This window comes from Henckelia pumila, chromosome 3 (assembly GCF_033568475.1).
Source record: "Henckelia pumila isolate YLH828 chromosome 3, ASM3356847v2, whole genome shotgun sequence".
NCBI classification, from domain to species: Eukaryota; Viridiplantae; Streptophyta; class Magnoliopsida; order Lamiales; family Gesneriaceae; genus Henckelia; species Henckelia pumila.
The window spans coordinates 184,080,058-184,152,146 of record NC_133122.1 but is presented as its reverse complement, the minus strand read 5'-3'; the positions used below and the strand labels follow the sequence as shown (position 1 = coordinate 184,152,146).

Sequence of the window (72,089 nt, the reverse complement as noted above, 5' to 3'; positions counted from 1 at the left end):
AATAGCTTTGGCAGCAACTCTTGCCCTATTGCCCATCCTCAAGAAGGTCTCACCATCCCTGATTCTCCTACTTCTTGTCATCACCTGCAAATCATTACAGAGATGTGAACCACAACCGGTATCCAATACCCAAGAAGAATAGTTAAGTGAAATGTTCACTTCAATGTAGAACATACCTTTTCCAGAACCAATCTGGTCAAGATATTCCTTGCAATTACACTTCCAATGTCCAGGCTTCTTGCAATGATGACAGACGTCACTAGTCTTGTTAGCCTTAACTGGTGTGGCTACCACAACGGGACTCGGAGCTTGCCTCTTCAAGGGCACATTCTTTTTGGGAGCATGGAAAGAACGCTTATTTCCCTTCCCACGTGGTCTATTATTTGAACCAGATGAAGATCCCACATAAAGAACCAGATTCTATTTTTTGATTGTGGATTCAAACGTAACAAGCATGTTAATCAACTCCTCAAGGGTTGGATCTAACTTGTTCATGTTGAAATTCACCACAAAAGGGTCAAATGAGCTAGGCAGTGACAAGAGCAACACGTCTGTGGTCAACTCAGCTGGTAGCACAAGATCCATGCTAACGAGTTTCTCCACTAGCCCAATCAACTTTAGGGCATGCTCATGGAACGAAGCCCCATCTCGCATGCGCAAAGTGATTAGATCCTTGACAATCACATGTCGAAGTGGGCGTGTTTGTTCACCAAAGAGTTCTTTGAGATGCAAATGAATGTCAGCAGCATGATTTGCACTCTCAAAACGCAATTGTAGCTCATCATTCATAGAAGCCTGCATATAACACTTGGCTTTCAAGTCATGGTCACAACAATCCTTGTAAGTTTGTAGCTCCTCAGGGCTACAATCAGTCGGAGCTTTATCAGGGGGCGACTCATCAAGTGTATATGCAATCCTCTCCGAGTTCAAGATGATTTTCAGATTTCTTTGCCAATCGAGGTAATTTGGACTGGTCAGTAAATGTTTGTCGAGTATTATAGATAACGGATTGCGAATTGATGACATTGTCAAAAACTTTGTACTGAAAAATAATAACAGATAAATGTTAATGACTATTTTAAAATATTTAATAAGATATAAAGTATGGAATTTAACTTTATAGATTTTTACTCCCTCTGTTTTGACATTTTCACTACCCTCTAGTTAAAAACGGGAAACTCCTTTCCTCAGTAGGTACGTAAGGTCCAATTAGCTAATCATGATCCCGAATAATATCAGCCAATCATAATTCCTAAAAGGTAGTTTCCAATTGCATCTCCATGCAACCCTTACGTAAACTTTTGTCTCACGCTTGATTAGGACTCAATAATATGACGTCGTTCATCTTTACGTGTCAAGCCTTACCCATCGATATCGAACCTTAATGGATGGTCTCCATGAGTTCCCCCAATAATATGAGCCAAAGTCATGGGAGTTTCACGTAGTTCACATCACCATGTCAATGGATGTCACAGCTTTCCGGCATCCAAGCCCCCCCAATAATATGAGGCGAGCATTGAATACGAGTAGCGTTCATCATGCATCCATTGTCAATGGAAGACATGGAAATTATAAACAAATTTATAATTCTCCTTTTCGGGATTGATATAAATTTTGAATCTAATTCAAAATGGGGGGTTTTTAATTTTTGAAATGGTCTCATCATTAATTTAAAATTCGCTATGTTTGTTCGTATGATTGTCGGATTCATGCAACATAGTTATTATAAAATAATAACGTTCATACCCATTATTTTTATTATATATCATGCATATATTATAAACAGTAAATTAACAAGGATGATCAATCGCCCCAAAACTATTCGGACTGCGTGAGCCAAACACGGGCCTAGGTCCAATCCTAGGGAATGCACGCGATGCAAATGCAATAATTACATAAGCTTCCAATATTTACATGTCTTGAATCTTCATAATTCATCATTGCCCACCATCTTCCGATCTTGATCTTTCACTATCATATATTTTACAATAAAATATCCATGACAAATAGGGATACATCTCATGGGGTGGGAACGGGCTATAAACCAAGCTCACTTTATAATTTGATAATTATTACAACTCATTCAACACAAAAATATCCTAGCATACACCTAGCAAATTGATTTTGGGCTTTTGATCATCCTTCATGCATAATATCACATATCATACACCATCAATTAATTATCTCAATAGTCAATTGATCAAATATTATATATCTTGGTCAAATCACTAACCACCACAATTATAAATTAAATTAACAAAATAAACAAACACCTTTGTTTACTTTTTAATTAATTTATTTATAACCGAATTTCTAGTAAATCACCATTTACTATAAATAATCAAAGTTCCACTTTAATTATTTATTTTATGAGAAAATACATAATTTCATAAAGTTTAATTTTTCACAAAAATATCAACCATTACAATCTCAACAACTTAGGGCCCATGACATTTCGATATTCCAAAACACCTTTTGGAAATCTAAGTCGTCAAAGTCGTTGCCGGAGCTCCGTCACCGGATTCCGGCCAACAATTTTTTTTTTAAAGTGGGCTGCCCCTGCTGCCTGAAATGGGCAGCAACATTTTATAGAAAATTTTTTCCCAAAAACAGCCCTAAGTTGATAGATCTTGATTTTCTCATGCGGTTAGTAATTGACCTCAATATAATATCCAACAAATGTTACACAAAAAGGGTAACCTAGGCTCTGATACCACTGAATGTGATCGGTTAACTCGTGCCCGGATAAGCAGCGGAAATTTGAAATTTTATCAAAAGAAAACCGAGCACTTGTGTAGCAATCAAAAACAAACAACCATAGGGTATTTAAGAATTTTACCTATCAATCTCAATAGATTGATTTATGGCTCCAACCAAATTGTGAACAACTTGGCTCTTGAAGTGGTAGCCACTATCTATAAGCTTCCAAGAGCACACCTTGCTCAAAATGGATTCAACACTTCAAGCATTCGAATTAGGTCTACGACTAAACGATCTAGATCCGCTCTAAATATGCACTAGAATATTTAGAGTATTTTGCATTGAGATTTATTTTTCTTTCTTCCTCAAAAGAGAAAAAAAACTTGGAGAATATGGAGAATGAAGTGCACGGTCAAGGCTATCAAAATGGAATGAATATATGTGTGAAAATTGATTATAATATAATTTTGGTCAAGAATTAAAATGAGACAATTAAAACCATGCATAGAAAAGTTAAAGGTTTGCATGGAAAATTGCATCCATCCTTCCAACCCTTCAATTACCTCACACATATATTTTATATGCATATATATATATATATAAATATATATATTTCAAAAATATATATATATATATTATATATACATGTTTTTGAACTTATTTAATTAAACATTAAACTTAATCCCAATTAAGTTTAAATAATTAATTAAATCTAACTTGAACTCATTCAAGTCCACTAGTATATAATTATTCAACACTATATTAATTTGAGCTCTACTAGACTCAATAGTGTTTAATTAATTCAACACTTGAATTAATTTAATTATTTGTACATTACAAAGACTACTAGTGTTAACTAATTCAACTCTTGAATTAATTAATTAAGTTCAAAATAATAGTTTAGAAAATCATCATTTTCATAAACTAATTATTTTAAGTCAACTTTTAATTTTGGAACACATTCACAAATTAAAAGTTACTTTTCTATTTATTCTCCAATTTTGAAGTCAAACTTCTAATTTATTTTACTTATAAACTCCTTTATAAGTTGTTCAACACATTGAACTAATTTTAATCTCAATGAGATCTAGAAAGTTAGTACTTGTGTGACCCTCAATGGTTCATTGATACAACTAGCAGTGGGTTCACATCTCCATGTGATTCGAGATCTACAAGTCCCTTATGTGAGTATACCCTATATAGCTCCATTCTTATCAATCAACTCATTGATGATAAGAATATCAGAAAACTCAAGTCTGATAGTACCCAACCAATCATGTGAAACGTCTAGCAGCATCGCTTACATGACTCCCTAGGTATCAAATGATAGTGCCTGCAAGAACCAATCAATTATGGTTAGCGTACAGTACGGTCCCTTCAACACATATATCCCGATCGATTCGACAACCATTGGTATATCGAGAGTTGTCAATGAATCGAAAACTATGTGTAATGCTGTAGTTGCATCGAAAGTGTAATTTAAGAAACCCTTTCTTAATTACCACCTACTCTGATCAGAGATTTCAAGCTACATATGCATGGGAAGACATAGGATATCCATACCCGTAGGTAAGCGGTGAATCCCCGACTACAATGCATCGACTCCTATATGTTTCGTCATAACACCCAACATTGCCACCTGATGACCCCAGAAGAGTCGGTAAACAAGTCAAAGTGAAGCATGATAAGTGCATTTTGTGTGCATTATTTAATGTTATTTTTATTTCTATTTTATATGCATTCATATTGTTTTATGTGTGTGTTTATGTGTTTTAGTTTATGTGTGTGTATTTCACTCCTCGGGTTAATTTTGTAGGAAAATAAATTGTTGAAAAGTGAATTACGGAGCAGCTTTGGTTGAAAAATCAAATTTAATTTTAGAGAGATTTAAATCCAATCTTCACTGTTCAAAATAAAGATCAAGATGTTTTGAAGCTTATGTCCAAATTTCAGCTCGATCCGACGGCTAGATCTCAAGATATGAATTTTCAAAATCGTCGCGTGGAGCAGAAAAATTGACTCGCTCGAGTGAGAGTCTATGCTCGCTCAAGAGAGCGAGACCTGTACTGAAAAAAATATATATTTGGATAGAGAGTTGCTCGCTCGAGCGAGACCTGTGCTCGCTCGAGCGAGCATGGCGTGCAGATTCCATATATTTGGAAACTCTATGACCTTCAGCCTAGATTCAGAGTCTCCTTCCAAAAGAAAAAATTCATGCCGAGTGTTGTTGGATCGACAAGCCTCAACTGCATATATCACGCCAAGCTTGAGAGCAAAGAAAATCAAAACCCATATGTAGAGTCGTATGATTCTTACTATGGGCGGCAACCGCTCTTTGATGGTTGCTTCTGCATAGTCAGGCTGTAGACTATAAACTTAGCGCTAACTGGGAGGCAACCCAGTGTTATTTCTTTTTGCTTTTTATTTTATTTTTGGTTTTTTGTTTTTTGTTTTGTTTTAATTTGATTTTTGTTTCTTTCCCATGCCAGTTTGTCATGCCTGCCGATATATCGAGACTGCTGCTGCTGTCCCAGCTGATACTGTCAAGAAGGAAGAGGACGAATACGCAACCAGGGGAGTGTTATTTTTGTTTTCATTGTGTTTTTGTTTTGCATTTTGTTCATTGTTCTAGAACATTGGGGGCAATGCTTTGGATAAGTATGGGGGGTGTTATTTAGTTTTGTTTCATTCATCTTTGTCTTTTGCATTTATTTGGTTTCGTTTATTGCATATAGTTCGTATTCATGCATATCATTATGTTTTGTGTTTGTGTTGTGTGAATAAGTAGAATGATAAATGTTGGCCAATGATGATAGAGTTGTAAAAAAAAAATTTATTTTTGGAAAATGTTGCTTTTGATTGAACATGAGAAACTGTTGGTTGAATCGTGAATCATCTTAAGCACGCATGTTAGACTAGTGTAGTGTAGCAATGTAATTGATGAAGTTCGTGTTTGCTTGACCATTGCACGACAATATGTGTTTGTTGATCATGATAGTGTCTTTGGATTCCAGATGATTGTTAGACATTGCATGTATGATCTTGGGCGTACCTATAAAAATTTTTTGAAAATTTTTTGTGAAAAAAAAAGTTAATTCCATCCGGGCTTGGAAAATGATTGAAATCCTAATCATTCTTCCATAGCTAAGTTTGCGGGTTAAATGAGATTGATGCTCCATCCAGGCTATAGATGAGGGGATTGAAATCCAAATCCTATCTTAGTTATAGCTAAGTTTGCGGGTAATTATTGAGCTTATAAAAAAATACAGGGTGCAAAATCCGAAGGTACGTAATTAATCTCAAGAAAGTGCATGTTTTTGTTTGGGATTGTTGGGATGAAGGAGTGCTGGATTGTAATACTTGCATTGACTTGTCATAGGTCGATAAGCATTCTTAGGACAGATTCTTTTGAAGTTGCACGAAACTGAAATGACATGGAACACACACACGTTTACGTTAAATTGACAGTGTATTGTGAACAATTCAGAATTTTGAGGTTTTTTTAGTTGTTGAAGTTGAAACTTTTCGGAGGCTATGTTGTTCATGATTCATTTTTACTTATATCGTTGTGTTCATATTGTTTTCTCATGTCTTGCTCGAGGGCGAGCAAGGTTTAAGTATGGGGGTGTTGATAAGTGCATTTTGTGTGCATTATTTAATGTTATTTTTATTTCTATTTTGTGTGCATTCATATTGTTTTATGTGTGTTTTTATGTGTTTTAGTTTATGTGTGTGTATTTCACTCCTCGGGTTAATTTTGTAGGAAAATGAATTGTTGAAGAGTGAATTACGGAGCAGCTTTGGTCGAAAAATCAAATTTAATTTTAGATAGATTTAAATCCAATCTTCACCATTCAAAATAATGATCAAGATGTTTTGAAGCTTCTGTCCAAATTTCAACTCGATCCGATGGCTAGATCTCAAGATATGAATTTTTCAAAATCGTCACGCGGAGCATAAAAATTGACTCGCTCGAGCGAGACCTGTACTGAAAAAAATATATATTTGGACAGAGAGTTGCTCGCTCGAGCGAGACCTGTGCTCGCTCGAGCGAGCGTGGCGTGCAGATTCCATATATTTGGAAACTCTTGGTCGAAAAGGAGGCTACATTTTAGATATCCTTGAACACTTAAATACCGATCTATTCATCAGATTAAGGGTTCCAACATGCAGAGAACGCACAACGCAAAGGCGAGAGGCGGCTAGGCTTGGAGATTAGAGATTTGCTCCATCGTCATCAGAGTTTTTCTTTATTTTTTCTTTTTGTTTGAATTCTAGTTTCAATTATTGAGTATTTTGTTTTTAATCAAGACGGCGTGATTGGGCCGAACAAATTCATGTAGAAAACTTGGATGTTTGTTTGGGATTTTTTTCAGACTTGATTTTATTTTATTGATTGTCAGATTTATATTTGTCTTGTGAATAGCCTGATCAACTGTTTGCTTGCATGTTAATCGATTCCAAGTCGACAGAGGAGGTATTGATTTCGATCACTCTGATAATTAACACATGGTAAAATCGATTAGAAATAGAATTCGGTTTCAGTGTGCGGTTTGGGTGTAAACTGAATTTTCATAAATATTTAATGCATTCAAATTTGATTAGAATTACGAAAGATAAGTTCATCAATATTTGAATATGTTTGATTGTTCTAGAAATAGTCCTTTGAACAAATTAGGAGAATTCCCGTGAATTAAGATTAAATCTGAGTCCTGAATCGACTACATGTTACATGATTTGTTCGGTACCTACGTGTGTCTTGGTTGTCTCGTTTTAATTATTTTTATCGTCAGTTATTTTAATTCTTATTTCTTCAGAAGTTATTATTTTATTTTTTTATTTTATTTAAATCAAATTGCTTTTTATTATTTTGTCTAGATTAAGTAAAATCATTAATTCTTGAGAATTGACAACAGTCCCTGTGGGATCGATACTTGGACTCTCAGTCCACTTTACTATTACTTGACCTGGTACGCTTGCCAGTAGATTTATATCACACCGATTTAGCCGGTCAAAGCACTAGCATACAGAGTCTCCATGTTGCCCCGGGTCATAAGGACTAATGGTGTACAACCATAAACTAGGACTTCTCCACTCGATAAGTGAGAACTACTTGGAAAATCCTTTAGGGAGGGTTGTTCAGTGCACTCTACAAGGAGCACCTATTTGCATGCTTGGACATCTCCATGTCCCCTACCAATGAAACATGGTACTCACATTGAAAAAATTAGTCTCAAGCTCGAGCGGCATTTATCCTTCTTTATGGCGGCTGAATCGACTAGGAATAGTTTAGAATATATATACAGTATTCCAAATATGAGTTTCATGATAGTCATCACATGACATTCTCATATCCTTTCTACTATTTGTATAACCAAGGGCTTTATCTATGCAACTAGCATGGGTATATAGATAAAGATGTGCCAAATTAAATAACTTAAATTTAGCGGTTAATTATTTTAAATCATTTTAAAATGCCTAACTTATTTATTTAAATCCTTTTTTAATTGTCCAAATTATTTTAAAGGTTTTTATTTCCTCTTGTCTATTTATTTAAATTGCTTTTTTAAAAACGTTAGTCTAGTTTGTTTAAATTATTTTAATCGCTCTGTTTATTGTTTAAATGTTTAATCTATCGCTGCGACATCAGAATATTTAAAATGTTTAATTCTTGAATTTTCAATTTGAGTATTTGCAAAATCAGAGCTGAACACTTGAACTCGCGCCATATAAAATACTTCATATTATATTTCATGTATTATGTTTTCCTATCCACTTAAACTCTTGTGTAGACCCGACCCATTAAAGGAACTCCTCAGCCCAATAATCCCTCGGCCCTATAAGTTTTCCCCTCCTCCAAGCCTCATTGCGATATAGACTTCTCCCATTTCCACCCACCACCTCACTCACGATCGGCCCTCCCATTTCCTTCATTTCTCGGATTTGCGCCGCAGCAGCTCCATCTTTTCCCGGTGAAGTCTCCCTCCGGCGAGCCCTCCTTTTAGGCGAGCTGTTCGCTGCTGCAGCTCCACCATGGAGCTTGGATTCCAGCTCGTTCCAGCTGGTTCAATCGGCCGAGCTCCCCCATTTCCAAATTTTTGAGCGTGAGGCAAGGATATGGTTCTTTCTCCTCCCCATGTAGATTAGTATAGTTTGTGCCTTGATTTCTTGGAATTTTTGAAATTGTATATTTATAAGTGTGCCCTTTTCCAGTCCTCCTTTATGTTCTTTCAAAGATTTTGTGCATTCTTGCTTAATGACTTATGATATCATGATTGTTTTTGAAGTTTGAAATGGAAATTTAATTTCACTACAACAAAAATGCACAAACACAACACTTAAAAGACAACGCTTTTAGTGAAAAGTGTTGTCTTTTTTTAAAAAACACCGCTTTTAGTGAAAAGCGTTGTCGTTATATATTTTTTATTAATCAAAGACAACGCTTTTTTAAAAAGCGTTGTCTATAACTGCTTTTTTTTTTATCAAACACAATACTTTTAAAAAAATGTTGTGTATGAGCGTTTTTTGTTTTAAATTTACTATCTACAACAACATTTTTTAAAAGCGTTGTGGATGCAATTTTTTTAAATAACTATCTACAACAACATTTTTTAAAAGCGTTGTGGATGCAATTTTTTTAAATAAAACTTTTTAAAAATACATCTATTGATCTTCACCACGTTGCAAAAAATTCCCAAATCCCCAAACCCTTCGGCGCCCTTTAATTGCTTCCTCTCCTTTTTGCTCTCTCTTCCGATTCTAGGCTTGCTCTTGTAGTTGGCGAGCTCGACAAAGGCCTTGACGAGGGACATCTTGGCTTGCTTCTTCACAGTCCTTCCGGATTACATTGCTCGAGTACTTGGCGACTCCGACGACGAGTCAGTGATCGTAGGCTCATTCGCGTGTGCCATCGGCTGCACTCTTCACTTGACGGGTCTAAATGTTCATGTTCTTCTTGGCTTTTGCAGACGACGTCGTTGTGCTGACGGAAGGCAACTTTGAGAAAGAGGTCGGTCAAGATCGAGGAGCACTAGTCGAATTCTATGCTCCATGGTATGTAAATTTATTTCTTTGGTTGTATTTTTTTGAATGCTTGTCATTTGCAACCTAATTTAGATCCGATTCATCCAATTTTAGGTGTTTTCCACTTTTACATGAAATTGTGATGTGATAATCGGAGCAGAGCTAGTTTTTTTTTTAATTATTAGTGAAAGTGATTTAATAATTGATACTTGCTGGTTGCTACAAGCGAAAATATGTGTATGGAGCAAATTCATTTTTATGTGTTAGCTAATCTTTGACAATGCTTAAGAGTGTCTTCTTGTCTAGGTGTGGACACTGTAAAAAGCTCGCTCCGGAATATGAGAAGCTCGGAGAAAGTTTCAAGAAGGCCAAATCTATTTTGATTGGCAAGGTTAGATTGATTTGATATTGTGGGAATGCTTTTTTTTTCTTAGAAGCATAGCATGAAATAACATGTTTTTCAGAATGAGCTTAGATGCTCGAGGGTTTGCGCGTAGAATTGGGTTTTAGAATATGTTTTTCTCATGCTTTTCTATTTTCTTTTTTTTTTTTTGCCTAATCTTGGTGCTTTTTTTATTTAAAAAAGTTTTCTTGCTTCTGGGTCTGGTCGCAAATTATTTCTTGAAAATAAAATGAAAATTAAAAAGGTTATTTGGTTTATGTATTCATAATTCCTGTTAACTCGTTAAATTCTTGAATGTTTTTACCGGATGGTTATTGTGGCTTTCTTGTTATTGGGTACAAAATAATCAAATGTTCATGAATGGTACAACGATTTGTGGGGGATTGATTTGTTTATAATTGTGCACATGTATATAAGGTTGGATAATTTATTTTATTAACCCATTACATATAAAGGTTTCTGAGTAATAGAACGAGTTACTTTCTGGTTCAGTTTATTCTATAAGTTGGATCTTTTTCGTTTAGAATATAATCTTGATACCTTGTATCAATCTCTTCAAGTTGGATTCTATTTTCTGTGATAAAATCTTGTGTTTCATCTTTGGGATTATGGAATTTTAAATTGTAAGTGGTAATTTATAGTTCAAGAATGTGGTAATACGCGATGAGTTGAGGTACCTCGATCCTTCTCTTTTTGTGCAATGCTTGGTCCTGTGATCCTCCTTTTTTTTTTTGCGCAATGATTGATCATGTGTCATTTAAACATGAACAATTTAATGCATGAAGATAAACACAAATTTCAAGCTTTCTTTTGAAGTAGGTATATTGGCTATCATCTTTTGTTCCATTCCAGGAGCACAAGTTCTTGATCGGACTCGTTCTAATTGTTCCAATTTCTTCAGTAAAATTGATAGTTATAGCTTTGAAAAGTTGGTGTTGATATTTTCTTCCTTCAAGCTTTAAAGCATTACGATAATGTATAATTATTTTTTGTGCGTGTTAGGAAGCTTTAAAGCATTACGATAATAACTTTTTTATTTACACTGAAATGCTTCCCTCTCATTGCTTTTAGCTAAAATAACTTCACACTGCTTTTAAATGAAATTTAATATACTGACAAACAAAATATTATTATTATTATTATTTACTCATTTTGTTTTAGACACGATATACATAAGTTTTACCTGATCAGTTCTAAATAAAAGTGCAAGTGAATTTGGAATGGACTGTACACATTAACATCCACCGACTTCTTATCTTGGTTTTGTCATTTGTATTAACACTTGAACACTGAACACACCTTTGACCCTTATAAACTATTGACTATTATATGTATATATATATATATGTGTGTGTGTGTGATTTTTTAATAACCGTGGAACAAGTGTTGTTCGGTTTTCATCCTAGTCTAGCTCCAATTCTTTAAGTTTTTAGGTTAGTGGCAGCTAGGTTCCAACCCCTATTGATGACTGTAGTATGCTGCCTGCAGGTTAGAAAATATATGGTTGCTAGATTTATTTCGAATTTTGTCCCTTTATGTCGTTATATTCATTATCGGATTGTTGTAGGTTCAATCGTTGGACGAGTTCGAGGTATACATGTTCTTGAATGTTCCTATTGATTGTTTATGTGTACATTTGTTCTAGCTCGATTTAGTTTTGATGATCGTTGATTAAAACAAAAATTTTGTGCTGCTGTTTTAACTATTTTTGAAATATGCATGTCATAGCTTAATAAATCAGTGGAGAATACTACCTTAAAGACATGGGCTGAGACTTTTGTGTAAGCAATCTATGATTTCATTTATATTTTATTTGGGTTCGTTAGATTTTTTGGCTTGTTTCTACTGTTGGTCTGGTTTTTTTGTATTTCTTGCAGATTTATATGCATGGGATTTTATATTGCAATGGAAAAATATAGCTGGTTTCAGTCACGTTCAGCAAGTTTTCCAGCGATTCTATCTTCGATTCAGGTTGTTTTGTTGTCGTTTAGTTTAATTAGATTCAAAATAGAAAATATTTGAGCCAATCTCTATTTTTTTCGGCCCGTTTCAGTAATGTTCGACGAGTTTTCCATTGAGAAGTTGTTGTACCTATTCCACGTGGTTGTATTTCGAGTCTTAGGAATTATTTAAGCTCGAGTCTAATTTCTATCGTAGGAAGCCACCACACCACACCCTTTGAGCAGGTATGAGGAAAATTCATTACGAATGTCTTATCTTTTTAATTGGTTTGGCCTCAAGCTACTGTAAAAATTCTAAGGTTTATTATGTGATGTTATTAATTTGTTTTAGTGGGTAATTAGTTTTGAGTAGTGACAAATGGTTTTTTTTTTTGGAAACTTGATCAGGTGAAGCCTGCCTTGCCCGTTCTAAGACAACTTATTCACTTGAACGCTGAGGAGGTCTTGACTGATGCTTGATGGGCTCTTTCTTATCTTTTTGATGGAACAAACGATAAAATTCAAGCTGTGCTTGAGTTAGGTGTCTGTCCCCGACTTGTGGAGCTTTAACTGTATGTTACAATTCTCATTACAGGAATTTTAATATTTACATTTCGTCCTTCCCTTTCCTGTCTTCTTGTCATGTTTCCCTCTATAGATTCCATTCAGATTTCCTCCCTATTAATGCTAAAAAAAGGTTAAAATTTGTGCATCTTTTGCTGTTGATGAAATTTTGTTTAAAAGAACGTTCGTGAAGAAATGGTTTTGTATTTGTGTAGATACCATTTCAATGTCGCAGACTCAAGGCTCCGTAAACATGTATAAAAAGGGAACGAAAATGGCTTACATATTAGTTGTGTGGCGTCAGCTCTAAACCTCTGGGCCTTGATCATGGATGCTGGGACAGGTTTCAGTTTGCAAGTGTATGAGCTTTTTGCTGTCTTTCTTCTCAAGTTTGTTTATTAAACTAATGTTTATTTTTATGACTTCTTGTGTCACTTCCTAGCTTGGCCTTGTTTCCTATCCCAACAATAATGTTTTCGGGTTCTTATTAGGATTGGATCATGGAGTAGTAGGAGAGAAATTATTACATGTGCAATAGCTGGTTCATCTAATGGAAGTTCGGTGGTGTTATATCTAAAGGTAGGTTGAAGTTTCTCTTTTCTTGTGATTTATGTCTTATGCCAGCTCACTTTCATTTTTTATCATGCAATTCTTTATTCTCTCCAGTCTTAAATATTCATGTGGTGCTTCTTGCTTAGAAATTAAAATTCTTGTTTGCTCTGAAAGAGGAGGAATCCAAATTATAAACGTGATCACCAGAAAGCTCGTGGGCTAAGTGCATGGAAACGTGGAGGTATCATCGGTGTTGTTGCACTAACTGGAGGAACCTTGATGTTATTACTGGAGGTATACAAACTTTATCACTCATTAAATAATTGATTAACAAAGTCATGATTGTTAAATCTAGTATCTGGAAAGAAATTATTTTCACATTCCTTAATTAAATGGATCACAACTTGATAATTCCAATCGCTTAGTGATAATTTCATAATTCATAGTTCATTTGATAATTCCAATCGCTTAGTGATAGTTTCGTCATTCGTAGTTCATGTTCTTTTACTGATAAATATGTGTTTGCTTTTACTTTTCATTTTAATCTATTCATATTTGTTTTATGTTTGTTTTTATTTTTAATAATTTACAGTATGGAGATACAAATTAAAGGAAAAGAGATTGTTGCGGCTTTTATGAAAGCTTGGGACGCTAACATGTGCTAAAGGAAGGAATAAAAGTTTTTTGAGATTAATGCATAGTTTTTTTTCCTAGTGTTCATTAATTTAGAATTCGATTATTTTTATATTTGAATGATTTATAAGATTGGAAGACTCTATATTAAATTTTATTTTACAAATTTTTGAATTTTGAATGATTTATAATATTAAAAATTTGTGAATTAATTTTTTTTTTTTGTTTTTTATTTGAACAAAGACAACGCTTTTTAAGCATTGTCTTTGCCAGAAAAGACAACACTTTTTTAAGCGTTGTCGTTTCCAGATACAACAATGCTTAAAAAACGTTGTCTTTTCCAAAAACAACAACGCTTTTTATAAAAGACAACGCTTAAAAAGCATTGTCTTTTTTAGATAAGCGTTGTCTTTTCCAGAAATGACAACGCTTTTTCCGCGTTGTCTTTGAGCGTGGTCTTTTACAACACTAGCTACGACAACGCTTTTTCAGGAACATTAACAACGCGGAAAAAGCGTTGTCTTTAGCCATTTTTCTTGTAGTGTTTGAAATGTTGGATGCTTGGATGCCATGATGTCTTCATAATTTCAGAAACTGTCGCAACATGTTTGGCTTGAATTTTTGGTATGATTGTTGGTGTTGATTTGGATGGTGGATTAGGGGCTACCATGGGTTAAATGTAGTTCACATGGTGGTGTTAGAAAGGCTTGAAGTTTGTGCTTGGGAGTGGTTGGAGGTGCATTCGACTTTGATGAGAAAGGGGTTTGGTTTTGATGGTGGCTGGGGGGTTGCCTTCAAGCTGAATTTAGGTGGATTCAAGGTGGGTGGTAGGTGCTTGATACGAGGTTAAATGTTGTTCATAATCCTAGGATTAGTGACTTGGGAGTTGGGAGATTTATAGCTAAGTTCTTGGTTGGGTTGAACTTGGGGCATGATCAAAATTTCAATAAGGGATGGTGCTGTCAGGAAACGTACGACTAACGCAGGATTAAAAGTATAATTTGGGTAAGGGCTCGGGTCTGGAATTGGTCTAGAATATTTGGAATATGTCGGTGAAAGCGGAAACCAATTCGGTTAAGTTTTGGTCGATTTCTAAGCAATTGAAGAAATAGGTACAGAATTTTGAAATTGAGTGATGGGCTGTCCGAAATGCATTTTTTTATAAAATGATTGGATATGAATAATCCCTCAAGGATGATTTCCTTATTTAGTCATAAGTGACACGGAGTCGTGGTTTCAAGCGAAACTCTTTTTGAATGAGATATGAGTGAGTTATAGGTTTTACGGGCGAACTGCTCGAATTTGTCTTAAGCGCTACATTATGGTTTTGATTTCCCACCCTTTGGTTTGCTCCCTAAATCACCATCCCGATCATCCATGTGTGAGTCATATGCATGATTATCGATTAATATTTACATGTACTTCATATTTACATATGCATGCTAAGTCTCATATTCATGAATGAAAGAAAGTATTTTACGAACGAAGTGAGATGATTGTGACTACATTCATTCATTTGTATGTGTGGGGATGGGAGACGTTTTGGCCTCCCTTACCAAATCATTATGGATTTCCTTACCTTAGCATGTGTTCGTATGGAGCTGAGAGATATCTTGGCCTCCCTTACCAAATACAAGGCAAGATTGGGTTGGGTGTTATCCTGTCCTCCTTGCGGCATAGTGCATTGCAGCCATTATCATGATCAAAATCACAGAGTCACAATTCAAGGATCTAAGTTAAAATATTTATGTCTATGTTTCAGTACGTTTATTCAGTTATAGTGATTATATTTGACTTAACCATGCATATGTTTCATTCATGTTCACTTGATTCCTTTAGAAATTATTTATTTAAGCTACCAGCTATGGAAGTTCCATTGAATAATTTAGCAGAAATAGATAAATGCCTATTACAGATTGAGAATGTGGAGCCAATAAATGAGATTATTGATGGGTCTCGTCAATATTGCTCAATTAAGGAACAATCTGATCAATTTAGGGAAGGGTCTTCTTCTAAGATTCTAACCCGATGGGAATCAGGTGAAGCCTCAGGGTCCTCGACGGCGAAGGTAGTCATAAATCCAAATAGCCAATTGCAGATCAATGTGAATGAGATGATTGGTAATCAATAGAAGAATAATAAGAAATGGAAATGTTTGGCCCGAAACAATGGCCTGACAATATGGAGAAAGAAAAAAAGGAAATATGGCAAGGGAAGGAAAACGCCAAAGAGAGCAGTTTGAGGGCATACCAAAGGTGAGTAAAAATTCAAAACAGAACGTGAATCCATGAGTGAGATTTTTTTTTGACCCGGCGGTGGCTGCTCAGCAGCTCCTTCGATCATTATGAATTTTTTTTTTTGGAATGCACGTGGGCTTAGGAACCCACAAGCATTCAGAGAACTTAGGAGAATTATTGCGAAAAGTAGCCCGAATTTGTTTTTTTATATGTGAAACTAAACTATATAAAGCTCAATATGATTATTGGCGTTCCTGCTTTAAGTATAAAATGATCTTTTACGTGGATTGTGAAGGTAGAAAGAGCGGTTTGGTGTTGATTTGGAAGGAGCCGTTTGATGTACCATTTGTTCTTATTATAGTGGACATATTGATTGCATTGTTTCACATGAGAATAAGATTGTAGGTTCATTGGGTTCTATGGTAATCCTAATCCGACCCTTAGACATGTCTCTTGGGATCTTTTGTTTAGATTATATAATCTGCGTGAACTTCAACATTTATCGTGGTTGGTGGGCGGAGACTTCAATGAAATTATGTATGAGAGTGAGAAATCAAGGGTGCCTTGAGTTTTACAGCTAAGATGTCTGCCTTTAGAGATATGATTAATTCGTGTATGCTGCGAGATATGTCCGCAAAAGGGAATCCATTCACTTGGTGTAACAGAAGAATTAACACGAAGATTATTTTTTAGCATCTTGGCAGGTTTCTTTGTAACTTTGAGTGGCAATTAATCTATCCTACCGCTGAAGTTACTCATTTGGATTACTATAGTTCAGACCTATAATAAATCGATTCCATTTTACAAGATTAATTTGCTAATCATGTCCAGATTTAATAAAACATGATTAAGAGATTTTAATTTAATCTAACAGACCAAGGAATTGGGTTCAAAACTCCCGAAAAATGCTTAATGAGCTTAATTGGGCTCGGGACATTTGGAAGGTCCGAACTGGGATCGGAACCTCCGATCCGATCGAAACCAGCGAAGCCAGTTCGGAAGATTTGGGAGCGATCGGAACGTCCGATCAGGAGATCGGAGCTTTCGATCTACATCACCAGGGACGTGGCATTAGAGCTTGTACACATAGCTGCATGCAGGATATCGGAACCTCCAAAGTGCATATCAGAGCTTCCGATCGTAGCCAATGGTCATGTTGCATGCATGCATCGATCAGAGCTTCCAATCAGGCGATCGGAGCTTCCGATCGTGGTCTATAAATAGGGGTCCGAGGCCTAATTTTCATTTGATAATTCCTCACCTCCCCTTGGCCCATGTAGCTCGATTCTAAGAGCTTTTGGGTATTATTTCTGTAAGAGCTGGAGTAGGTAGTAGTTTTTAGATAACGGACAATGTCCGTAGTAGCGGCCAGGTGGCGGAGCTTTGGCGAGGTGTCTAGGGGTCGTAGCGAGGCTGTGCCCAGGCTCTAGGGCATACAACATCAGCGGGCTGACGACGAACGAAGGTATGACTTTGGTATCCTATAGTAAATAGGGAGTAGGCTATAGTTTATTTAAGACTTTTAGAGCATGATAGGTGATGTTTGTCATGCTAGATAATATATGGTATTTATGTATTGTAGTGCTGCATGGTAGGCTTGGACCTAGAGGGGAGCTTCTAGGATCTGTCTTAGTAAGGTATGGAAGTATTATTCGAGATATCCAGATTGAGTATGCATGTATTATGTGTTTGCATGTATTATGTGATTGCATGATTTATATGATACAACATGTCATGATTATATGTTATATACATGAGAATATTGATCCAGTATCTTTGAGATATCCTGTAGTAGTAGGGCGCTCACCCTACGAGTTGTGGATTGTTGGATACGTAAGTCTTGTATCAGGTCAACATTATGGTTGGACACTTGTACTAGTATCAGATCACCATTATCCACTGGGTATAGGAGCCACCTCCTGAGGCGACGGCGCAGAGTGCTATATACCCTGGGTCGGTCAATGAGCTAGTTTCCTGACCTGAGTGTCTTGTACCCAGTTCATTTTCATACATGCATGTATAATATCGTATACTCATACTCTCGCATTGAGCATGTTAGGCTCATTTCCGGTTATTTTTCTGTTGTCTGGATACCCCATTCAATGGTGCAGATGCAGGTAGTTCTCTTGAGGATGGGGAGGTTAGGTGGTGAACAATGCTGGATGGCAGGGTTGACCACTAGGTTTTGCTTATCTGGTATTTAGTTTATTTTAAAGTTTCGCATTTACTCTGATTTAGATTTATTAATTAATTGCATGCTTAAGACATCCTGCATATCTAGTTTTCGGGCTTGAGAGAGAGACTATACAAGATTAATGGATGGGCCTCGAGATTTTTCTCAGCAGGGGGCAAGGAAATACTTATCAAATCCATCCTACAAGCTATTCCATCATATGCAATGTCCTATTTTAAGTTTCCAATCTCTTTATGCAATGAGCTGGAGCAACTTTGCGCCAAGTTTTGGTGGAGTTTGAATTCTAAAGGAGGAGGATTTCATTGGGCAAGCTGGAAAAATTTTTGCATTCCAAAACAGTTTGGTGGAATGGGCTTCAGAAGACTGCTTGATTTTAATAGAGCACTGTTGGCAAAACAAGTTTGGAGGATAATCCGTGAGCCTAATTCTCTTAAGGCTAAAGTGCTTAAAGCTCGATACTTTAAACATGTGGATTTTATGGATGCTTCATTGGGATCACAACTATCTTATATTTGGCGATCAATTGTGTGGAGTAGAGATCTCTCGAAAGATGGTCTCATGTAGAAAGTATGAAATGGTCATCACATTAATGCATTGAACGATGGATGGATCCTGAGGTTGGCAAGTGGTGTAAAAACTAATGAGAGAATAATTTTTTCATATATCTCAAGAATGATTACATAAGATATTTATATACAACAATAAAGACTAAAGAAAGATAAAAATTACGAATAATAAAAGATTACAAGATAATAGAAAACATAATATAAAATAAATACACAATATATTCCAATAGGCCCCCTCAAAATGGTGGACTCATAGATCGAGCAACAGAGCCCTGCTTTTTAGAACTCCAGGAAATAGGAATAGGATCGAGAAACACAATATAAGCACCGGTGGACGTGCGATCATCCACATCACCAGCCCAGTTCGCATCATAGTAAACATGGAGAGATAGAGAATTGTGACGCTAGAGAAGAAGAACATAGGAACACGTACAATTGAGGTAGCGCAGGAGCCGCTTGACCGCCCCCCAATGCACAGAGGATGGGGACTGCATAAAATAAGACAGCTTGTTCACAACAAAAGCAATATCCAGGCAATTAAACGAGAGATACTGTAAACTACCAACCGTTTGACGATACACTGTGGAATCGGCAGGGGGCGAGCCATCAGACTAGTGGAGCGCAGGGAAAAAAGCCATAGGAGACTGCGCCAAGTTTGAGTCTGCCATGTTAACTCATGTAAGGATATCAAGCAGATACTTTTTCTGAGAGAGATGGAGGCCTCCTGAGTAGGAATCCACTTCAACTACAAGAAAATAAGACAAGGAGCCAAAATCCTTGACAGAGAACCGACAGCTTAACTGATCAATGAAGTCTTGGATGACGCCAAAATTATTTCCCGTGAGAATCAAGTCATCAACATAGACAAGAAGATATATAGTAACACCCCGAGAACAGTAAATAAAAAAAGATGTGTCAGCACGGGAGGCAGTAAAGCCAAGATTGACTAAAAATTGTCGAAGAGCCGTGTACTAGGCACGGGGCGCCTGCTTAAGACCATAAATGACTTTGTTCAACTTGCAGACATATGAGGGAACATTAGGATCAACAAACCCAGGCGGTTGCGCGATATACACAATCATCTAGTTGACCTTGCAAAAAAGCATTATTGAAATCCATCTGCGGAGAGGCCACCCATAGAAAACGACAAGGGATAAAAGAATGCGAACTGTAGTGGGTTTTGCCACAAGACTAAAAGTATCAGTGTAGTCAAGTCCAGGACGTTGATGAAATCCCTTCGCAACAAGGCGAGCTTTATAACGGTCAACAGAGCCATCAGGTTTCCGCTTAATCCGAAACACCCATTTGCATCCGACCACATTTTGAGAAGAGACAGATGGAACAAGATTCCAGGTGCCATTGCAAAGAAGAGCATCAAACTCCTCAGACATTGCGGCACGCCAACGGGGATCCTTGAGAGCTGTAGTGTGCGATGATGGCTCAGATGGAGTGGTGTCAGTGACAACAGTGAGGGCAAAGCGAGGGTTGGGTTTGAATATATTATTTTTGGAGCGGGTAACCATAAGATGAGAGGTCGAGGGTATGGGTGGGGTGGCTGTGGCTGGTTCGAGAGGTGGCTCAAGAGGCCGAGGGGTAGTGGGGCGGGGTTCGAATATGGGTGGAGACTGGATGGAGAAGGTGGGTGGAACGAGATATGGCGCAGAAGGACAGGGAGGTGAAGAATCTCCAGACTGGTAATCCTCCACATGAACACTACCAGGCAGCACTTCAGGAGGATAACCAGCACCAGCGCCACCACTAGCAAAAGGATACTCAGACTCAACAAAAACAACATGACGCGAGACAAAGATTCTGCCAGAGGAAGGCTCAAGACATAGGCACTCTGGGTAAGGGAGTAACCATGGAAGACACAGGGAGAAGAGCGGTGGGAGAGCTTATGCGGAGCGTAGGGGTGAAGCCAAGGATAGCACAGACACCCAAAGATATGGAGTTTGGAGAGATTAGGAGAAGCAGCGAAAAGACATTCAAAAGAGGATTTGTAGGAAAGGTTGTGTTTAGGTAGCCGATTAATGAGATAAACTGCAGTGGCAAAGGCATACGACCAGAAACGAGTAGGTACTGACGCATGGTGAAGGAGGGCAAGACCTGTTTCGACAACATGACGGTGACGACGTTCGGAGTAGCCATTATGCTCAGGAGTGTGAGGGGTGTGGTTAGGTGAGAAATACCGTGCAAACCAAGAAATTCTTTGAGGGCCAGGAATTCATCACCATTGTCAGTGTATAAGGTGATAATAGTACTATTAAACCGTTTTTCGACGATAGATTTAAAACATTGAAATACATAAAGAACATCTGATTTTCGTTTTATGGGATAAAGCCATATATATTTAATGTAATGGTCAACAAATATAACATAATATTTATAACCATCACAGGAAAGAACTGACGAAGTCCAAACATCATAAAAAACTAAGTTGAGTGGAAATTGTGAAGAAAGAGATGAGTCATGAAGGTATAATTTATGACTTTTATTGCACTGACAGAAATTATAATTAAATTAACGTAACGAATAACTAAAAGATGATAATGACTTAGACACAACTAACTGACGTAAGACTCGATCAGACGGGTGACCAAGACGACTGTGCCAGACGGGCAAGGACACGACAGAGGACGAGAATGCCAGTGGTGGAGAAGGCGTGTATGCAGACCAGGAGTAAACACCGCCTTTAAGTGGACCCTGATGGAGAATGGCCCCGGTTTGAGGATCCTTCACCTGAAAGGCAGTGGAAGAGAAAACAACAACATCATTAGATTTGCAAAGTTGAGAGACAGATAAAATTTGTTTATTAATGGAAGGAACACAAAGGGCATGTGAGAACATCAGGGAGCACGAAGTAGAGGGCGGTGAGAGATAACCTGTGTGAGTGATGGGAAGACCAACACCATCACCAACAACAACACCATCAGAGCCAACATAAGGAGCATGCATGGAGAGATTGGCAAGATCAAACGTCACTTGGTGAGTGGCACCAGAATCAAGGATCCAGTCAGATGGAGAGGATGAGGTAAGCATGTAGGCAGTAGAATGGGAGGCTGGCGGGCTAGGGTGAGGTGCATGCATAGGTGCAGAAGCTGGCAGATACTGAAAATCCGGACAGTGGCGAGAAGAGTGGCCCTGACGACTACAGAGCTGGCAGCGCCCGAGATATTGGCACGGCGCACGCTGACCAGGCTTCGACTGGTTGGGATTCGGCGGCGGCCGAGAGGGCCAGGATGGCGGCTGACCACAGTGGGTTGCGGGACGACGGCAGACGGCGGACGACGGATGGCGGTAGGAGCCGTTAGAGTGGACGAAGGATAGTGTCGTGGCTGGAAGGGGGACGGTAGCATCCTGGTGAGCAGTAATATGAGCTTCATGATTGAGGAATTTTTCATATAACTCCTCAAACGAGATTGCAGTGTCCCGCGCCTGGATGGCATTGGCAAGTTACTTGTAGTCATCATCCAGACCATGGAGAACCTTGATGGTAAGGACTTCAATATCAAGAGGTGCATTCATGAGAGCGAGTTCATCACCTTTGGATTTGATGAACTGCATATATTCAGTAATGGACTGAGAGCCCTTTATCGGATTTCAAAGTTGCGTCTTGAGTTGTGTGATGCGACCATGAGAGGGCTTGCCCTAGGTGAGGGCAAAAGTGTTATAGGCTGCAGCAGAAGTGGTGGCAGTTGCAATAAACGAAATCAATGAAGGAGACAACGAGCCAATAATGATATTCAGGATCAACTGGTCTTGGCGGATCCAGGAGGTATACTCAGGATTGAGAGAGTGAGTGACGGCGGCGGCGACCGTGGTGGCGGTGGTGATGGTCTTGACCGAACAAGGATGAGAGCCATCAATAAAGCCAAGGAGATCATGACCTGTGAGGAGGATCGTGAACTGCAGTCGCCAAGAGAGGTAGTTCGAAGAGGTGAGCTTCAAGGGCATGTGGGCAGCAACATCGAAGGAGATTGGAGAAGAAACATTGCCGGTGGCAGCCATAAAGTCGATCGGAAAAAAGAAGAAGATTTTTCGATGACGGGATAGCGGCGACGGCTGGAGGCTAGGGTTAGCGTTTATTGGCGTAGGCCGTGTGCTCTTGATACCACGTAAAAAATAATGAGAGAATAATATTTTCATATATCTCAAGAATGATTACATATGATGTTTATATACAACAATAAAGACTAAAGAAAAATAAATATTACAAATAATAAAAGATTACAAGATAATATGAAACATAATATACAATAAAATATACAATATATTCCAATAAGTGGAAGGAGTACTTTGGGTAGATCGAACCAAACATTGATGGTGAAAGAAATTATCAATCCAGATCGTACTTGGAATGTGAACAAGGTGCGATCTCACTTTCCTCACTTTGAAGCTGTAATTATTCTTAATATACCTTTAAGTCACTATAGTTCGGATGATATACGTTACTGGAAATGGGGAGTTAAGGGCCAATATTCGGTTAAGTCGTGATACCTTCTTCAAATTGGCTGCTACAATACTCCAGAGTTTCAGTCTGGATACACATTGGAATCATGGTGGAAGTATATCTGGATGCTTTATATCACTCAAAAGGTTCGGATATTTTTTTTGCGTGCGATTCATGATTTTATCCCCACTAATTTGAATTTGCAGAGGCACCGTCTCGCTATCAATGGTAGTTGTCTGTTTTGCGGAGTATAGGAAACATCTACGAGTCATTGTCTATTTTTCTGCCCGATGGTGCGTAAGGTTTGGAAGTGTACTGAATTTTGGTCATATTTAAGTAAGTGTAGTATGTTGTCTCTTATTGATTGTGCATTATTGGTACAAGATAAATTTTCAAAGAAAGAGTTTGAGTTGTATGTGATGTATTCTTGGGCCATATGGAAAGATTGTTGTCGGATTAAACATGAACAACTTAAGCAACATGTCTCGATTAAGATTGATTGGGTGATGTCTTATGTGATTGAATTCCAGAAAGAAAGGGATGCAAGTTTGATATTTTATAGGGATAATTACCTAAAGGAAAAAACATGGAAGAAACCGTGTGTGGGAGTTTTTAGACTTGATGTGGTGCAGGGTACAACAAACTCAATGGATGTTTTAGTGTGGGTGCTGTGATTATATATCATCTTGGATTCGTGCTGCTTCGGCCAGAGGTATTCGTCACCCTGGATCAGTTTTGGCTGTTGAACTCAGTGCAATTTATTTTGGTTTGGTTCTGGCTATTCAAGTTTTTAGTTTGGTGCAAGCTTTCTCGGATTCTTCCTTAGATGTCCAAGCGGTGACCTCAGCTTCGAAAATTCTCTAGCCTGAAGGCAGCATCGTTTCTGATGTAGTAACCCTGTTAGATCAAGACAGATTTGGTTGCTTAAGTCATGTAGGTAGAAATGCAAACAAAGTAGCGCATTGTCTTGTACAATTTGTTTTATCTATTCCTTCACCTATGATGTGGGTTTAAAGATCATGTCCTATTTGGTTGGTTGATGTAGCAAAGATTGATTTAATTAATGAATAGATTTGTGTGATTCTTAGGGGTGAGCATTATTTCGGTTAAACCGAATTAACCGACCGAACCGAATGAATTTGGAAATTCGGTTTGGTTAATTCGAAAATTCGATTTTAGTGTTAAGAAATTTCGGTTAAAAATCGGTTAATTCGGTTCGATTTTCGGTTTTCATCCTCGGTTAAATCGGTTAATTCGGTTAACCGAATTATAAATACTTAAATTTTGAATTTTTTTATTAGACTTTATATATAATTTATAATATTTTTAATAGGTTTATATTTAATATTGTACTTAATTTTTTTTATTTTAATTTTTTTAAGCTTAATGTGTTTTATTATGATAAAAATATCATATTTCAATCATTAAGTTTATAAAATTTTTTATTTTTTTTTAAAAATTTCGGTTAATTTGGTCGTTTAATTCGGTTCGGTTAAATCGATTTTAGCATAAATTCGGTTCGGTTCGGTTAGCCTAAAAAAAATTTTGGTTAACTCGGTTTCGGTTAATTCGATTCGGTTTTTAACCGAATTAACCGAATGCTCACCCCTACTGATTCTCAAAAAAGGAAAACGAAAAACGATCAAATAAATTAAAAGTTTGAAATGATATAAATAAAATAAATGAAATAGAATAGGAAAAGTGAATAAGTAGTAATATTGATGAAATGGCATAATAGTCTCATAAAAATAGGGAATAGTTAAGTAGGGCAAGTTTTGTAAGAAAACACATTAATAATCAAAAGTGGAATGCAATTATAATTTTTTGGAGTGTAAATTATCATTTTCACTATAAAGTATATTTATATTATAAAATTTTGTATTGCTTCATTTGCTTGTTTTTAAAATTATTTTTATTAATAATATTTATATAAATACTTATATATCGTTTATCAAGAACAAAAAATGAGTTTTGAACATATAAATTTTTAATTAAATAGTTTTTAAGAAATTTTTAAATATAAAGTTATCAAGAAAAAATTAAAAATAAAGTTACCAAATTTTGATAAATTGGTTTGAATGAAGTTCTTTTAACTTTTAAGAGAAAGAAAGAAATAATATAATAATTTTTTTATATAAAAATATTTTTATTTGATTTTTAAAAAATATATATATCATAATCGTGTCAATCAACATAAGATTTTAGATAAATAATATTTTGTAAATTTATTGAAGAATATTTAAAATTTATGAGTAAGTTATATAATATATTTATATAATTTCTTATGAAACGGTCTCATGAATTAATTTTATGAGACATACCATAAAAAAATAGTATTTTACATTGTAAATATAAGTTGAATCGATCAGTCTCACAAAAAACCTATACAAATTTATTTTTTTATAACTAAAATCTCATAAAATCTTATCAAATTTTGTAAAAAATGAAACACAATTATCCTATTTTTTTTTAAAAAAAAAACTAAAACATTATTTTCAAATCCAAATATTGCCATGTTTTTACAAACGAAGAAGTAAAATTAAATTAAATTAAATTAAAGGAAGGGAATGAAACAGAAACCAGGTACAAGAAGAGTCAATTGCCTAGTCATCCCTATCCACTTGCTTTTCGACAGCTGTGTTCCTCTTTCTTCCTCACGTGTCACTCTCCATAAAACCCTACCCTTTGCTTGCACGGACAATCCCGTCAATCCAATTTACCACTCCAGATAAACTTTGCCAATTTACTATTAAATGAATAAATTCTCCCCCCTCTCAAAGTTTAACCTTTTTCTTGTCGGGGATTTGGATAATTCGTCTGATTTTCATCTGGGTTTCTTGTTGGTGGCTTTTCTTGCACAGATTTGCTGCCGTTGGATCTCGGGAAAGGAGCGAGTTTGTTTTTTGGGTTGCGCGTTTGGGTCTTGGCGCTATATTTAGGATAATTTTGTTTATTTGTAAGAGGTACAAACAAACACGTCCGTGCTGGACTCCTTTCCCTCCACCTCAGTCACTCTTTCGGACCGGGTCAGTTCCCTTTCTCTTTCTTCTTGCTTATGTATATATATTTACTATGTTTTCTTTCTTCTTTTTTTTTTCCAGACACATCGGTACGCTTTCTGTAGGAGTTGTGTATACGGAATTAATTAAGTATAAAAGTTGTGGGATCTTTTACTTGTGTTGATTTGGTCTTAGGCATTGTATTTTGAATTTGGTCCGTGAATGTGTCATATGATTGGAAGTTCAACTTTTTAGTGTGTGAATTGAGGAATCGACTTAGTGAGGCATACTTGAGTGCTACTGGATTGAAGAATAGATTTCAATTTCATGGCGTTCTTTTTACTATTTTAAGTGGCTGGATATGTTGGAAATACCTGCGCGAATGTATATTCTTCTATACTTGTTTCATATTTGAAGACCTGAAATGACCACTTACATTTTGGATGTAGGCGTTTCTTCATCATGTTGTTACATTGTTGTTCCCCTGAACATGTCCGCGCTTGGACTTGTATCGTCAAAATCACATCTTTACATGTGTTGGTGTATTTTTTGGTATATAATGGATTACTTCCCAAATTTCTTTTTCTCCCAAAAATAAAAAGAATCAAAACTGAGTGAGATGGTGTTTCCGATGAAGAAAATTTATTTCGTATGGCCTTGATTTAACTGAATTTTGATATGGTAAGTCTCATAAAAGATATAAGCTTTCCACATCTTCATATTCATCATGGCCGCATCATGTATTTAAGGGCACTTTTATGTTGCTATGTAAATGAGATGCGTTTGTTTAATAGTGGGAGGAGATAATAATAATGAACTCGGTGAAATAAGAGTGATGCCAAAATTGGTTTGGCATGAAATTTCGAGTACGATTTTAGTAATTTGGGATTAATGCTATTTTTTTAATGTAGCATAAGGGAGATCTGATATTCATGTTGCTGATCTTGCTAATGTGGGATTATGACTTTGATGATGATTTTTAATGTGATTGCTGACTTGCTGTTACATGCAAACATAAATGTATGTCATTTTGAACATTTTAAATATGCTTGTATAACAACCGTTTTTTAGAAGAGATAAATCTTTCCGTGAATAAATAAATTAAAATTTTCAGTTGTTTTTCCTCCTCGAAAAATATTTTGTGTTCTTTTTATTTTTTTCCTTTAGTGTTTAACCGATACAAAAGTCTACTTTATCCTTTCAAACTTGAGCTTAACCAAACGAGGACCACGGGAAATTCGGGATACCCGAGTCAATCATCTTTCAGGAGCTTTTAAGTTATAATGTTGACTAAACGGTTTAATACCGAAGATCTTGACCGACGATTTGGTTTTTAAATGCTAATTAATGCTGTTTATGAGCGGATCCTGTCAAACGATACGGTCATAACCAGCCTTCGTTCTTCTAGGCCCTAAGTTGCTTTTCAGTTCATAGGCGCTAATTTTTTTTTTCTAAATTAGACTAGAATGGACATTTGATATTCTCGCATTCATGTGATATTATCAGGTGACTAGATTTTGTTTATTAATACAAAGCTCTTGTTCTGCATTGTCACGTAAGAGTGGGCAAGAGACTGCATTCAGCTTCTCTGATGGGGGCTGGGGACGCGGGCACTCCAACAAAGTCTTCCAAACCTACTTCCTCACCACAGGTACACCTTTTGTTATCTATGAGTTTTCATTTGCCAGTTGACTAGATTTGTGGTATTTAATTCTGTTTGAATTTGTCTACTTTTTCTCTGCTAACTAACAGTCCTGGTCCTTCTCCTGTTCAATTAACTTACAGGACGCACCAGCCACGCCTTCATATCCTGATTGGTCAAGCTCTATGCAGGTTTTTATATGTTTTCTTTCAGCTTATATTTGATGTGGAGTGTTTGCAGATAATATAAAATTTGGCCTCTGATGGGAATAATATTCCTAATGAAGTACTGCATCTGTTTCCTAGGCTTTTTACGGTGCTGGTGCAACTCCGCCATTTTTTGCTTCAACTGTTGCTTCTCCTACTCCCCATCCCTACATGTGGGGGGGCCAGGTGATTTTTCTTAAATTGTGGTTTGGATCTGTAAAATGTAAAATACCGATTGAGTTTTCTTGCAGACAAGTCGTTTAATGAACTGTTTTAAATATTTTTTCAGCATCCTCTCATGCCTCCATATGGGACCCCAGTTCCATATCCAGCCTTGTATCCACCTGCAGGAGTCTATACTCATCCTAATATGGCAGCGGTAATATTTGGTGGTTTAATTAACTCATAATCCTTAGTTATTTTGTCCCTCATTTGTAGCTTGCAGGGGCGTGCAGCGTGCTGTTTATAACATGATACATTGTATACAAAGGTGTTTCTGAAGTTTTATTTTGGTAGCTTTTTGTATCCGCTTTACAGACTTCAGGAGCGGTACCCGGAACTTCAGAATTTGATGGGAGAGCCACTGAGGGGAAAGACCGTGTTTCTGGTAAAAAAGCAAAAGGGGCATCAGCTAATCAGGGTTTGATGGGTGGCAGGTCAAAAGATGGCGGAAAAGCAGCTTCAGGCTCTGGAAATGATGTTGGTGCGCGAAGGTGGCTTGGGATAAATTTAATGCTAGAGTCTTTCTAGTTTTGATGGTTCATTTGAGATTGTTGCCTATAATTACTGCTTCTATTCATATATATAACTGTTTGCTTGCTTATGAGCAGTGCTGAAAGCGGGAGCGAAGATTCCTCAGATGCTAGTGATGATGATGATGATGATAATGATAATAATAATCAGGTAATTTTTTCTCAGCTTGAATGGCATGCCATATTTATCCTGCTACAGTGATACTCACTTTTAGAGTGTTGAATACCTCAAAAAATTTTACCAAATACTGAAGCAAGGTGATGGTTATGATACTTGGTGTTGAAGTAAATTCGATTATGATTTTAGGAATTTTCTGCGACCAGGAAAGGAAGTTTCGACCAGATGCTTGCTGATGGTAAATTTTGTGGGATTCCATTCTACATTTTATCTGTGTCTCAGTTGACAAGACACTGTTTATTGAAATATCAGGGGCAAATGCACAGAACAATGCCATTCCAACCAATTTCCACACTTCCATACCTGGCAATCCTGTTGTCTCTATGCCTGCAACTAATCTGAACATTGGCATGGATTTATGGAATGCATCACCTGCTGGTTCTGGCCCTATGAAATTGCGTCCCAATCCACCTGGTGTGTCTCCTGTAGCTTCATCTGGGATGATGAATGATCAGTGGGTTCAGGTGTTTATCTCATTTTGTGATTTTCACTGCCATGGTCGATTCCATTTTATCCTCTTTTACGTTAGTCTGTATTTCCTTAACTGACTATATTTGAGTCTTCCATCACATTTGCACTCTTTTTTGTCTGGAATAATCTTCACTTTTTGAACTAAGCAGATAACGTGTTCGTGTCAGGAATGGTTAAGTTGAACTAGGGGCTGGAAAATAGGAATGATGATTTACATAATATTATTTTTTTAAAGTTGTTACGGGGCCATAGTAAATGAGAAAGTTGGGTCGTGGGGGACCATGAAATTTACATTATCTTTGAATGGATTCTCGAGAGTGGATCTGTCCTTTCTTGTAACTGTATGAGGGGAGATTTGACCCAGGATCCTGCATTGTGAACCTATGTCGCATGGTTGGGTAAAAGGCTTTTTTTAAAGTAGTCTAGCTGTCGTTGATTGAATTTGAAGGTTTATCATAATCAAAGGGTGATTTGAAACTTCTAACATTGTAACTGAGTGAAGTTTTGGTAACCAGAAGCACTCCTGCAGTTACTTGTTCATATAAGTTGGATGTATGTCAGTTAAAGCCTAAAGGGGAAAACTTTCGTACATCCCGTGTAGGTTTGCACTTTGCAGTTATAACTAATTACTCCAGGAGATTGCTTTAGTTTCCTGCATGGTTCTGTCCTGGATTATGTGTGATAATCAATTGTGAGAAAGTTCTCTCCATTTTAAAAAGCCTTCTTTTAGATAGATTTAGACTTACTGAAAGATGGAATCTTTTCGTTCACCAAACAAGAAAGAATTGGGAATCTTAAAATGGAGGAGATCTTTAATTTATCCCATACCTAATTGGATATGTTTTTTTTCTCACTAATGAAGCCAGGAATAATATGAACACCGAATCTAATTTAGTGGTAAACTATAGAGCCTAAACTTTAATTTTGCAGGATGAACGTGAGTTAAAAAGACAAAAGAGAAAGCAATCCAATCGTGAGTCTGCTCGGAGATCAAGATTACGGAAGCAGGTATGATGCATTTTCTATTGCTGTGTTTGCCTTCAATTTATGCTAATATCAATCTCATCTCATATATATATTTAATTGAAGTTCTGAAAAAGAATTTAAGATTAAAACTTAAGAGGGGTTTGAGAAAATTGCTTAAATAAAGCTGACTAAATAATTTATTTCGAAGAACGATTTATTTGTTGTTTTTCTAATAGATTCAATTCTCGATCTTCAGAAGTTATGAATTCTGGGCATGTTTGTATTAAGGTGGCCTGACATCTTCCCTGTCTAGATTATGTTTTGCGCAAGACGAATATGTCATGGAAAATGAGTATTTGTCCTTTCATAAAAAGTAATGGGTAATGTTTTATATCATATGCTGGCCGAAGCATCATATTTCAATTGTCTCACAATAGGTCAGCAGTTGCTGCCCAACAATCCCCTACCAATCGCTGCACGAACTTGTAACTCTTGGAAATCGAAAATGTGTTAATGATTCTAATACCAATTATAGGATTGAGTGTTTTTACCTGAAAGTATAGTTGGTGGTGATGAACTAACTAATATTTTTAAAATTGGACTGTAGTCCAAAGGCCATTCCTACTAGATTTGATTATTGTTCTCCAGCATCATGTTGTGTTGTATCTCTAGAATGAATGGCGATTTTTTGGAGGGACGAATAACGAGGCAAGTGATGGTATGTTGAAGCGTGATGATTATTTATGAGGCTGTGTTGAAACTCTTATTATCTTAATTAGGTAGCTATCTTTTTTGCGCTCACAGAATGCAGGGTGGGGGTTGGGGCGTGTGATCTCGATTAAGTCTTGTATAGTTGTATCATCTTGTGTAAATGATCTTTAATGTTCCAATTTTCTCATTCCTCAGGCCGAGTGTGAAGAGCTACAGCAGAGGGTGGAAACTTTAAGTAACGAGAACCGTACCCTCAGAGATGAATTGCAAAGGCTTTCAGAAGAATGCGAGAAACTCACATCTGAGAATAGTGTCATAAAGGTTCTTCTGATGCCCCCTTTTTTTTTTTTCCTTTTTTCTTTTTTTCTCCTGATATTTGAACCCAATATTTTTTCTTAATAGGTAACTGAACAAGGCATTTTTCTTAAAAAAAATTTGATGGTGGTTAAACATGGCTAACAGTGCTTCGATCTAAAAAAATTAGAAACAGATTTTTTTAGTCATCATTCACCATATCCTACTGTAAAACTGCTTCTGTTTTCATCACTTTTGCGAGTTCACAGCATGTTATGCGTCGTTTTGCGCTTGAAACAGGGCGAGCTGACAAGCTTGTGTGGTCCAGATGCTGTATCTAATATTGAGAACGGGAACCCTGCTTCACGTTCGCAGTCCCGCGGGGATGAAGGTAACCGTTAGAACATGCCTGTGGAGAGTCCATTCTGCAATCCTTGCAGCTGACAAGACCGCATTGAGAGTACTTTCTAGGTCCAGTGAAGTTAAATACACTCTTACACCGCACATCCATCTTTTTTTTTCCCCTTTAATATCATGTAGTAACCTATTTTAACCAACACCTTCAACAACCTGCTTCTTGCATCTAAAAGTAGTTTATCTGCATGACTGTTTTTGCCCGTCCAATGATTTCTTGCTCTTTTTACCTTTAATTAGCAGGGTCAGGTTGTATCGCAAGCTTGGTGTAGGGTGTACTCAAATCTAGGAAATTTAGATTCTTTTAGACTTTTAGTGAGTTTTTTTTTTCGTCAAAAACTCTTGTGAAATATTGAAAATACACGCTTTTTTAACGTGAAAATTTAATAAAAATTAAACAAGTATATCCACCCTTTAGCTTTTATAAAATTTGCATGTTTAAACCTTCTAATTGTGATTCGGTGGACACGTGTGTTTCTTGCATTATGGTGGGCATGTGCGTTTCCTCCACTGCCTATGCGTTTTCTTGACAATATAAAGCATGCGGTACAAAAATACCTCTATATTATTTTAATAATTTTTTGATTGTTAGAATACAACACCTATATGATAATACAATTATTTTTCTATAAATGTTTCAAATAAATATCTAAAAAAGGTTAATTATTAAAAAAATAATTTACATAAAACTCGATATTAAATTTATGAGGAAAAAAAGATACTAATAAAAAATAATGATATTTTCTGTAATTACTTAAATCTAAACTAGGTTACATAAAATGACAATTAATTTGAACATTGTTTGTTTTTTAGGCAAATGTGTAAATTTTGGAAAAGATTAAGAGTGTGTATGTCTATTAAATTTTTATAGGAGAGAAGTGTATATTTTCAGTATTTTACATGTGGGTAAAAAAAATTTCTTTTAGTGATTTTTTTTATCTTTTAAAAATTTAGTATTTTTCAATCTAGACTTTTAGAAATTTTATTTATAAAAATTTAATAATTTCCAAATTAGAAATTTGTAGTATTAAAATTTGACTTTTTAAAAGTCGATAAAAATATCTAGGCATACAAATTTTGAATGGATTTTTAATTATTTTTATAGCATTCTTTTAATTATAGGCAATAAAACATAAGGTATAATTATAACCCACCATAACTATAGGTATAATTATAATGATTTCTCCAAAAAAAAAAATTTGAAAACACTAAAACTTAGTGATCACTTACGAAAATCCTGCGCACTAGGGTGCGCGTTATCAAAACTAATATAATGTAACATTAAGGGTTTTAGTGCTAGCTCACGAAAATCATGCACACTAGGGTGCGTGTATCAAAACATATATATATATATATATACATCAGTGGACTGACGACGGACGCATGTATAGTCCGAGATCTCTATTAGTATTAAGGGATGTCTATTAGCTTAGTTAAGGCTTATAGACCAAAATTAGTGATATGGTATTATCATGATTTGTAGGCTTGGACTGTAGATACTTGTACATCTAGGCCAGTAATTGATGTACGTAAGTGCTGACTGAGATACCTGGTGAGTATGCATGCTTATATGTTGCATATTATGTGTCATGATACATGTTTTACTGCTTTGATATATTATGCTGCACATGCATATTCATGTTGAGCCGAGTCTCTTTTGAGATAGCCTTTGTAGTAGAGTCGCTCAACCCTGTATTCCTTGTTATTGTCTGACACTGGGAGACGTCGTGATGACGGGGACTGACGCTACGGTGGTTCAGACGAGTATGTGGAGGTACCCAGCGGAGTTGACCCCAGATGGTACTACATACTCATTGGCATCCAAACTGATCGTATATCATGTTAACCAGTATCCAGTCATTTGCATTCATCATACTAGGTTTGTATACTCGGGCTTTACGTTCTGAGCGTAGTCGCTCACGTCCATATTGTTGTGTTTCTTTGGACATCCCATTCGACGAGAGATGTTTGCAGGTGGACTGTGTGATCAGTGGTTAGTCGGTGATCAAGGCCTAGTAGCAGGGGTCGCAGATGATTTCTAGATTAAGCTTGATATTTATTACTGTATTGCATTTACCAGTTGTTTACCGCTGGTTTAGTATGCTGGCTTAATTTTCGTAGTAACTCTGATTAATTTTTTTTATTATTATTATTGCATACTTAAAACTCTGGCTAGTAGGTGATCCGGGTAGGGTCACTACATTACACGTATCTAGGGCAGGGCCGGACATTCCATAAGGCCAAGGAGGCCTCCGCCTCAGGGCCCGACCCTAAAGGGACCCAATTTTGTTTGAAAAAAATTATATATATATATGCTAAGTTAGTGTTTTCACTAAAAAATTTTTTTTAAAAACAAAATCCGAACCAATGTTAAATAAAAAGAAGAGAAAATTGCTTTTTTAATCGGTATGTTTGTCATTTATGATTTCGGTTTTATATATTTTCAGATTTCAGTTTAGTCCGTTATCTTTGTTTTTTTTGAAAATTTTAGTCTTTTTTTTCGATGTGGCACTGATATAGCACCAATGCAGTGCTAATGTGGATTTGACGTCTATGGTGTCACTCTAGCATTTTCGAAGAAAAATGACTAAAATTGCAAAAAATTAGAACATGCAAAACTAAAACTGAATTCTAAAACATAGAGCACCGAAATCATAAAATAGCAAATATATCGGACCCAAATTGCAATTTTCTCTAAAAAGAATACCAACTTTAAAAAAATTATAATTGATTAAGACTTTATTTTCAAGTTCGATTTAATAATTTAAACAATAACAAGAAACTTTTGAGTTTTTTTTTTTTGAAAAAAAAAATTGGTGAAATTAACGAATAAAACTTAAGATTGAAATAGTCTAATATGAAGTTTAACTATTTTTAGTAACAATGAACCTTCATGCATTAACAGTGACCAGTTGTGTTTGAAGTTTATTGTCGTTAAATGTTGTTAAACAAATGAAAAAGAGTAATTGATATGCTACAATAGTGACAAAACTAAATGGTTTATTTTTAAATACTAATATTGCCTATAAAATTTTGTTAACCATATCATGAACAGTTATCAGCAAAAAAAAGTTTCTCAATTTGAAGTTGATCAAGAATTATCTACAATAAAAAATGTTATAGGATACTAAAAAGGCTAGCTATGTTGTATAGTGAAAAATAAATGATTTGACAAATAGATTACACAGATTTGAAAAATATTATCGCTTTTAAAACATCTATACGACTAGACGTTATATAATTATTTCAAATATTTGTTGACTTGTTATTGTTGTAATAAATAAATTGTTTTCGGCGTATTTATGTATTTTTTTAATCATATTTATTATTTGTGAATCGAACTATACACTTATTGTAACAAGAGGACCCATATTTTATATTTCGCCTCAGTCCCCATCTAACTCAGGTATGACTCTAATTTAGGGGTGGTATACCGTATTGTATTGTATCAAAAATCGTATATCGTACCGAAAATTACGGTATAAGAAATTTTTATATCGACATCGTACCGAAACTTTCGGTAAACCAATATTTGGTACATCGAAGTTTTCAATACATATAACTAGCATACCAATTATATCAAAATTTTACGGTATACCGAGATTTCGGTACGGTATTGGTATAAACCGTTTTACATCGAAAAAAATCTTATATATTTTTTTTAAAAAAATTTAAACTTTATTGTTTGAAAATATTATATATTTTTAAATTTTTATACATTATTTCGGTATTTCAGTATATACCAAAATTTTCAAATTTCATATCGTTACTGTGCTGAAAAATTCGGTATCGTTACCGTACCGTACCGAATTCTTCGGTATGTAAAAAATTCGATAAATTCGATATTTTTTCGATACGAAAACCTCGATATATATATATATATATATATTTAGAGACTTGTTTGCTTATATATATATTGATATATTGATATATAATATTTTTAAACAATAAATTTGTAAATTTTAAAAAATATAAGGTTTTTTTTTCGGTATAAAACGGTATATACCGATACTGTACCAAAATTTCGGTATGCCGTAAAATTTCGGTATAATCGGTATGCTAGTTATAGATAACGAAATTTTTGATATATCAAAAATCGGTATACCAAAATTTTCGGTACGATATAGGTATAAAATTTTCTTATATCGTAATTTTCGATAAGGTATACGGTATACATTTTTGGGTACGGTATACGGTCTGCCACTCCTACTAGGTGCCCAGGCCACCCTCCCACCTTGTCTTTTGGTCTTGGCTTTCTGTTGTTGCTCTATTTGCCCAGTATCAATTCAAGTTTTGTTAGGTGTGGGTTTTGATTTAGGCAGTGTTTAAAAGAGTTTTTAGGAAACATTTCTTAGATTTTTATTAACAAAATTTTGAAAATAGATATGTTGTATTTAGAAGATCTTCTAGTAATCACTTCTCAGCTTTTTCTTAACAAAATTTTCAAAATGTTGTTAAAAAAAAACTGAGAAGTGCTTTCTAAAAGTTCTCTCAAACACTGTCTTATCTTCACATTCCGCTCCATTGTTTTATCCTTTTTTAAAGCAAAGAAAGAAATAGAAGAGAGATTGATGATTAAACTTGAGATTCATTTGATTTCCAAGTGTTCCATTTCTAGTTTGCCCAATTCTGAAATATGTCGCAGATCATTTAATTTGATAGTTATACAGAATTTTCAGTATATATCTATATCGATTCATCAAACTTTATGCATATGGAACTTAAAATACAATTCGATTCGAATTTAAATGTTTCCTAAACACTTTAACAAAAATTTGATAAATCAAAGTTTTGTAAGCCCGTTAGTTTTATGTACTTTATAAAAATTGGACTGACATTTTGTATACCTTACAAAATCTTTGAGATAAATTACGAATAATATTATGATTTTGAATAACAAAATATTTTTGGTTATTTTTATAAATTATTATTATTATTTTCACATGAAGAAAAAACACGAAAATTTTGAGGAAAACTTTTCTCACATAAATTTTAGTTGTTGAAACTAAAGCATTGCATTTGGGTTTTTAAAGGTAAGTAAAGATTTTACTTTATAGTAAAAGAAAAGTTTTGTATATGAGAGAGTTGAATAGACGAGACCACGTGTTATTGGCTTTTGAGTTTTGTGACTTTTGTCTATGTTTTTCCATCTAAACACTGCCCGGATGAGGATCCAACGGATCCGATCTCTTGCAAATCAAATTGATTTGATCTGCAAAAGTGCAAGAGATCGGGTCCATTGATGTTGGCAGACGGGATAACATAAACCGACCCGTGTTGGTGACATTTTGTGGACCTCCATTTTGAAAATAATAGAAATGTATGTGGTCGATGACATAAAAACTTAATTTGGTCGAAACTTTTTTTGGCCCACAAACCCCCCAATGGGCCTACCTCAATTTTATAAAAACACGATACCTAATTCTTTGACCGATGAGAGAACACTACACACCTCAGAAATTGGGATACATGTTTGATTTTAATCTGTTCTGAACTTAGCTAGGATTTATTTGAAATTTCTTTCAAAGTATTGAAAACACAAATTGATTTTTGAGAAAAAAAATATTGGATCTTTTGTTCAGGATCAATGGAAGTGGATCTGCTTGATCCAATGAAAAAATACTCATTGTCAGTCTTGCGTGAGGTTCGTTGTTACATGCTTTGAATTGATGTACGTTGTTACTTGCTTTCTGTTTCGTCCGGATCTCATAAGTTTTTCGTCTATGGTCGAGAATGCAGAGTTATGGAAAAAGATCCGCCGCAAATTTCTTTTTATGTTCTTCTTACATCCATCCGCTATTTGGGAGTAACACTCTAGATTATATCTGTTGGAGATCACAATCAAATCGGCTATATAATTAGATTGATTATGTGAATCGTAAATTGCTATAGATTATGGAATGTGTAGATATGAATCCATAGTTTATATTTTTTCCTTTTTTAGTCTTTCTCTCTGTAATTATTTAAACCAGTGTACATACGTTGAAGAAATAAGAGATTTCATTTTTCTGACATGGTATCAAAGCTAGGTTTTTTAACCTTGCGATTTGTGTTTCTTTCTCATCCACTTTATAGCCTATTAGTCCTTCTAATCAAAGCCCCATTCAATCATTATGTCGGCAGTTGAAGAACCAAAATTTACGACTCAAACTGAAGAAGTTAACCCCAATAAATCAATTGGAGAGTTGCAGAATCTTCGGGTAGGCTACAGACTGGATGGAAATTTTTTTTTGAAGTGGTCGCAATTCGTGCAGACCTACTTGAAAGGCAAAGGCAAACTTAGTCACCTTCTGGGCAAGGGACCAAAACCTGGTGAAAAAGGCTTTGACTCATGGGACGAAGCTGATTCTATGGTTATGTCGTGGCTGTGGGACTCAATGGATCCCAAGATCAGTGACACCGTTATGTTCTTAACCACCGCCAAAGCAATATGGGAGTCAATCCGTCGAACCTACTCAAAGGCTCGAGACACAGCCCACGTCTTTGAAATAAAAATGAAAGTGGGATCGTTGAAACAGGGGAACAAACCTGTTACTGAGTATGCAAATATGTTGCTGAATTTATGGCAGGAACTCGACCATTATAGAGTCATTGAAATGAAGGACCCTGAAAATGCAACCACACTCCGAAGATTCATCGAAAAAGATCGAGTATATGACTTCTTGGCTGGGTTAAACTCTGAATTTGATCAAGTTAGAATTCAAATTCTCGGGAAAGATGAAGTTTCATCTCTGGAAGAGACAATATCTATGATACAAGCTGAAGAAAGTAGAAGGGGTGTGATGCTTGAATCACAAAATTTGGAAGGATCTGCTATGGTGGTAGCAAAATCAGAACATTCTCATCCAATCCAAGAAAATGCGAAGGAAGTGCAGTTCCCAAAAACATTCGGACGTGACAACAAAAAGAATCTCTGGTGTACTTATTGTAAAAAGTCTTCACACACAAAGGAAACTTGTTGGAAACTTCACGGCAGACCACGTGAAGGAACTCAACGAGGAGGATCACAACCACAGCAGCCACGCAATTCTGGACAGGCCAACCTCAGCATCGGCCAACAAGGTCAAGAATCAAATCTGATGCAGACTGACCTTAAAGAGGAAATTGAAAAGCTCAAGGGAATGATTTTGTCCCTTGAAAAGTCTAGTGGAGTAAAATCTGGAGGATGTTCCTTGGCGCTTTCAGGTAAGTACCCAATTTCTCTAGGAATAAATGTCTCAGATAAAGATATTAGAGATTCACGGGTGATAGATTCCGGAGCCACTGACCACATGACATACTCATCTCTTATATTCACTACTTACACACCTTGTCCCAGTAACCGAAAAATAACCATGGCTGATGGCTCTCTTACCACTGTAGCAGGAATTGGTGATGTATGCATTAGTGAATTGATTACACTAAGAAATGTTCTCCATGTGCCCAAACTATCAATGAACTTGATATCCATTCAAAAGCTTACATTTGATTTGAAGTGTAATGTTTTGTTTTATCCTTCATTCTGTATTTTTCAGGACCAGGATTCGGGGAGGAAGATTGGACTTGCTAAGGAGGCAAAGGGCCTTTATCTCCTTGAGGAAACCTGCACCAATAAAACATCTTCATCCTTTCTTTCATCTTCATCAAATAACAGTAGCATTTGGCTTCACCACTTCAGATTAGGACATCCGTCTTTTGGAATTTTAAAAGTTATGTTTCCATCTTTGTTTAAAGGTTTAGAAAATAAACATCTTCATTGTGATGTGTGTGAGTTTGCAAAACACAAACGTGTTTCTTTTCCAGCTAGCAGTAAAAGAAGTTCCAGCCCTTTCTATCTAATTCATAGTGATATTTGGGGACCTTCTAATGTTTTGAATATTTCTGGATCTCGATGGTTTGTTTTATTTGTGGATGATTGCACTAGAATTTCATGGATTTTTCTTCTCAAATCCAAAACTGAACTAAGTGATGTGTTTCGAAATTTTCATACCATGATCCAAAATCAATTTGGGGTGAAGATAAAACGATTAAGGTCAGATAATGCTAGAGACTATTTCAACCAAATTTTATCTCCATATCTTGAAAAAGAGGGAATCATTCATGAGTCTTCATGCGTTAATACTCCACAACAAAACGGAGTAGCTGAACGCAAGAATGGTCACCTCTTAGCCACTACTCGGGCACTTCTCTTTCACCAAAAAGTTCCTAAAAACTATTGGGGGGAAGCTGTACTAACCGCTGCACATATCATAAACCGTCTCCCTTCTAAAGTTTTGGGATTCAGAACACCACTGGAAATTCTTTCTCAATTTTATCCTGACCTACAACCATCGAATAATCTTACCCCACGGATCTTTGGGTGCACTGCTTTTGTTCACATCCATAGTCAAAATAGAGGGAAACTAGATCCTAGAGCTGTGAAGTGTATCTTCGTTGGATATTCCTCGACTAAGAAAGGGTACAAGTGTTATCATCCACCTACAAAAAGATTTTTTGTCTCTATTGATGTCACATTTGATGAACACAGTTCATATTTCAGCCAGCCTCATTCACCTGAAGAACACTTGTCATCTCTTAGTGATGAAGATAGGGATGCATTCTTGTTAGAACTGCCTTCTACCACCTCAGCACCAAATTCTACTCCAGCAGTGAGTGATCCATCATCACCCTCCAATGAAACTGATCATACTCGCTTTAACCAAGTATACTCAAGGAGGAGAAGGCCTGACGCTGATCCCGCACAAGTCCAAGAAGCCTCACCACATCCGGTCACTGAGGTATGGTCTGAAACTGAAATCCCAGCCTCACAATCTGTCCAAACAAATGATTTACCTATTGCCATTCGAAAAGGAATTAGAGAATGTACCACGAGGCCTCTTTATCCTATGTCAAATCATGTTACATTTAAAAAATTTTCTTCATCCTACAGAAGTTTCTTAACGAGTCTAAACACTATTGATATTCCTAATTCTTTGTCTGAGGCTTTATCTAATGAGAATTGGAGACTTGCTATGAAACAGGAAATGCAGGCACTAGAGAAGAATAACACTTGGGAGATCACTGATCTACCACCGGGAAAAAAGATTGTGGGCTGCAAATGGGTGTATACATTGAAATACAACTCTGATGGATCCTTAGAAAGGTACAAAGCCAGACTTGTTGCGAAAGGGTACACACAGACGTATGGAGTGGATTATCATGAGACTTTTGCCCCAGTTGCCAAGATGAATATAGTGAGGATCTTACTCTCTCTTGCTGCCAACTTTAACTGGAACTTAAATCAATTTGATGTGAAAAACGCTTTCCTACATGGCACCTTGAATGAAGAGATCTACATGGAGATACCACCAGGATTTAAGGGCGGTGAAAGGGATAATAAAGTTTGCAGACTTAAAAAGGCTCTCTATGGACTCAAACAATCACCAAGAGCTTGGTTTGGAAGATTTACCCAAGTAATGCTTACATCTGGGTACAAACAAAGTCAAGGAGATCACACGCTCTTCTTCAAACACTCAAGCTCAGGGGGAGTCACAATCCTCCTAGTGTATGTTGACGATATAATCATGACTGGGAATGATGAAAACGAAAAACAGATTCTAAGAAAATGTCTGACAAAAGAATTTGAGGTGAAGGAGCTTGGGAGGCTGAAATATTTTCTTGGAATTGAAGTGGCACATTCTAGCAGAGGCATCTTCATTTCACAGCAGAAATATGTCACAGACTTATTGAAGGAGACGGGGCTGTTGAATTGCAAACCAGCCCATACACCAATCGATGTTAATCAGAAGTTTGGAGAATTCACTAAAGGCCCTGTGGTCGATAGAGAAGTGTATCAAAAGCTGGTAGGGAAGCTTATATACCTTTCTCATACGAGACCGGATATTGCATATCCAGTGAGTGTTGTGAGTCAATTTATGCATGATCTAAGAGAAGGACATCTACAAGCAGTCCATCGTATACTACATTATCTAAAGACAAGTCCTGGCAAGGGTGTTTTGTTTAAAAGAAATACTGGATTGAGCATCAAAGCATATACCGATGCAGATTATGCAGGATCACCTGTGGACAGGAGATCTACATCTGGATATTGCACTTTCCTAGGGGGAAATTTGGTGACATGGAGAAGCAAGAAACAAAATGTGGTAGCACGATCAAGTGCTGAAGCAGAATTTCGGGCAATGGCCTTGGGGATATGCGAGTTATTGTGGATCAAGATAATTCTTGATGATCTTCAAATCAAGTGGGAAGGACCTATGAAACTTTTATGCGATAATAAATCTGCTATTAATATTGCCCACAATCCAGTGCAGCATGATAGGACGAAACATGTAGAAGTGGATAGACACTTTATTAAGGAGAAGATTGATAGTGGACTTATTTGTACACCGTATGTCCCTACCAATGGTCAGCTCGCTGATGTGCTCACTAAAGGTCTGAACAATCCAGCCTTTCAAGACATGATTTCCAAGCTGGGAATGGAAGATCCATATCTACCAGCTTGAGGGGGAGTGTTGGAGATCACAATCAAATCGGCTATATAATTAGATTGATTATGTGAATCGTAAATTGCTATAGATTATGGAATGTGTAGATATGAATCCATAGTTTATATTTTTTCCTTTTTTAGTCTTTCTCTCTGTAATTATTTAAACCAGTGTACATACGTTGAAGAAATAAGAGATTTCATTTTTCTGACAATATCAAATGTACGTACATCATGTTTGGGCATGACCTTCGAAAAGTAAACTTTGTTTAAATTTGTTGACAGATGTGCGATGAATATCCAGACGGACGTGGTTGTCCAATCCCTGCATGGGTTACTGTTGATCAGATGGAACACCTCAGAGCTGCCGCAAAACTAGCCTTAAATATCCACAATCAAAAAGAAGCTAGACAAATTGTTTTATATTATTAACTATTAAGTAGTGTTTTGATTATTTTTGTTTTTTTTAGAAAAATAGTTTTGATTATTGAATAGGCACGTGATATTTCTTTTTTGCATGTTTTTGGGTTGGTTGCAGCAAAAAAATTTCAATCTCGAGAATGTTTGCAAACTCAACTTCATAGGTACATATTTCTTCATGACATTCAGGACAAAGAATGCTGAAACTGATGAGAACCATCTTTTTCGAGGTGTTGTTCATGCATTGAGTGATACTGTATACCTTTGTGAAATCAAGGTACGTACCGTGGCCTTTTTGACCCAATCAAATTTTGTGTTACTGTTTTAGTTGAGTTCATGCGTGCTATCCTTGTTCCCAGTTTATCTGTATGTTTAGTTGTATCGTTTTGTTGATGGTGATGCCAAACAAAACATCTTTGTTTTCAATCTTGAACTCTCCATGGCAAGTGTATTATAGGGTGCTAGGTTTGTGGATTAGAGCCAAAATAAAATAAAATAAAATCCTAGTCCGTGATGAATGTTGGATTCACTAGTTCTTTTTACCTTGCAAACTGTGGGTGGGTAGCTTGTTTTAATGGAATGATAGCTATGTGAATATACAGTTTCAGTCTCAAAGTCAATATCCATAAGATATAAAACAGACATAGTACTGAAAATAAAAAACAACGCAGAAATATGGCTTACTCGGGTCAGGAGTTCTAAATATAGTGGGATGCTTGTGGCAAGACATTTTCAAGTAAATGCCTGAAGATTATTTGAGTTGTGTGTTGATATTGTGTGATACTGCAGTGAGGCTGCACTCAAGCATGAGTAGAACCTTCTATCAAGCATGAAACAAATATCAAAGCCATCATTTTGAGTAAATTTTAAATAGGCGGAGCCACGGAGGAGCATGAAACGCTAAAACCATTTCATTTTTCATCTTTTTGCTGGTAGAAGAAACTTGGAAGTTGATTTGTTGTGTTTTTTAGGAACCCGATGACATTGAGATTCTGAGTGACAGCGTTGAGGCATTATCTGAAAGCAAGGAAGATCACTTCCCTTACACATGGTACAATGCATCCACAAAATCATACTTTGACATGTTTCATGTTTTGTTGTTAGGTTGGATGTTGATTGTACTGCTGTTGGATATTAAATATTATCTAGTTAGTTATTGATTAGGATAATTTTGTTTGTATTTAAAAGAGTTACTTGATAAGTTGTTAGTAGAATATTTTGATATGATAAGACTCCTAGGTTATTTATAAATCTGTATCCAGCATCTATGATTGATAACGTGAAAATAAAAGAGAAACTTTCTACTGTGTTCTTTCATCTTTAACTTCATGGTATTAGAGACCTTGAAAGGTCCATGACAAAGTACGGCCGTATGGCATCCGCATGACAATTCCTCCTCCCCAAACCACACGATGGGTATCTCTGATAATACATCCATTCCAATCACCAACCATAAATTGAATTGCCAAAATTATCTCCAGTGGTCCCAATCTGTGATGTTGTTTATATATGGGAAAGGCAAGGACGATATATTATCAGGTGCGAGACGCTTCCCTGCAAAAGATGCCAAGGATGATACTGGTTTTAAAAGCTGGAAGGCCGACAACAGTATGGTGATGTCCTGGCTAATCAATTCCATGACACCTGATATTGGAGAAAACTTCCTTCTTTATCCCACGGCAAAGGATATCTGGGAGGCTGCCCGAAACACCTACTCATGCAAGGACAATACGCTGAGTTATTTGAAATTGAAAGCACCCTTCACGATTTAAAACAAGGGGATGCACCGGTCACCCAATACTTCACTACTCTCACTCGCTCATGGCAGCAATTGGATCTGTTTGAAGTTCTTGAGTGGAAATGCCCGGATGATGAAAAAATGTACAAGGCCATTGTTGAGAAGAAGCGGGTGTTTAAATTTTTAATGTGTCTCAACTCACAACTGGATGACGTTCGTGGTAGAATTCTCGCGACAAAGCCCATGCCCAGCTTGCGTGCAGCCTTCTCTGAAGTGCGCCATGAAGAGAGCAGAAGGAAACTCATGTTGGGGTCACCACCAAATGCTTCCGTGGTAGAGGGATCAGCCCTGGCTTCTCATCGCATCTCTTCACATGCTTCCTCCGCTGCTGATTATTCCACCCAATCTCTGGGGTCTACTTCCCAATCCAGTGCCTCCAACAACAATATGCGGAATGGCAGACCTTGGTGTGACAAATGCAAGAAACCAAATCACACTTTAGATACTTGTTGGAGGATCCACGGCAAGCCTGCTAACTGGAAGCCAGCCCGGGAAAGGCATGCCAATTCTGCCACTGTGGAAAGTACTTCAAATGACCACCAACCATTCTCCAAAGAACAGCTTGAGATGCTGCACAAACTCTTCAATCAAACAGTTCCAGTTGGTGCACCAAATTCTATTCCCTCCATTATTGGTGCTGGAAGTTTAGCACATAAAGGTATCATTTCTACTGCCTTGTTATTGCAGCACATGTTGTTCGATTTTTGGATCATTGATTCAGGTGCATCAGCGCATATGACGGAAAATCTGAAATTCTTCCAGGAGTACAGCCCGTACTCGACCTCCTCCTCAATAAAAATTGCAAATGGGTCGTGTTCTAAAGTGTTGGGCTCAGGAACATTTCCGATATCACGAAATTGTTCTTTACAATCGGTTTTGTTTGTCCCCGACCTTGATTGTAATTTGTTATCTGTCAGCTGCTTAACACGGGATCTTAAGTGTACCACTCAATTCACGCATGATTCTTGTGTGTTTCAGGACTTGGCATCGGGGAAGAGGATTGGCAATGCTGAATATCATGACGGGTTGTACCTTCTCAAGTTGTCGCCAGTTTCTTCCCCTCTAAATTGGAACAGTAACCGAGCTTTGTTTTCTGATTCTGCAGCTTCTCCAACTGAAAATAATGATATTTTGTTATGGAATTTTCGATTAGGACACCCCAACTTTGTATATCTTGAGAAGTTGTTTCCTTCTTTATTTCGTAACAAAAATTCCAAGTTTATTCATTGTGATGTGTGTCAATTGTCGAAACATACTCGTGCTACTTTCACTCCACAACCATACAAGCCATCACAACCATTTTCACTCATCCATAGTGATATATGGGGTCCTTCGAATATTAAAAATATCACGAGCTCTCGCTGGTTCTTACTTTTTGTTGATGATCATACTCGTGTCTCTTGGGTATTTTTAATGAAGGACAAATCTGAGACATCATAGTTGTTCAAACGCTTCAATGTCATGATCCAAAATCAATTCTTGACCCGCATTAAGGTTTTGAAAACTGATAGAGTCCGAGATTACTTCAACTCTGCCCTAGGCACTTACCTCCAAAATGAAGGGATAATCCACCAAAGCTCTTGTGTCTACACCCCCCCAACAAAATGGGGTTTCTGAGCTAAAGAATCGCCACTTACTTGAAGTAGCCAAATCTTTACTCTTTACCCATAGTGTTCCTAATCATTTTTGGGGAGATGCTATTATAACTGCAGCTTATCTTATCAACCGAATGTCATCTTGTGTCCTCCATTACAAAACACCCATCCAGACCCTTCAGGCTTCCTTTCCTTCCACGCACCTAATTCATAATATTCCCTTAAAAATTTTTGGTTGCTCCACTTTTGTGCACTTACATGATGGTGGCAAACTCGATCCTCAAGCGATAAAATGTCTCTTCCTTGGGTACTCTCCAAATCAAAAAGGGTACAAATGTTACTCCCCGGTTACGAAAAGATTTTACACCTCCATGGATGTCACATTTTCTGAGCATGAACCTTTCTTTCCCAAATCTTCTATTCAGGGGGAGATGGAACCAAGCGAATCTCACAATTGGGAACTCCACACACCTGCCTTTCCTCAATTAGAACCTCTTGAGAATTCAACCCATGCTCCAACAACTACTGACAGTCCACCAAATCAGCCCTTACAAGTGTACTCTAGAAGAAAACTTTACCATCACAAAACCATACTGCACCCAGATCAAAATCAGCAAAGCCTTGACACTTTCCTGGAGCCAACTTCCTTTGAAAATACACAAGGTAAGACTGATCCTAACTGTGATACATCACATGATGATATTGATGATAGGCCTTTTGCATTAAGGAAAGGGACTCGATCATGTACACAGCATCCTATATGTCATTTTGTTTCACTTGAACATTTATCATCTGCATATCAAGCTTTTGTGACCAGATTGGACCAGGTTCAGATTCCTCCATCTATTGAAATTGCTCTCCAAGATCCAAAATGGAAGGTGGCCGCATTTGAAGAAATACAGGCCCTTGAGAACAACAATACCTGGGTCATCACTCAACTTTCCCCAGGGAAACGGACAGTTGGATGTAAGTGGATTTTCTCAGTGAAATACAAAGCCGATGGCAGCATAGAAAGGTTTAAAGCTCATCTGGTAGAAAAGGGATACACACAATCATATGGTATCGATTACCAAGAAACATTTGCCCCAGTTGCTAGACTCAATACCATCCGAGTTCTTCTATCACTTGTTGCAAAGCTGGACTGGCCTCTGTTTCAGCTGGACGTGAAAAATGCATTCCTGAATGGAGATCTGGAGGAGGAAATCTATATGGATATCCCACCTGGATTTGTATCTGAGTCAACTACAAATAAAGTATGCAAATTGAAGAAATCATTGTATGGCTTGAAGCAATCTCCCCGGGTTTGGTTTCATCGTTTTTCAAATGTTCTGAAAAATAATGGTTACATCCAGGGTCAATCTGATCATACCTTGTTTATCAAACACACAGAGGAAGGAAAGATCACAGCACTAATAGTTTATGTTGATGATATTGTATTGACAGGGAATGATGCTGAGGAGATGATACGTGTAAAATCCTTACTCTCGAAGGAATTTGAAATGAAGGATCTTGGAAATCTCAAATATTTTCTAGGAATGGAAGTGGCTAGATCATCTCATGGGATTTCAATTTCTCAAAGAAAGTATGTGCTAGATCTCTTGAAAGAAACTAGAATGTTGGGGAGCAAGCCAGTTGACACTCCTATGGATGCTAATGGTAAACTTTCAGTTGGAAATAACAGTCCACCAGTTGACAAAGAAAGATATCAAAGATTAGTTGGCAAATTGATCTATCTCACACACACACGTCCAGATATTGGGTTTGCTGTGAATGTTGTTATCCAATTCATGAATCACCCAACAGAGGACCACATGAATGCAATGTACCGAATATTGAGATATCTGAAAAAGAATCCAGGAAAAGGACTATGCTTCAAGAAGTCGTCAATCAGAAACAGCGAAGTGTACAGTGATGCTGATTGGGCTGGATCACTTGCTGATAGGCGATCAACGTCGGGATATTGCACATTTGTGTGGGAAAACTTAGTAACTTGGAGGAGCAAAAAGCAGTCTGTAGTGGCACGTAGCAGTGCAGAAGCTGAATACAGAGCCTTAGCACAAGGCATTTGTGAGGGAATGTGGCTGAAAAGACTACTCACTGAATTGAAGCTTGAAGATGGTCAACCTTTTAAAATGATGTGTGATAATCAAGCAGCCATAAGTATTGCCAAGAATCCTGTTCACCACGATCGAACGAAGCATATTGAAATAGACCGCCACTTTATAAGTGAGAAGATTGAGAAGAAGATCATTGATCTCAACTACATTCCCTCTCACTTACAAATTGCGGACATCCTGACTAAAGCCCTTCACCGGCCGAACTTTGATGACATGAGTTTCAAGCTGGGCATGATCAACATATATGACCCAGCTTGAGGGGGAGTGTTGTATATTAAATATTATCTAGTTAGTTATTGATTAGGATAATTGTGTTTGTATTTAAATGAGTTATCTGATAAGTTGTTAGTAGAATATTTTGATGTGATAAGACTCTTAGGTTATTTATAAATTTGTATCTAGCATCTATGATTGATAACGTGAAAATAAAAGAGAAACTTTCTACTGCGTTCTTTCATCTTTAACTTCACTGCTTAATTCTTATATTAATCTAGTGACGTGCCTCAACGAAACCAACTTAGATTTTCAATGAATATCTCATTTTTGGCATAAATGGTTTGTTTATTTCGATAAATTAGTGGTATATTGTTGGACAACCTTTTAGCTGAAATAAATTTTTAAATTTTCGGGAGTTTCTTTATGTTTGGACATGTTTCATGCTTTATGCTCGCCATTCATCGTGAATGTTGGATTCACTAGTTCTTTTTATTTTGCTAACTGTGGGTGGGTAGCTTGTTTTAATGGAATGATAGCTATGTGAATATATTTCTAATTCAATTGCAGTCTTAAAGTGGATAACCATAAGATATGAAATAAGGAAAATAAAAGAAAAAGCAGAAATATGGTTCTTGTTATTCATTGAGTTCTAAATATTGGCATAAAATAAACTCGGATGCTCGTGGCAGGTGTTTCCAAGTAAATGCTTGAAGATTAGTTGAGTTATGTGTTGATGTCATGTGATACTAGAGTGATGCTGCACTCGAGCATGAGTGGAACTTTCTTTTTACCGAGCATGAAACAAATATCAAAACCATGATTGGAATAAATTGTAAATATGTGGAAGAGTATAATTGCATCATGAAACGATAAACCATTTAAATTTTCATCTTTTTGTTGGCATAAGAAACTTGGGAGTTGATTTTTTGTTATGTTTTTTAGGAACTCGGTGACATTGCGATTCTGAGTGAACGTGCTGACAAATTATGTTGAGCATTATCTGAACGTAAGGAAGATCACCCCCGGCTCACACACCGGTATAATGCGGTATAATGCATCCACAAAATTGTACTTCCACGTGTTTCATGCTTTGTTTGTTGGTCATTCATTGTCTGTGATGTGAGGGTTTAAGATTGTCTTATTTGGAAAGACATGTCCTATTTATTACTATGTTATGTGATAAATTGGATCATTACTATGGTATGTGATAAATTGGAAAGACATATGTCCTATTTATTACTATGTTATGTGATAAACTGGATCATTACTATGGTATGTGATAAATTGGATTATGATAATTGTGTAAACATTTTTATGTTATTTTTTTAACTTTGAGCAACGATGAATGTGACGGGATGTTGATTGTGCTTGCTTATAATAGTGCTTGAGATAGTTTTTAGGAAACACTTTCCAGTTTTTTCTTGATAAAATTTTAACGCTGATTTTAATATGGTGAGATGTCGATGAATATCTCATTTTTTGACATAAATGGTTCTTTTATTTCTATAAATTTAAGTTGTATTTGTTGAAGGAGAATTACTTGTGTCATTGTACTCATTTTAAAATTTTAAATATAAACAAATTTCAAAGGCCGCATAATATCTAAAAAGTTACAAAATGCAAGTTTCCTTTCAAAGCATCCAATTAACGACATTCAAATTAATTTTTTTAATTGTTTTTTAGTGTATAGAATATATATTTACACGCCATACTTTGTAAAGCCACAATGTTCTGAATTAATTTTTAAAAACTTTAACAGAGAGTCCTTTTGAAAAAAAACGTCCAATATCGCATTTTTCCAAACCATATATTACCACATTCGGATATCTATTGTTATATTATTATTATTATTATTATTATTATTAATAAATGATAATGTGATGTAAATAGCCCAGCCATATGAAACTGGAGCCAATTGTAGCTTCAGATGGTGGAGAATTTTATAGGTTGTCACATGCGAAGTAGATGGTAAACAATGAGTTTATGCATTATAAAGTTTGATCTTCCGTGAAGTTTACGTACACCTCTCTAGAGATGGTATACCGTATTGTATTGCATTGAAAATCGTATATCGGTATCGAAAATTACGGTATAACATTTTTTTATATTGATACAATTTTTATATCGATACCAACTTTCGGTAAACCGATACGGTACATCGAAATTTTTATTATATAATAACTACCATATCGATAATACCGAAATTCTAAGGTATACCGACATTTCGGTAAGATATTGGTATATACCGTTTTTACATCGAATTTTTTTTTTTCTATTTTGTAAAAAATTAAAATTTATTGTTTGAAAATATTATATATTTTTAAATTTTTATATATTGTTTCGGTATTCAAGTATATACCAAAATTTTCAAATGTCATACCGTTACTTTACTGAAAAATTCTGTATCGTTACTGTACCGTTCCGAATTCTTCTGTATGTCGAAAATTCGATAAATTCGATATTTTTTCGATACGACAATCTCGATATACTTTCGATATCTTTTCTCACCCCTATATGTATCGCAACAAGTACAATCTCATCATTAGATCCATCCAAATCAATTCATTAACTAATATATGGTAGGTAGAGACAATTTCATGTATTTATGTTCTTAATGTGGATCATGTCTACATTAAAAAATATTTTTTCATGGATTGAATCGAATAAGAGATCTGTCGTATTACTAATATACATTAGGTATACACTTTTGATTTATATATTCACAAAAACTAAAAGAATCTTATCGCTAAATCACAATGTCACCGTATTAAATTTTGAGAAATTAGCAACTGGAGAAGAGGAGGCATCTTATTTATCATGTCCTACATGAGTGACAAATCCATTAACATTCTTAATATTTTTAGGACCATCAAATACATAATTTATATTTATCAAGAAAATTACAAGGGGATTTGAATAAATTTCCAATTTAATGGAATGAAAGAGAAGCCCCTGAAGAATAAGCAGTTAGTTTCAGCCCATTAGGGCAAAAGGAAGGTGGCTGCCAAAACGTAAAATGGAGGAAGATTAACCAAATCATGGGCCATGATAACTCGATCAGAGAATAATCGAACAAAAGCGAGAGGAATGATCATAAAGTGAACAACGCAATCACTCAAACATTACTCAAATAGAATTTGGGAGAGCTTCTAAGAAGCACTTTTATAACGTTCATATTTGTTTTAGCTTCTTACAAAGTTTATATTTTTATCTTCATTTTTCAATTTCTTTAAAAAAACATGTTGATTTCAATTCTTACGCATAATCACATGTCCATACCACTTGAAGAACTTTCAGTTCATTTTTCAGTAATTTCGTTTTAGTCACGTCAAATCGAGGAAGAATGGAATGGATATTCGAATAGGGATCCACATCATTTGGTAATTTAGAAGTTATATTTTTTTATGGTTTACATAAAAAAAAATCGTGTTTTGCTTATGCGACACACCCGCAAAATTCAGAACTAACAATTTGACACGTGCTCTGGGACACCAAGGATTGTCAAAGTGGAGAGAGTTACTAACAAAAATGGTTGGTGATTTTCATAAAAATGGAAGATCTCATGTCGAAAATGATAGATGATATCTGAAAGAACTTAAGGTTCTTTAGTGATTTTGTAAAAGTGATTAAATTTATAAATTATAAAAACGTGAAAAAAAAAATCAAAAGTTGATAGTGTTTGGAAACAAAAGTGAAAAACTAAAAATCGAAGTTGGGTAGTATTTGATAAATAAGTGATCATAGTGATCATAGTGATTTTAACATTAACTTTTTTTTTATTACCAAAATCACTTTTGAAAAATCATAATCATCATATGACTAGTTTTTGGATTTCAATTAAGTTAAGTAGAAGTTAACACATAAACTAGATTTAAGGAACACATAAGAGTGATTTTTTTAAGCCAAAATCTAACAATAATTTTTTTTAGTGATTGTAAAAACTCTCTAAAATAACCAAGAAACCAAAGTGGGAGGAGAACCAGATTGAAGGAACCAGAAACTTAGTGCAACATGATATGAAGTTCCTTCGGTTCAGAAATGAACAAAGACGTCTGGTCATGTCATCTATTCGTGGGTTTGGTGGTTTATGATGATTCAAACGAATGTATATCATCTGAAAGAAATTTCCTATCATAGAAAATGATTTAATCATTATAAATATCGAATCAATCATCATTCCAACAAGATACGAACACAATAAACTGAGAAAAATTGAGTGTGAGAAGATTCTGCACTCTGATTCCTCACCCTTTTCAGTAGAAATTTGTTAACACTGGAAATTTTGGGTAGACATGACAACCATATCTACGTCTTAGATTTAAGGATGAGTTCCCACAGACGACGCAAAATGTTAATACTAGAAAATGTTGGGTAGACGTGACAACCTTTTCCAATGAGATCTCTACTTCCACCGTCGCCTAGATGCAAAGGTCAGTTATCTGCACGGAGAAAAGAACTCGTGAACAGGCGTTGGAAGAGTTTTTTGGCGTGACCACTCCGATGCCTAAGCCAATATAGGGCTTATAAGAAAATAAAACTATCCGAAAGTTATGCAACAAGGTGCGTAATATATATGTGTATGAGATCTCCCAAGAGTGAATCAAACCTGGTATTATAGGGAATTAAGAGTACCCCACGAAAACTCTAAGAGAGTCTCACCGATAGGAAATATTATCTTTCCTGATCTAAAATCAAATTTCCTTCCTTATCCTAGATTCTTGTTATCTTACAAGATATAATCAAATCTTGTATAAAGGAAACAAGATCCTTAGAAAATATCTCATCACTTTCATGCACTCTTTCTTCTCTACTCCGACCTCACTCGGCTCCAGCCACCAGTACTTGGCACCCCGGGCTTCTCATCTCTCTAGCCTTACAAGTGCAAACACATCCCCTTGACTGTTATTAATGCTTCCCCATCTCGGGCCGAGTACTGTCTCCTACTCTTTGCCCTAGATTAGCCCGTGTCCAAACATCCTGCCTCTGTCCCGAGACCTCAGCTTAGGTCACCTCTAGGACGAGCTATCTGATGGCCCTTTCTCGGGTCCTCGTCCCTCTGGCCAACTCACTCTCGAGGTCGGCCCTTATGCGCCCGTACTCTGTCGTTTAGAGATGCCTGCCCCGAGGATCCGTGTAGTAACCCAGAATTCATTTTAAGATAATAATATGTTTAACATTATTAAGGGTTAGTAATTAACCGATTCCGGGGCTTAATCGAACTTCAAAATTAAGAATTGGGTTTCCATTATGTGGGCCAGTTCGGACGGTCCGAAGAGGACTTCGGACGATCCGAACTCAGCAACTCGGGGGCTTCGAAGAGGACATGTTGACTTCGAAGTTAAGGCACGTTCGGACGGTTTGAACCAGGATCAGACTGCCCGAACTCCCTTATTCCAAGCAGGCATGATTACTCAGCCATGGATTTTGAAAAGTTTCAAGCATTGGACACTTCGTATGATCCGAAGTTCATCCGAAGTGGAGATCGGACGGTCCGAACTCGACGTGTTCTGCATGCAGGCGTTGAGCTGGATCAGATGATCCGAACCCGAGTTCGGAGGATCCAAACTTGACCAACTTTGGGGTCTATAAATAGGGCTCATTCGAATTCATTTTGAAATACGAATTTCGAGTTTTCTTCTTCAGTTATATAGTGTGAGATATACACTTAAGTGTCCTATCAGTTATTATAGAAGTTCTGGAATAACCAAGGTGTGGTTATAGTCATCAAGGACTAGCGACTCCAAAGGACTTACTACGGACGAAGGTATGATCCAGGAATCTATTTAAGTTTTGGGAGTACTTATTAGTTTAGTTAAGGCTTATAGAACTTGTGTAGAGATATACTGAAATTTTGAATATAGGCTTGAAACCTAGGATCCTACTAGACTTGAACTAGCCTAGAGGTACATACACATTGACTGAGATTGCCAACGAGTATACATGTTTATGTGTTGCATTTATTTGGAATTATTATATGGTATAATATATGATTTACCGCTTTCCATATTCATATGTCATGTGCATATACACGTTGAGCCTATACCTTGTTATACCTGATTATAGAGCTGCTCAGCTCTATATTTGTTAGTCTGTCACTGAGAGTACCGCGAAGGCGGGGACATGTATGTCTGACTAATCTGGTGTACTAGACGAGTGTGGTTGTACCCAGAGGTTGATCTGCGAGGTTACCACATTCATGTGGGGCCTGTACTGAGCATGACTTATCAGATGACCCTTTAACAGTCATCACGGTTGCATGCATCATATGCATATGTTTACTCATGTTTATGTACTAGGCGTTAGCGCTCATGTCCTAGTTGTTATCTTGGACACCCTATTCCACGGGGCAGATCGCAGGATGGACGGAGTAGGTAGTTCGAGGCAGGACTAGGGAGCAAGAGCTTTGAAGAGTAATCTATACAGTAGGATTCGATATAGCTATATAATGTTTACTGTAGTAGCCCGTGCCCTAATTGAGTAATTAAAGGATTAATGCTAATTAATTGAATTAGGTATCGGACGGATCGGAAGCTCCGAAGGCACGATCGGAAGCTCCGATGAGCGATCGGAGGCACCGATGTTATTACGTCAGGCATGACGTGTGGTTGGATCGGAAGCTCCGATCAGGACCGGAAGCTCCGATCACCCCTATCCGGAGTCATCAAGTGATATTTTGACGCGTGGCAGATCAGGATCTTCGGAAGCTCCGATGGCAGGATCGGACGTTCCGATCGAGGTTCGGACGTTTCGATCAAGGATCGGAAGTTCCGATCGTTGTCTATAAATAGAAGGCCGAGACTTCACTTTCATTTGCCAATTCCGAGTTCTCCTTTCCTTTCTAGTCCTTTTGGAGCTGTTCTAGTCTTCTTAGGCTTGGTCCGGAGGTCGGCGAGGCGTTCGGTAGTCGTAGCGGAGTTGTGCCCAAGTTCTGGAGGCATTGACATCAAAGGGCTAACGACGGACGAAGGTATAGCTTTTGCTTCCTATAAATATTTAGGAGTATGCAATAGCTTAGTTAAGGCTTAGAGCACTTTAATGATAGTAGTATCATTTGGCAGTGTAGAGCAGACTATAGGCATGGACCTAGAGTTGGTAGAGCTTTCACTGTTTTGAGGTACGAAAGTATTGTTCGAGATATCCTGACTGAGTATGCATGTATTATATGACTGCATGATTTATATGCCATGATATTATGCTGCATTCATTTGCATCTTGCTGTATCTCCTTCGAGATGTCTGTAGTAGGGTTGTACCCTATCCTGTTAGTGGATGGACTTCCATCGATTTGGGTCCGGCGTATCCACGATTATCTCGGTATGGGAGCCACCTCCTGAAGCGACGGCACAGCGTGCTACATACCAGGGCCCGGTCTGTCTCTGTTATCTGATCCTTGACCTCGAGTCTATAGGGAGTTCACTTTGCATGCATGTATACTCATACTCTCGCACTGAGCGTTTTATGCTCACGTCTCGTACTCTGTATTTTCTGGACACCCTATTCCATGGGGCAGGTTTGCGATTGGACGAGGAGGGTGGATCCAGGAGGGGCTAGTCAGTGGTTGGCCAGCTGGAGCTTCGTCTAGGTTTTATTACTGTTGTTTGGGTTTATACAGCTATTCGATTTGGTTGTATATTATTGGATAAATTACAGATTCCTTTACATGAGATTGTATAATGTTTATGGTTTCCGCAGTTTTATTCTGATATCTGTATAATTAAGTTAATTGCATGCATAAGTTCTGTTTAGTAGGTGATCCGGGTAAGGGTCACTACATTTACTTACTAGTTGTTTCAATATGGTTGTATCACTACTAATAAATAAGCTTGAAACTTTTGTACTAAGCTGATATGTAAATTATGGGTTCTGTTTCCGCACATTTTTCTCTGATTAGTATTATTTCTTTAATTAAGCTTAATGCATGCTATTAGTTGTCAGTTAGTAGGTGATTCAATGCAGGATCACTACATTTTTGGTATTAGAGCATGCTTAGATTTTGGGATTCGTACTTGGGATTTAGTTAGTTTTGAGTAATTTTGCGCATTTGGGATTTTAATGTTCAATTCTTTTCATATAATGGCTGATGGAGGTAACGAGAGCCATGGTAGTGTTGGCCAGGGAGGTGGTCATCATCGTTACCATCGCCATCATCATGAGGATCGACATCATCCTCACGAGGTTAGACGTCGCTACACTATCAATAAGTTTATGCATGTGGGACCGAAACCCTTGTTAGAAGGTGAGAATCCTGAGGAAGCAAGGACCTGGATGGCCATGATCGAGAGTGCTTTTCGTGCTTTCGAGTGTACAGAGGAGCAGAAGATGGAAGTTCTAGAGTTTGTTCTAGATGGGCGTGCACGTTTATGGTGGGATACCAAGGTAGCTCAGGCACGTACTGAGAGAGGACGAGTGACTTGGGAGGATTTCCGACAGCAGTTTCAAAAGTTATATTTTCCTCCAGCTGTCCGTCAGGCACGATCGATGAAGTTTCTTACACTGAGACAGGGATCTATGACTGTCGATGAGTATCAACAGCGATTCATTGATCTACTACCTTACAGTCCCTATATCAATGAGAGTGATTCGTCCAAGTACGATATCTTTCTGCAAGGCCTGAATCAGGATATCTATTCACAGGTTGTTGTCTGTGATGATTCGACATCTTATGAGACTCTGGTTAATCGATGTCGTCAAGTGGAGAACAACAATAGACGGGCACAATTGATGATGTCAGGATAGCCTAGTGGATTTCTTGGGCTAGGGCTCAATCTGTTGTGCAATCTGGACCTATGTCTTCTTCTACTACTACTTCTTCTGGATCTCGTGGTTCACGAGGTATGTTTTGGTTTGGAAAAAAGAAGAAGAAAGATGAATTTTGCAGTCACTATGGTGGGAAGCATTCTGCAGCTTCTTGTCGGAAGGCTTCTGATGTTTTTTTTATTTGTGGTGAGCAGGGACATCTGCGGAGAGATTGTACTCAGCGTATGGGAGCTGCGAGTGGATTGGGATCACAGATGGGATCTCAGGCTTCTACTCATCCACGTCAGCAGCCAGCACCACCTAGTTCTTCTAGTTTTTGTCCACACACACAGGGGCAGGTGTTTGCTCTGTCTCAGGATCGGGCTACTGAGGTAAGCGATCGCATGTTGGCAGGTACCTTTCTGTTATGTGGTATTCCAGCACTTGTTTTAATTGATACTGGAGCATCGCATTCTTTTATTTCTAGCCATTTTGTTAAGAGACATAGATTACCTTATGTATCATTAGACCAGGATTTAGTTGTATCTACTCCGCTGGAGCAGGAGGTAGTAACTAAACGTCTAGTGATGGGTTGCCTTCTAGAGTTTGAGGGTCACGTGTTGTCTGCTAATCTAATGATCTTAGCAATGACAGATTTTGACTGTATTTTGGGAATATATATGCTGACTTTGTATCACGCTACTGTGGATTGTTATCAGCTTCTGGTACAGTTTCATCTGGATGAGGGTGATAGCTGGTACTTCTATGGTGAGGGAGCACGACCTCCGATGCCACTTGTATCGGCTCTGGAGGCATGTCATGTCTTAGAGTCAGGTGGGGAGGGCTACCTCATTTATGCAGTTGATATGTCCACGAGTAGTTTGGGTATTAATCAGTTATCGGTTGTCAGCGAGTTTCCTGATGTATTCCATGATGAGATTCCTGGTTTTACTCCGGTTCAAGAGGTTGAATTTGGTATTGATCTGGTACCAGGAACAACGCCTATATCCCGAGCACCTTATCGTCTGGCACCGTCAGAGATGAGGGAATTGAAACAGCAGTTGTAGGATCTGCTTGATAAGGGATATATTCGTCCAAGTTTTTCTCCGTGGGGAGCACCTGTTTTGTTTGTCAAGAAGAAGGATGGATCGATGCGATTATGTGTTGACTACAGGCAGTTGAATCGTTTCACCATCAAGAATAAGTATCCTTTGCCGCGAATTGATGATCTGTTCGATCAATTACAGGATACTTCTGTCTACTCCAAGATAGATATGAGATCTGGATACCATCAAATGCGGGTACGAGACTCAGATATTTCTACGACTTCTTTTAGAACTAGATATGGGCATTATGAATTTATGGTAATGCCATTCGGTCTGACGAATGCATCGACAGTCTTTATGAATCTGATGAATCAAGTATTTCGAGAATATCTGGATAGATTCGTCATCGTCTTCATTGATGATATTATTGTTAATTCTCATGACAAGGATGAGCATGTACAGCATCTGAGAATTGTATTGCAGAAGCTACGAGAGAATTAGCTGTATGCAAAATTGAGCAAGTGCGAATTTTGGCTTAATCGGGTAATGTTTTTCGGTCATGTGATTTCTAGTGAAGGAATATCTGTTGATCCAAGTAAGATAGAGGCAGTGCTGAACTGGTCTCGTCCGAAGACGGTTGTTGAGATTCGAAGTTTCTTGGGTCTAGAGGGTTATTACCGTCGGTTCATCAAGAATTTTCACAGTTAGCCAGGCCTTTGACTCAGCTTACATGGAAAGATTTTGTCTTCATTTGGTCCTCGGATTGTGAGGAGTCATTTCATGAGCTGCGTAGATGTCTTACTATTGCACCTGTGTTAGCTCTACCTTCTGGATCGGGAGGTTATATTCTCTATACCGATGCCTCTAGTTAGGGGTTAGGATGTGTTTTGACACAGCATGGACATGTTATTGCCTATGCTTCTCGACAGTTGAAGACTCATGAGAATAATTATCCAGTGCATGATCTCGAGTTAGCCGCCATTGTATTTGCGCTCAAGATCTAGAGGCATTATCTTTATGGCAAGAAATTTGAGATATTTACGGATCACAAGATTCTGAAGTATTTATTTACTCAGGTGGAGTTGAATATGCGATAGAGACGCTGGATGGACTTACTGAAAGATTATGATTGCGAGATCAAATATCATCCAGGTTCTGCTAATCTTACTACTAATGCCTTGAGTCGGCAGGTGAAACTTTATGCACTTCAGACTAGTGAATTAACTCATATGATTCAGGAATGCTGTTCACTGAGTTTTACAGTCAAGCATAAGAAAGGAAGAAATGAGATTCGTTTGTATACTATATTATCTGAGTCAGCTTTGTATTCTCGGATTAGGGACGCTCAGATATATGATGTCAAGACTCAGCGATTGGCACGTCTAGCCAATGGAGTTAATACATCTGGATTCCATTATCAGGCAAATGTTTATTGTGCTTATCGAATCGAGTGGTTGTACCTGATGATACGGAGCTCAAAAATGATATTCTTTCTCAATCTCACAGGAGTAGATTGTCAGTTCATCCTGGAAGCTTGAAAATGTATAAGGATTTGCGAACTAGATTCTAGTGGAAGAGGATGAAGTGAAGTGTGTATCAATTTATTTCTTGATGTTTGGTTTGTCAACAGGTCAAGGCTGAACACCGATGACCAGGTGGATTACTGCAGAATCTTGAGATTCCCGAATGGAAGTGGGAGCATGCACTTGCCTATGACTTCACGTCAGTGTGATGCTATCTGGGTCGTTTTTGACCGTTTGACGAAATCAGCACACTTTATTTCTTACAACCGGGAGTATTCTTATGATCGCATGGCACGCTTATACATTTAGGAGATAGTGCGATTGCATGAGATTCCAGTGAGCATAGTCAGTGGTAGAGATCCACGGTTTACCTCACGTTTCTGGGATAGTTTTCAATAGGCGTTGGGTACCACTCTGAGTTTGAGCTGAAACGACTATATATATATATATATATATACATATATATATATGTACCATAGATATGCCCATACATATATGCGTCACTACTAAAAATAGTTTTATTCCATGTAATATAATGTATAATAAATTGATTGAACTCTAGCAATTTAAAAAGCCCGAATAATTAAAGGAAACGCAAGCGCGCGAAATACGGTATCGCAAAATGCGGAAATACATAGTTTAAAATTCCAACCACAGTCAAATCATAACGTGAGTAGTAATGTGGCAAACATGCAGTGTAAGTAGTTTAGTACAAGCCATAGACCAAAACTTAATAAAGTGCGGAAATAACTACTGCAGAGGTCACGGGCAAGCCAGCTAGCCGCAGATGCTCAGAGGTCCTCGCCACCAGTTGAGACCACATCATCAGCTATTGAATCACACTCACCTGTACTATTTAGATCTAGTGAGCCTAAAGGCCCAGTATGCTCTATAATATACATAACGAGTACTACTATATAAAATCACATGCAAGCACATAACATATATAAAAATAGCCTAAGGGTTCTAATGCATGCATGATTGTAAAATCGTATAAATCATACTAAATCGTAAACATAATCATAACATAAATACGTATCATAAATATGGCATGTTATAGTCATAAAATCTTTACTGTGGGTCATATCAGTGAAATGTGACCATAAACATAAGCGATTGATCAATCTAAAACCAACGTACGCGGCGGCGAGGTTCACCCAACCTTAAGACGGGGATTCCCTACGCCTCATATGCCACTTCACCCAACCTTAACACGGGGATCCGTAGGCTCCTGAACATAATTTCCACAATTCAAATCAACTTTCCAAAAATATTTTCTTACATGCCATTATCTTAATATATAAAACATATGCATGAATCATGAATTAAAAATATCAGTTTTCCTTAAAAAATTTGCCCGTAAATATATATTTAATTTTTTTTATAAAAATCATAATCATATCAAAATATTACATATACGTCTATTAAATATATATTTACGGACTATTTAGTTTGTCACGGCTGGTTCGAGTTGCTGCCCCTCAACCTAAGCCCTGGAACTAAGTCTGGCCCAATTACACTTATCTAATTCCTCAAGCCCACACTTATACCTTAAGCCCAAATAATTATTTTGTTTAAGCACTAATAAAACAATTTCTAGGCCCAAATAATTATTTAAGCCCAATTGCTAACTTAAGCCCAAATAATAATTAAGCTCAGTTTAATAACTTAAGCCCAAAACATAAACTTGGACCCTAAACCTATTGGACCCGACCCGGACCACTAACCATGACCCGGCTTCCCAAAGCCCAAACACACGGCCCAAAAAATTCTCAGCCCATGTCTCGCCTACATCACCTCGGCCGATCATTTCTTAGCCTCTTTTCCCCTGCTCCGGCCACCCATGGCCGGAGCCCGGCCGACAGGATCATCCCGAGGTCCCGCCGATCCCTCTAGGCCAGTCACGGCTCGAGCCTTGCCTAGCTTGGTTCGAGCGTGGCTTATTTCTCAAGCCCTGCTGCGCGCAACATCACCTACGCGCAACACCCAACCACCACTTCAGCCCTTGCGCCTCCCCTCCCTTAACCTCATCGGCCCTCAATCTATAGCCACTACCAGACCATTTCCTCAAACAATCAGCACCAAGATCGAACCAGGGCACTCCCACTCGAAACCAGCCTCAAAAAAAATATCTTCGAGAAATCAAGATCCGAACCAAAATCATGCGTGAAACTTAAAATCAACCACAGGCAAATGCACAACACATATTTAAACCTCGAAAGCACATATAACGATCTAAATGGCGACATCAAAGAAAAATCGAACATGCCTCAATCCAAAAAATAAAAGTATAGAAACGAAGCTCGCGACGTGCCGATCAATAATCCGTATAAACCTTGAAATTTAAACAAGATTTGCGTGTAGTGTGTGCAAGTGAAAGAAGCGGAAAGGAGTCCCTACTTCTCAGAAGAAATGGCGTGAGGAAGATGGTGAAGGATAGGGCTTCTATGGGGTTTTAAAAAGTCATAGATCTTGGGCCCTAATAAGCATATTGGTTAATTGAATATGGGCTCAGAAAATAATTAAGAAGTTAGCCCAACTCTAATATTTTGGACAATTTAAATGCTAATTTTCGAAATAATAAGGCCCAAAAATTTAAGATGTCCTTAAAGCCATAAAAATAGTCTATTAAGATGAAAAATGGGCTTCCTAAATATTTATATATATAAAACTTAAATTTTTCTATAAAATAAACCTTAAAATAATTATTTTTGGCTCTTAAAATTCTTTGGACAAAAATTTAAATAAAACTTTTATCACGGTCGATCACCGACCGGCTATGCGCTCAAAAATAATATTTTTTTTTAAAAAATTCATAACTCTAAAATATTCGAATTAAAAATCCTAAATAAATTTATAACACAAAATCATGATAAATAAAAGTCATTTAACCCCTTAATTTATTTTATAATTATTTAATTCTATTTAAAATATTAAATTTTCTAATTATGCATACGGTTTAGCGTGAACGAAATTTTAGGCGTTATATGAGCACTGCATATCATCCGAAGATTGATGGGCAGTCAGAGCGGACGATTCGTACGTTGGAGGATATGCTACGTTCTTCTGTCATGGATTTTGGTTTGTCTTTGCAGGATCAATTACCTTTGATCGAATTCACCTACAATAACAGTTATCATCGTAGTACTGATAATGCACCTTTCGAGGCATTTTATGGTCGACGATGTCGTACTCCGTTATTCTGAGATGAGATAGGCAAAGGACAAGTTGAGGGTCCCAAGTTGGTGCAGCAGATTGTAGACAAGGTAGATTTGATCAAAAGGAGAATTAAAACTGCTCAAGATCGGCAAGCCAGTTATGACAATATTCACCGCAGGCCAATTCAGTTCGAGCCTGGTGAATATGTATTCTTATGAGTGTCACCTTTCAGGAAGGTGATGAGGTTCGGTCTGAAAGGCAAGTTATCACCTCGATATATTGGGCCTTTCCAGATACTGGAAAAGATCGGAGATGTTGCATATCGTTTGGCGTTTCCGCCATATCTTTCCAGTATACATGATGTTTTTTATGTGTCGTTACTTCGATAGTACATAGCTGATGAATCTCATATTATCCAGCCTACTGATGTTCAGCTACGGCCCAACCCGGGGGCTCCGAAGAGTACATGTTGACTTCGGAGTTAAGGCACGTTCAGATGGTCCGAACCAGGATCGGACGGCCCGAACTCCCTTATGCCAAGCAAGCAGGATTACTCAGCCATGGATTTTAACAAGTGTCAAGCATTGGACACTTCGGACGATCCGAAGTGGAGATTGGACGGTCCGAACTCGACGTGTTCTGCATGCAGGCGTTGAGCTAGATCGGACGATCCAAACCCGAGTTTGGAGGATCCGAACTTGACCGACTTTGGGGTCTATAAATAGGGCTCATTCTAATTCATTTTGAAATACGAATTCTGAGTTTTCTTCTTTAGTTATATAGTATGAGATATACACTTGAGGGCCCTATCGGTTATTATAGAAGTTCTGGAATAACCAAGGTGTGGTTATAGTCATCCGGGACTAGCGACTCCAAAGGGCTTACTACGGACGAAGGTATGGTCCAGGAATCTATTTAAGATTTGGGAGTACTTATTAGCTTAGTTAAGACTTATAGAACTTGTGTAGTGATACGGTTAACTTTTGAATATAGGCTTGGAACCTAGGATCCTACGTACTAGACTTGAACTAGCCTAGAGGTACGAATACATTGACTGAGATTGCCAGCGAGTATACATGTTTATGTGTTGCATTTATTTGGCATTATTATATGGCATGATATATGATTTACCGCTTTCCATATTCATATGTCATGTGCATATACACGTTGAGCCTATAACTTGTTATACCTGATTATTGAGCCGCTCAGCTCTATACTTGTTAGTCTGTCACTGAGAGTACCGCGACGGCGGAGACATGTATGTCTGACTACTCTTGTGTACTAGACGAGTGTGGTTGTATCCAGAGGTTGATCCGCGAGGTTACAGCACTCATGTGGCGCCTATACTGAGCATGACTTATCAGATGACCATTTACCAGTCATCACGGTTGCATGCATCATATACATAGTTTACTCATGTTTATGTACTGGGCGTTAGCCCTCACGTTCTAGTTGTTATCTTGGACACCCAATTCCACGGGGCATGTTGCAGGATGGACGGAGCCGGTAGTTCGAGGCAGGACTAGGGAGCAGGAGCCTTGAGGAGTTATTTATACAGCAGGACTCGATATAACTGTATAATGTTTACTTACTAGTTGTTTCGATATGGTTGTATCACTACTGATAAATAAGCTTGAAACTTTTGTACTAAGCTGATATGTAAATTATGGGTTCTGTTTCCGCACGTTTTTCCCTGATTAGTATTATTGCTTTAATTAAGCTTAATGCATGCTATTAGTTGCCAGTTAGTAGGTGATTCAATGCAGGGTCACTACAATCCGTACCGAGTCAGACGCATTCTCGTACCGAGGCAGACTCCTATCCATATAGCAAAAATAGTTTCATCAAAATATTTGTGGTTTGAAAATTGATATACTGCAGATATATTATACAAACATTTGATTATCGAGTTGAAAGATATCTGATATATTCGGGGTTTTTTTTCAAGTGTGCACTTTGGAAAAAACATTCTTAAGAATCCATTGTATCCTGGAAGAACATTTGCTTGGTCCGTGACTCCGAGTGCATCACCGTAATGGGAGCAAAAAGTTTTTTAGGGAAAGTGAGTGTACGCATCTTGGATTCGCATATCTGGTTCTGTAACGGGAAATTTATGCAGTTCCTTGACAGCAGCATAATACAAGAAAGGTTCCTGAGCAGAAGCTGAATTGAAGAAACCATATCCCACCAATATGTATGTGCCGATGCGACTAGTTTACAATTAAACACGAGGGACAAGTATAAATTTTGAAGTTTTATTGGGAAAAAAATTTAAAATAAAAAAAGTGGTGCAAGAAGTTGAATCTAAATTAGAAGTTCTGGTCAAATCGAAATTTGAGGTAAATACTTTGTGATTGTAAAGTTTATTAAAAAAATAACAATTTAAACTATAACCAATATTATGGATATATTATGTTTTTTTTCCTATTAAACATGAAAAATAAAAAAAGATCTTAAAAAAATAAGATAAAGGTCTATAATTTTTCTTACGATATTTGTATAGGATTTGCTTGGTGGGCATTACATGTTTTTTTTTTTGCTTGGAGGAAGTGGGCATATATCAAGTTTTTGGGCCATGATAAGTACGTGAACCCACTTCTTGTTAATGGCTATCAAAGCTCTCATATCCCCACAATTAAGTCGACCAATGCCTATAAAACTACATGTCTTAAAGTGTTCAAACTCTTAAGTGGATTAATTGACTTATAGGATCATATATAATTTTCATTTTCTTTTGACATAATAGCTTTTGTTGACTTGTTTTTTGCATCTTGTTGATTTAGATGTTATATGTAATATTTCGGAAAATTCGATTTAGTAATCTAATTTTCATATTTTTTTTTTCTAATTTATCAAAATTGTATTTTAGTTATATATGCAGACATGTACTATTTTCCATAACACTTCATTCCCCAACTCCACTTTCAATCACACTTTTTATGGCACTTCCAATCACACTTTCAAATTGCAAAAAACTTTTAAATAAATTTAACCTAACCGAGACCGATCGGCGATCTGGTTCCAAAAGGTTCATCATGTGCTAACAAAAAGAGTACAAAATCATAGTCGAAAGCACGCACGTGCAATGCACACCTTTTTAAAATACGTGTCTATATATATATATATATTTATTTATTTATAATTTATTAAACACGTGAGACTCACTTAATCAGCATTCATATAATATAATTAGCGCAAATATAAAACCGATATGTACAGATCGAAGATACCCATTTGATTTGTATGATGTATGTAGACAGCGGTCCAATTTTTTGAAAAATTGATAGTTGACTATTTTGAATGCATCCAAATCCAATATATATATAGTTATCTGAATTTTATATTTCATTAATGTCTGTTCACATGCTTGCAAACTCAAAAAGCTTTTGCATTCTTGATTCTGTATTTTTATCTTTTTCCCTAGCCATAGCTATATCAAGAGTCCCAAGTCGGATGCACGCGTTTAATCCGGGGAAAACAAAGTTATTTGGACCTTCTTTCTGGGGATTCTTATCCACTTGTTATCGAATTTTGGATAAAAATTAATTAATAAACCGCTATAATTATGGGACGGTGATTAGATAAAGAGAAAAATCTGATGAGATGAAATCAATTTTATGAGACGGACGACATATCATATCCAAATATTAGATTGTATGTTATTACTTTAAAGACTGTATATGAATCGAGCCGACCCACGATGTGAGAAGACGTAGTCTTGCAGCAATTTATATATATATATATATATATATATATATATATGGTATGTCATTTAATGAAACATAGGCAGTCCTTTCAGAAAATCTCTGTTCGTTTTTCGTTTCTTTTTGAAGATCGTTTGATAAAATCTTTGATGAAAAGGGAAAAACTACATTGAATATTTGCACGTTTTGTCCATTAACCAGACGAAAGGGATTTTGCATTAATTATAATTGGCTGTGGTGTGAAATATATATATGTTTTCCCACGCTGCGGTATAAATTAAATTAAAATATGAGGTGTTGAGATAAGGGGTGGGTTCCACGAGGGGTTTTTGGAATTGGATTTAAGCGTTTACTTGGTGAGTTTAATTCTTTATGTTTTCGTATGCACAGAAGACAAATTTTCTTTTGTAGAAACTCCCGTGCATGGTTGTAACAATGGAGGCTGGTGCAAATGCATTCGAAGCCCGAAAGCTCAACAAATATGCATGTGCTTGTGCAGTGGTCGGCTCCATGATATCCATAATCTTTGGCTATGGTGATTTTAATTCTCGTTTATTTTCGTTAATTTTAGGATCTTAAAAACGTTACGTGAATAAAAAGATGTCATCCGGATGAATTATTGATCTGGATTCAATCTGAGTAGTCCGTGTAATCTTCTGATCATGTTGAATCTTAAATTAAATTTTGCAGATACTGGAGTGATGAGTGGAGCCATGATCTTCATAAAAGAAGAATTCACGATCAAGGAAGGTCAACTGGAAGTCCTGGCGGGAATATTGAACCTGTGCGCGCTTGTGGGATCTCTCTGCGCCGGAAGAACCTCCGATTACATCGGCAGGCGTTACACCATAGTCCTGGCCTCCATAATCTTCATGCTCGGCTCCATTCTTATGGGATATTCGCCCAATTACGGCGTTCTTCTCGCCGGAAGATGCACGGCCGGAGTCGGCGTCGGCTTCGCCTTGATGATTGCTCCTGTGTACGCCGCCGAGATTTCTTCGGCCAACACTCGCGGGTTCCTCTCCTCTTTACCGGAAATCGGCATCAGTGTTGGGATCTTGCTCGGTTATATCTCCAACAACGTGTTCGCAAAACTCAGCCTAAGGCAAGGTTGGAGAATAATGCTCGGGATTGCAGCAATCCCTTCTCTTTTTCTTGCAATCGGGATCCTCAAGATGCCCGAATCCCCCCGGTGGCTGATTATGCAAGGGAGATTGGGTGAAGCCAAGAAAATCATGTACAGAGTCTGTGATGACAGTGAAGAGGCAGAGCAGAGGTTAAAAGACATCAAAAAAGCCGCGGGGATCGACGAAAATTGCACCGATGAAACCGTATCAGTCCCCAAATCCAAATCCGCGCAAGGCGAAGCTGGTATTTGGAAGGAATTGCTATTCAAGCCGACCCCGACCGTGCGGAGGATGCTGATCGCCGGAGTGGGGATACATTTCTTCGAACACGCGACAGGGACTGAAGCTGTGATTCTATACGGCCCAAGAATCTTCAAAAAGGCGGGCGTGATGGACAAGAAGAAGCTTCTGCTAGCCACAGTCGGAGTGGGGCTGACAAAACTGACCTTCATAACAATCTCCACCTTCATAATCGACAGAGTTGGCCGGAGAAAACTTCTTTTGGTCAGCATCACCGGCATGATCGTAGCCCTTACAGGCCTCGGAACCTGTTTAACTATGGTGGAACACGCGGAAAAGAAGCTGCTGTGGGCTCTTGTACTGAGTTTAATCTTTGTTTATATGTTTATAATGTTCTTCAACATCGGGCTGTGCCCCGTTTGCTGGGTCTACAGCGCTGAAATATTCCCCATGAAGCTGCGGGCGGCGGGGGCCAGCGTCAGTGTGGGAATGAACAGGGTTATGAACGCCACCGTCTCCATGACATTTCTGTCGCTGGCCGACGCCATAACTTACGGCGGCGCGTTCTATCTATTCGCCAGTGTAGCGGTGGTGGCATGGTTCTTTGTGTACTTCTGCTTACCGGAGACCAAGGGGCGGAGGCTGGAGGAGATGGAAGAGATATTCAGCAAAGGCGCTGTAAGCTCCAAGAATAATAATGGGAACAGGCAATTAGTGGAGCTTGTGGATACTTGACATATATAAATTATACAAACTCCAACTTAATTTGTGTTTCTTGTTTCGTGTAGTTAATTTCACGTTGGTGCATCAAAATGTGCATATGGGACTTGATATTTTGCGTCGATTTCTATAGATTTAAATGGAAAAAAAGTGATAAAAACTTTTCACATACAAACAATGTAGTACTCGTTTACGATATCAGACTCAGTTACCAAAAGTGAATCGTCAAATTTTTTTGATGTTATTCTAACAGTAGATTGTTGGATATTCATTACTAAGAATATATAAAAATTTCGAACAATTTGTTTTAGGAGGGACTGAGGGACCGTAAATTGGATTCATCACTAGTAATTTGTCATTTGTATATTAGTTTTGAATCAAATTTCAGTGTCGAGTTATTTTTAATTAACCACTGGAAATAAAATATGAAGCCCTATATAAGCAAAAGGTCAAATCTTCCTTATTTATTTTTCTTTTATCAACTTATAAAAATTAATAAATTGGTGTAATTTAACTTTTTTTCTTTCCATAGTTCAATTGTCTCACGGATCAATTTTATGTACAAAAAAATTCTCGAGAGACGGTTTCACGGGTCAATTTCATAAGACGAATCTTTTATTTGAATCACTCATGAAAAAGTATTATTTTTTATGTCAAAATATAAAAATAAATATGAGTTTGGTTGACTCATCTCATAGATAGAGTTCCGTGAGACAGTTTCACATAAAACCTTATGTATTAGATGAGTGGATCTCTGATTTTGACCGGCCTTATGGAAAAGTACCAGTTTTATAAGAGGTCTACTTTTTTTTTTTTTTTTTTTTTGGTTTTGATTATATAATTCAAGAACTATTATCGACCCTTGAGTTTTGCTCTCGGAATGACCCCTCTCGGCGTAGGCGACGTCCCCGAGGTAAGGGTAAGTCTTCTCAGCTTCCGCAGGCTTCAGCCCCGCCTCCTGGGGGTCAATCTCAGGCTAGCCAGCAGGATCTGGTTCTTCCCTCCAGTGTTGGTCCTTCGATTGCAGTGGATGGGTGGATTCAGAAGAAGGGTCGACATCGACGTCGTCAGGATCAGGGCCGTGTTTTGCCCCCGTCTTCGTTGAACCCATTTGAGGCCCTCCGGGACTTAAATGAGGATTTGGGTCAGAGTTCAACTGCTTTTGGTACTAGCACTGCTTCAGACTCGCAGTTGCTTATTGAGGATGAGTCTGGACAGGTTAAGGTGGTGGACTTGGCTATACCACAACCTGATGTTCCTGTTGATGGTCAGGGTCCGACCCTTGTTCCGTCAGCCCCTGTTTCATTTCCAGTGATTGATGTTGCTTCTGATCAGGGAAAGAAGGCGAAAATTTCGACGGCTTCTCATGTCTCTGCGAGTCATCCCCCTTATCTATCTGTTCGCACGTACTCTCAGAAGCGCTATGGATCTTTGACACAGCAGCGCAGACAGCGGGCTTCCTCGGGGCGGCCTTCTTGAGTTGCTGTTTGATGGAAGTTATCTTAGGTGGGCGTTTACTCCAGACTTCTCCTTGCCCACTGATGTTTTGATATGTATTATGGACTCCAATAGTCTTTTATGTTTTATGTTTTGATGTACTTTTGCAGCCTTTGGAGAGGTTTTGGTCTAGTCCCCCTTTTTTTCTGGTGTTCTGCTAGTTTGTGTTTATAAAATAAGTGGCTATGCCACCTTTCTTAAAAAAAAAAAAAAAAGAGTATGATGAATGGAATGAATATATTTGTAGTGAATTTATTTTTCTCCATATAGAAATTTAATAGGCGTATATTGTGTATCGTAGAGTTATTCAGAATTTTTATGGGTAAATTTGTCAATTCGCAAAATAGAAAAAAAATATAAAATAAAGTATGTACGTGGAGGTTTGATACTACCCCTTCTATTAGTATGAATTTGAAAATGGGATAGAAGAATTTTGTTTCATTATTAGCGGTCATTTTTCCTGGATATTACAACTCTTGGTCCAAAAGTCAACTAATACGATAAAGATTTCAACGCCAAAAATATTGAAATCGATTTGCCAGCTAGTTACAAAGATATTTGCTAGCTCTTTCGATTTCAGTTCATCTGTCACATTTCAAATTTAATAATTAATAAATTTTACGAATATAAAAATAAGTGTCCCACTAGCTTATGAAAATGACTCTAAATTATAGCATTGATATATTTATAAAACTATATAAATATAAATTTGATATAGTTATTAAAAATACATGCGCAAGAAATATGAAAAACATTTTTGTTTTTTTCTTGTCAACTACAAATGCGAATCTAAATATTTATCATGATTATAATTAGTTAAGAAAGTATTTAGGACTTGACTTAGGATTATATTATATCACGGATATGGTTTAGAGAAATTATATTTACATTTTTAGATCCTAGAGTTTTGAATGTCGAAAATATTTATTACTCTAAAATATCGTTTATAGATTTAAAGGAATTTTACAGCTACCAGTTGGCCAAGTAGGTCATTCCGCATTTAGTGTGCATACTTTGTCGGCAATATATTCGAATGGAGCTATTTTTTTTTAATTTTAATTTTTTAAAGAAAATAAGTTGGATTAAGTTAGTATCGAAGTCAAGAGTTTGACTCAAATTTGGATTTTGACTGACATGAGACACATTAAATTAAGTAGGTGACGTGTATTTCACATGATGCTAACATCTCAACTCTCAAATATAAGACGAAGTTTAAAGTTCGAAATTTAAATATAACAATTTTTTTTAAATTAAAATAAAAAACACTTTAAGTTAACAACAGTTGGTATGCATAGTGTTACAATGTCTTGTATTTGTATACCATAATCTCTCATGAGCACACCCGTTATTGGTTCACTATAATATTATTAAGAGAGATTATGGGTAGACATAATTTGGTTAAAACCAAAAAAATCGGCCGAACCAAAAAATTCGGTTTATTTGGTTCGGTTTTTTCGGTTTTTCGGTCAGTTTCGATTTTAAAATTTATGAAAATCGATTTTTCGGTTCGGTTTTCGGTTTATACCTCGAAAAATTCGAAAAAATCGAACCGGCCGAATTTTAATTAAAATAAGATTTTTTTAGATGTTGGCCATTGGGTCTTACAAATGGGTCTTTATTATCACTTCTATGCTTTCTTCCTTATAAGATGTAAGCCTATTTTAATTAAATATGGTTTTTATGGAACTTAATAGTCGCTTTATTGTTTAAATTGAAGTTAATATTGTTAATTCTAATGGAATAATTTATGTTTTATTGTTATTAGTTCTCTATTATGTATTAAATGCATCAAGTGAGATATCATATTAGTTCTTAAATTTTTTTTAGTATTAACC

General features: G+C 37.0%; 3 protein-coding genes and 1 long non-coding RNA gene across 5 annotated transcripts; all 4 read left to right on the top strand.

Moving 5' to 3' along the window:
• The first annotated feature begins 15,960 nt into the window (after positions 1 to 15,960).
• Positions 15,961 to 18,810, top strand: LOC140890131 (uncharacterized mitochondrial protein AtMg00310-like). The gene is made up of 3 exons (XM_073297891.1): positions 15,961 to 16,070; positions 18,112 to 18,169; positions 18,586 to 18,810. The coding sequence occupies exons 1-3, from the start codon at positions 15,961 to 15,963 to the stop codon at positions 18,808 to 18,810; spliced, it is 393 nt and encodes a 130-aa protein (XP_073153992.1).
• Positions 18,811 to 25,948: 7,138 nt separating this feature from the next.
• Positions 25,949 to 32,105, top strand: LOC140886860 (G-box-binding factor 1). Of its 2 annotated transcripts, none has more exons than XM_073293746.1 (12): positions 25,949 to 26,288; positions 27,822 to 27,912; positions 28,047 to 28,094; positions 28,209 to 28,295; positions 28,399 to 28,488; positions 28,647 to 28,822; positions 28,940 to 29,012; positions 29,169 to 29,217; positions 29,292 to 29,503; positions 30,441 to 30,518; positions 31,383 to 31,508; positions 31,782 to 32,105. In XM_073293746.1, exons 2-12 carry the CDS (start codon positions 27,853 to 27,855, stop codon positions 31,881 to 31,883), a joined length of 1,101 nt encoding a protein of 366 aa, XP_073149847.1. In that variant the 5' UTR covers positions 25,949 to 26,288; positions 27,822 to 27,852; the 3' UTR covers positions 31,884 to 32,105. The 2 variants fall into 2 exon arrangements, with proteins under 2 accessions (XP_073149847.1, XP_073149846.1); XM_073293745.1 differs by having other exon boundaries at positions 27,768 to 27,912.
• Positions 32,106 to 37,346: 5,241 nt separating this feature from the next.
• On the top strand, positions 37,347 to 49,757 carry LOC140893463 (uncharacterized). Its single transcript, XR_012153152.1, has 4 exons — positions 37,347 to 37,539; positions 37,635 to 37,701; positions 42,643 to 43,054; positions 49,446 to 49,757. It is a non-coding gene; the product is annotated as an uncharacterized lncRNA (long non-coding RNA).
• Positions 49,758 to 66,746: 16,989 nt separating this feature from the next.
• LOC140890828 (probable polyol transporter 6) lies at positions 66,747 to 68,859 on the top strand. The gene is made up of 2 exons (XM_073298938.1): positions 66,747 to 67,205; positions 67,361 to 68,859. The coding sequence occupies exons 1-2, from the start codon at positions 67,094 to 67,096 to the stop codon at positions 68,770 to 68,772; spliced, it is 1,524 nt and encodes a 507-aa protein (XP_073155039.1). The 5' UTR covers positions 66,747 to 67,093; the 3' UTR covers positions 68,773 to 68,859.
• The last annotated feature ends 3,230 nt before the right edge of the window (positions 68,860 to 72,089 follow it).

Bases quoted from the DNA above. Each gene is read 5' to 3' on its own strand.
- LOC140886860 (XM_073293746.1), top strand. From the start codon at position 27,853: ATGGGGGCTGGGGACGCGGGCACTCCAACAAAGTCTTCCAAACCTACT. The intron at 28,823-28,939 runs GTGGCTTGGGAT...GCTTATGAGCAG, and splicing joins AATGATGTTGGTGCGCGAAG to TGCTGAAAGCGGGAGCGAAG. The intron at 31,509-31,781 runs GTTCTTCTGATG...CGCTTGAAACAG, and splicing joins CTGAGAATAGTGTCATAAAG to GGCGAGCTGACAAGCTTGTG.
- LOC140890131 (XM_073297891.1), top strand. From the start codon at position 15,961: ATGGAAATGTTTGGCCCGAAACAATGGCCTGACAATATGGAGAAAGAA. The intron at 16,071-18,111 runs GTGAGTAAAAAT...TGAGCATGTTAG, and splicing joins AGTTTGAGGGCATACCAAAG to GCTCATTTCCGGTTATTTTT. The intron at 18,170-18,585 runs GTAGTTCTCTTG...ATTCCAAAACAG, and splicing joins ATTCAATGGTGCAGATGCAG to TTTGGTGGAATGGGCTTCAG.
- LOC140890828 (XM_073298938.1), top strand. From the start codon at position 67,094: ATGGTTGTAACAATGGAGGCTGGTGCAAATGCATTCGAAGCCCGAAAG. The intron at 67,206-67,360 runs GTGATTTTAATT...TAAATTTTGCAG, and splicing joins ATCCATAATCTTTGGCTATG to ATACTGGAGTGATGAGTGGA.